We start from the raw sequence: 72,089 nt of genomic DNA, 5'->3' as shown, positions 1-72,089 counted from the left end.
AATGACAAAGCTGTAAAACATTATCCTAAATATAAACCATCAACTTAGTGAATACTATTGGTGTTTAATATTTGCCTGACGACTCAAACTGAATACTTCCGCTGTTCTATTTTAGCTACATACTTCAGTGTGACATCATTGAAGTTGTTTGTGATGAAGTCAAAATGAGGGGTGTTGTACAAAACTAAGGCATCAGCGATTGGATCATCGTTAACCAATCAGAGTCTCAAAACCAATGACACTGTGTGCAGCTCTCCCGGACGGTACTAACAGAAATAACATGAGAATATCCGCTTCAGCTAAGCTTCCCAGAAAAGCAACGAAAACAAGCAAGCATGCAAAAAAAAAAGCCTACGTTAACATATGTAGCTTAAGAAACAAGGTTCATGACGTGAATAACTTGCTAGTAACAGATGACTCGTTTTTTCTCTGAAACTCACCTAGACAATACCTTTGATGATATAGTGGTAGCAATACAAGGTTGTAACATCTACAGAAAAGACAAATGCCAGTGGTGTAAGTGTTGCTGTTTATATTCAGAACCACATTCATGTAAAGCTTAGAGGGGATCTGATGTTAAATACAGTTGAAGTAATATGGCTACAGGTTCATCTGCCTCACCTAAATCCGATTATTGTGGGAAGCTGCTATAGACCACCAAGTGCTAACAGTCAGTATCTGGATAACATGTGAAATTCTTCATAATGTATGTGATATCAAAATAGAGGTATATTTTCTGAGTAATTTAAATATTGACTGGCTTCCATCAAGCTGCCCCACTCAAGAAAAAGCTTCAAACTGTAACCAGTTCCTGTAACCTGGATCAGGTTATCACTCAACCTACCAGGGTAGTTACAAACAGCACAGGAATTAAATCATCAACATATATTGATCACATCTTTACCGATGCTGCAGAAATTATCTTTAAAGCAGTATCCAAATCCATCAGATATAGTGATCACAATATAGCAGCCATATCTAGGAAAACCAAAGTTCCAAAGGCTGGGTCTAATATAGTGTATAAGATGTCATACAAGAAGTTTGTAGGGATTCCTATGTTGTTGATGTAAACAATATGTGTTGGTCTGTGGTTTGTAATGAGGAGCAAACAGACATTGCACTTGATACATTTATGACATGGCTTATCCCAGTTACTGATAAGGATGCATCCATTATGTAAATGACTGTAAAAACTGCTAAATCCCTGTGGATTGATGAGAAATTGAAAAATGTTATGGCTGAGAGGGATGAGGCAAAAGGAATGTCAAATAAGTCTGGCTGCACAACCGATTGGCAAACATACTGCAAATTGAGAAACCATGTGACGAATCTAAATAAAAAGAAGAAACCATAGTATGAAACAAAGATAAATGAGAAAGAATGATAGTAAAAAGCTTAGGAGCATCTTCAATTACATTTTATGAAAAATGGCAAACTCAGCTCCATAATTCAATTTAGCTCCATCCTTCATTGAATCAGATTGGGTTTTCTAATGAATGGACACTGATATTTCCAACTACTTTAATGATTGTTTCATTGGTAAGATGAGCAAATTTAGGTATATATCTCACCAAATTATGAAAGACTAAAATTGTAATTTTGAATTCCGTAAAGTGAGTGTGGAAGGCGTAAAAAAAATATATATAGTTGTCTATCAACAATGACAAGCCAACGGGGTCTGACAAATTGGATGGAAAATTACTGAGGATAATAGCAGACGATATTGCCACTCCTATTTGCCATATATTCAATTTAAGCCTACTGGAAAGCGTGTGCCCTCAGGCCTGGGGGGAAGCAAAAGTCATTCCGCTACCCAAGAATAGTAAAGCCTCCTTTACTGGCTAAAATAGCCGACCAATCAGCATGTTACCAACCTTTAGTAAACTTTTGGAAACAATAGTGTTTGACCAGATACAATGCTATTTTACAGTAAACAAATTGACAACAGACAGCACGGTTATATGGAAGGACATTCAACAAGCACAGGACTTACACAAATGACTGATGATTGGCTGAGAGAAATTGATGATAAAAAGATTGTGGAGGCTGTTTTGCTAAACTTCAGTGTGACTTTTGACATTATCGATCATATGTGTTATTGCTTTACAACCCCTGTTATATTGTGGATAAAGAGTTACCTGTCTAACAGAACACAGATGGTGTTCTTTAATGAAAGCAACTCCAACATAAGGTAGAATCAGGAATTCCCCAGGGCAGCTGTTTAGGCCCATTACTTTTTCAATCTTTACTAATGACATGCCACTGGCTTTGACTAGTGTGTTTATGTATGTGCATGTGTCTCAACACTATACGGGTCAGATACTGGATAGTAGACAAGTTCAATATGAGAGTTTCAGCATGAAATATCCTTTATATATTTATTTCACTCCGACAATTAATCCACAGATAAAACGGAAAACCAGATGTGTTTCTCGTCATCTCTCCCCCTTCCTTCGGGCTTCTTTTTCTTATTTTGACTTCATATGGTGGTTGGTAACCAACTTTACAGCATTACTACAACCGACCGGAGTGTGGACCTGAGTTCAACTTTCAGTCACCCACATGGGTATAACCAATGAGGAGATGGCATGTCGGTGTATGCTCCTAAAAACCAATGAGGAGATGCGAGAGGCAGGACCAATTTCCATTTTAGTACAGCCATATTCTCTAAAATGATGTTGGAGGCAGCTTATGGTAGATAAATGAACATTAAATTCTCTGGCAACAGCTCGTGGTGGCCATTCCTGCAGTCAGCATGCCAATTGCACGCTCCCTCAAAACTTGAGACATCTGAGGCATTACGTTGTGTGACAAAACTGCACATTTTAGAGGGGCATTTCATTTTCCCCAGCACAAGGTGCACCTGTGTAACGATCATGCTGCTTAATCAGCTTCTTGATATGCCACACCTGTCAGGTGGATGGATTATCTTGGCAAACGAGAAATGCTCACTAACAGGGAAGTCTTTACTTTCGTGCACAACATTTGAGAGAAATAAGGTTTTTCTAATTATTTACAAAAAGTACATTTTATTTCAGCTCATGAAACATGGGACCAATATTTTACATGTTGCATTTATATTTTTGTTCAGTATATATATATATATATATCAAACACGAACATGAAAGTCATCATTACCCAAATATGTTGCAATACAAATTGAGAGTCTACATAACATGAGTCAGGAGAAACCAATGGTCATTTATCCCTAAAACACTTCATCAGAGTAGTTAGGCCTGAAATGACTGAAAAAGCAGAGATTTTACCAAAAGAGAAGAGATTTGACTGAAAAAGCAGAGATTTTACCAAAAGAGAAGAGATTTGACTGAAGTGTAATCTGGAAAGGCACATAGTTTCCTGCCTTGTGATGACAGAAAAAGAGAAGGGGAAAAAGTCCAATGTAAATAGGTCTATAATCAATCTCCACAATAGACTTCCTGTCCCAGTCCCACTGGGGAGGAGAGAAAATAAACCAGGATCAGAGCAGGCAGCGCTGTCCAGCTAAACGGGCCGTGTCTGAAACGGCACCCTATTCCCTATATAGTAGACTACTTTTGAACAAAGTTCTATTGGAGCTCCCTAAGGGCCCTTGGTATGTAATCCCAGTGACGCTATTCCCCCAGGCTGTCGACGTCCTCTCTCCTCTCTGCCTAACAATGGAGATGTCTAGAGACCAGGAGGTCTCTCTCTTCTCTGCCTAACAATGGAGATGTCTAGAGACCAGGAGGTCTCTCTCCTCTCTGCCTAACAATGGAGATGTCTAGAGACCAGGAGGTCTCTCTCCTCTCTGCCTAACAATGGAGATGTCTAGAGACCAGGAGGTCTCTCTCCTCTCTGCCTAACAATGGAGATGTCTAGAGACCAGGAGGTCTCTCTCCTCTCTGCCTAACAATGGAGATGTCTAGAGACCAGGAGGTCTCTCTCCTCTCTGCCCAACAATGGAGATGTCTAGAGACTAGGAGGTCTCTCTCCTCTCTGCCTAACAATGGAGATGTCAAGAGACCAGGAAGTCTCTCTCCTCTCTCCTCTCTGCTTAACAATGGAGATGTCTAGGCCCTCTGTCTGTCTGTCTGTCTGTCTGTCTGTCTGTCTGTCTGTCTGTCTGTCTGTCTGGGGTATGGAGGCATAATACGTTTTTGAGAGTGGCCCTGTTTAATTTGGGTGGAAGAAGAAGAAGGGAATACAAACAAATGCAGGCCTAGCTAGCAGCTCTCCTTAGCATCGTCTTAACATCACGCTACTGCTTTTTTCCATGTACGTAACATTGCAAAAATCAGAAACTTTCTGCCCTAAAATGATGCAGAAAAAATGTATCCATGCTTTTGTTACTTCTAGGTTAGACTACTGCAATGCTCTACTTTCCAGCTACCCGGATAAAGCACTAAATAAACCTCAGTTAGTGCTAAAAAAAAACTAAAAATGTCATCATATTACTCCAGTTCTAGCCTCCCTACACTGGCTTCCTGTTAAGGCAAGGGCTGATTTCAAGGTTTTACTGCTAACCTACAAAGCATTACATGGGCTTGCTCCTACCTATCTTTCTGATTTGGTCCTGCTGTACATACCTACATGTACGCTACGGTCACAAGATGCAGGCCTCCTAATTGTCCCTAGAATTTCTAAGCAAACAGCTGGAGGCAGGGCTTTCTCCTATAGAGCTCCATTTTTATGGAATGGTCTGCCTACCCATGTGAGAGACGCAGACTCGTTCTCGACCTTTTAAATCTTTACTGAAGACTCATCTCTTCAGTGGGTCATTTGATTGAGTGTAGTCTATATTATGTAGATTGATGAGGAAAATATATAATTTAATACATTTTAGAGAATAAGGCTGTAATGTTGCAAAATCTGGAAAAAGGTCAGGGGTCTGAATACTTTCCGAATACACTGTAATTATAAATATGGCATCAAAATGTTAAATCTGAGAATGAGCTCGCCCGTGGTGGTTAGCGAACCCTCAACATTCTGGCCCGTAGCCCTACGTGGGATCGACTGTGCCACAAATGAATGCTGAAGTGGCAAAGTTGTTATCCACGTTTATAAACACAGGGTCGCTACTTATTATTTGTGGTCATAAACATTATTTTCAGTTAACTCTATGAGGGGGAGGATGTTCGATTTATTTGACAGTACAGGAGGGTCATGTGAAAATATTTTTAAAGTTGAGGAGAGGGGGTGAATATTTGTATGACACTTTGACACCAGCCCCCCCAGTAAGTTGGACCAGCCCCCCAGTAAATTGGACCAGCCCCCCCAGTAAATTGGACCAGCCCCCCCAGTAAATTGGACTAGCCCCTCCAGTAAATTGGACCAGCCCCCCCAGTAAATTGGACTAGCCCCCCCAGTAAATTGGACTAGCCCCCCCAGTAAATTGGACCAGCCCCCCCAGTAAATTGGACTAGCCCCCCCAGTAAATTGGACCAGCCCCCCAGTAAATTGGACCAGCCCCCCCAGTAAATTGGCCTAGCCCTCCCTCCAGTAAATTGGACTAGCCCCCCCAGTAAATTGGACCAGCCCCCCAGTAAATTGGACTAGCCCCCCCAGTAAATTGGACCAGCCCCCCAGTAAATTGGACCAGCCCCCCAGTAAATTGGACCAGCCCCCCAGTAAATTGGACTAGCCCCCCCAGTAAATTGGACCAGCCCCCCAGTAAATTGGACTAGCCCCCCCAGTAAATTGGACCAGCCCCCCCAGTAAATTGGACTAGCCCCCCCAGTAAATTGGACCAGCCCCCCCAGTAAATTGGACTAGCCCCCCCAGTAAATTGGACCATCCCCCCAGTAAATTGGACCAGCCCCCCCAGTAAATTGGACCAGCCCCCCCAGTAAATTGGACTAGCCCCTCCAGTAAATTGGACCAGCCCCCCAGTAAATTGGACCAGCCCCCCCAGTAAATTGGACTAGCCCCCCCAGTAAATTGGACCAGCCCCCCCAGTAAATTGGACCAGCCCCCCCAGTAAATTGGACCAGCCCCCCCAGTAAATTGGCCTAGCCCTCCCTCCAGTAAATTGGACCAGCCCCCCCAGTAAATTGGCCTAGCCCTCCCTCCAGTAAATTGGACCAGCCCCCCCAGTAAATTGGCCTAGCCCTCCCTCCAGTAAATTGGCCTAGCCCTCCCTCCAGTAAATTGGACCAGCCCCCCCAGTAAATTGGCCTAGCCCTCCCTCCAGTAAATTGGCCTAGCCCTCCCTCCAGTAAATTGGCCTAGCCCTCCCTCCAGTAAATTGGCCTAGCCCTCCCTCCAGTAAATTGGACTAGCCCCCCCAGTAAATTGGACCAGCCCCCCAGTAAATTGGACCAGCCCCCCCAGTAAATTGGACTAGCCCCCCCAGTAAATTGGCCTAGCCCTCCCCCCAGTAAATTGGACTAGCCCCCCCAGTAAATTGGACCAGCCCCCCCAGTAAATTGGACCAGCCCCCCCAGTAAATTGGACTAGCCCCCCCAGTAAATTGGCCTAGCCCTCCCCCCAGTAAATTGGACTAGCCCCCCCAGTAAATTGGACCAGCCCCCCCAGTAAATTGGACCAGCCCCCCCAGTAAATTGGACTAGCCCCTCCAGTAAATTGGACTAGCCCCCCCAGTAAATTGGACTAGCCCCCCCAGTAAATTGGACTAGCCCCCCCAGTAAATTGGCCTAGCCCTCCCTCCAGTAAATTGGCCTAGCCCTCCCTCCAGTAAATTGGACCAGCCCCCCCAGTAAATTGGCCTAGCCCTCCCTCCAGTAAATTGGCCTAGCCCTCCCTCCAGTAAATTGGCCTAGCCCTCCCTCCAGTAAATTGGCCTAGCCCTCCCTCCAGTAAATTGGACTAGCCCCCCCAGTAAATTGGACCAGCCCCCCAGTAAATTGGACCAGCCCCCCCAGTAAATTGGACTAGCCCCCCCAGTAAATTGGCCTAGCCCTCCCCCCAGTAAATTGGACTAGCCCCCCCAGTAAATTGGACCAGCCCCCCCAGTAAATTGGACCAGCCCCCCCAGTAAATTGGACTAGCCCCCCCAGTAAATTGGCCTAGCCCTCCCCCCAGTAAATTGGACTAGCCCCCCCAGTAAATTGGACCAGCCCCCCCAGTAAATTGGACCAGCCCCCCCAGTAAATTGGACTAGCCCCCCCAGTAAATTGGCCTAGCCCTCCCCCCAGTAAATTGGACTAGCCCCCCCAGTAAATTGGACCAGCCCCCCCAGTAAATTGGACCAGCCCCCCCAGTAAATTGGACTAGCCCCTCCAGTAAATTGGACCAGCCCCTCCAAGTAATTTTCGAGCTGTCCAGTATTGAGATAAAAAAAAAAAAAAAAAAAAAAAAAAAACGCATAAAGATGATCATATAACTAAGGAAAGTGTTTTGTTCATAACACAATTAAAATGTATTTATTCAACCTTTATTTAACTAGGCAAGTCAGTTAAGAACAAATTCTTATTTACAATGACGGCCTACCCCGGCAAAAACCCTAACCCGGACGACGCTGGGCCAATCACGGCCGGTTGTGATACAGCCTGGAATCGACCCAGGGGCTGTAGTGACGACTCTAGCACAGCCTTAGACCGCTGTGCCACATTAGCTTTGACAATCAAATAAAGTTATTATTATTATTATTCAATACGCATGTTAAACGTTTTTTTTTTAAACACGTATTTTTGTTGACATCACTCTCTAACGCTGTAGCTAGCCTAGCACCTTGCAAATGACAACAGTAGGAGGATTACAATGTGTTGATAGGCTACAGTAGTTAAAGGGAACATTATATCTATTTGTATGAGTTATTACGGTAATATGAACACGTCTATGTATTATAAACACTTTTGTGGTTATATGCGGACGACATTTTACTCCAATTCTCCTGGATCTCCTCATCCAAAAGATCTGACCTAACCGTACAGAAATGTCAGCATCATGCAGCCAAAAAGTAATTCCATTGCTGAGATAAAATGCATTTCCTTTGTATTTTTTCCCCCCAATATTTAACCAAATATCCACTTCTTTACCTCTCTAGGTGCCTATATGCGAGCGATGGTTCAATCAATCTAAGAGTCGCCGCCAGTTACTATTTCATCAAATAGGCTAGAGCAGCCTAGCCCATTCACCTGCTGTACGGTCCTGAAACGTTACACCTCGTAAAATCCCCGCTATCGTAGATTACTCTTGAAATGCACAACAGAATCAATGCGTCTTTCCTAAAGCCTCTCTGTCTGAGCCGCTAAAAAAACTTCCCCAAAATTGTGATTTTTGTCGGACGTCCGCCTCTTGGCTCACTCTCCGGGCACGAATATCCTCCTCCTCTTCTCACGTGACTCAGTGGGCGACTTGTGAAGAAGAGGTTTGGGTCCCATCCCCTCCCCTAACATCAGGTGTCTTATGTTTTGGTGTGTCGTGACTCAATTGTTCTCATCTAATTGGTGTATCATTAAGTGTCTAATTAAACTGAACAATATGGATGGAGGGTGAAAGAGGCATAGTTGAATTTCCCCCACAAAAAAAAACATTATTGTAGCCTATATAACCTACACTCGAATAGCCCAGGATTTCCCAAACATGGTCCTGGGGCAACCCCTGGGTGTACATTTTTTGTTTTTGCCCTAGCACTACACAGCTCATTCATATATCCAACTCATCATCAAGCTTTGCTTATTTGAGGGGGGTCCGGACCGAGTATGGGAGACCCTGATACAGACCTATATGGTGAATGATTCAGAAATCAAAAAACATTGTTATCTGGTATATAACTATATATTTCAAATGTATTATGAAAAATTATTTGTTTTATTCAGTTACATGGTGCAGGGCTACAATAAATTAGTGTTGTATGAATTGGCTACATAAAAAATAAAAAATAAATTTTATTGATATGGTAGATCTGATCTCAATGCTTTAGGTCTAATGCCCATTCCATTCAGCTAAAAGAAGAAGAATTGGAGAAGAAGCCACAGTATGTACTGTATAACAGCGTAGTCTTGGTCTAGCCAGCATTGGCTGAGAATGACACCTAGTGAGCAGAATAAAACGGTTGAAATGTTGGTTGAGTTTTTCCTGGTTCATAGTAGCCTTTTAATCCACCAGGTGGCAGACGTGTGCTGACAACACTGCACTCATAAAAATGGCTGTGTTTAAAAATACAATTGTATTTATTTAACCTTCATTTAACTAGGCAAGTCAGTTAAGAACAAATTATTATTTACAATGACGGCCTACTGTGTAGAGAGGATCAAAACGGTAATGTATCATGGGTAAATTGTGACCGACTAATCTACAAATAAGAATGAGCAGTTAATTATGATGCACGGTTCTTTGTAGATCTGTCAGTCGGTTGTTGAAGAGCGCCCATCACCCCAGACAGTTCACTCCTTTTTTTAACGGAACAAAAGCACGAGGGCGCGTTGGAGCGGATCACTTTTGTCAAGTCGGTCACCATCATTGAATTCAGCGGTCCAATTTCCTTTTTTAGGGCAATATGACGGGTTTACCCGCTAGTAATTATCAGTCGGAAGGATGTTCAAGTTTTTCCCAGTCATATGTGTAAAATTCCCACTTGGTTACGAACGTTGCATTACATGTGCTCCCAGAGCTCTCTTTAATGAAGTAAGCTGTGTGAATTGTTCAAAGTTAGGAGCCCATTGTACCGTCAGTTATTGGCTATTTTGATTATTGTTTTTAAAGTCTAAATCAGCTGTGTATTATTGTTAGGGCAAAAAATCAAACCGTGCAGCATTACACAGCGGATTTAAATAACCAACTCATGATCAAGCTTTGATGATTTGATTCAGCTGTGTAGTTCTAGGGCAAAACGTGCGGGGCTCCAGGACCGAGTTTGTTTACATATCCTAATAATTAGAAAAATTGCTCAGAAAACCAGGTGTTTTAATCAGCATATGCTTACTTCGATTTGACTTTACACCGATTAAGATACGGTGTTTAAATGACAATTTCCATATGCTGCCTACTGCCATAAATCAGTTTAATATTTAATCATATTTTAATTATTTGTGTTCATGTAAACGTACTCACTAAAACATACTTACTTCTATTGCCACTTACGGTATCAGTTCGAGTCGCCGATGGAGCTCAAAACAAATCTTTGAAATGTGGAATCACATTTATTGCAGTATTCTGGTTGGGAAGAAAAATGCAATCATCACCTTAAATTAAGATTAGTGGCTCAAATCCATCCAACCCTCATTTGCAGTATTTAGGTATTTTTTTTCTTCCAATGATCAAATTAACTCACAGATTGGTATTGGGTAGCCTACTGAATGTCAGGGTCACTAAGGAGGCTTAAAAAAAATCCTTATTTAACCCTTTCATCTACACGGAATAAAGTGGATTTATTTACAAGTGACATCAATAAAGGGATAATAGTTTTCACCTGGTCAGTCTGTCATGGAAAGAGCATGTGTTCCTAATGTTTTGTACACTCAGTTTATATAGGCACATTCCACTAACCAAAACCATTGTCAAATAAACCTTACAGTCACATTCCACTAACCAAAACCATTGTCACATAAACCGTACAGTCACCTGCTTTTACAGTCATCTTTGAGGTGGGACCGACCACACACCAGCACATCGACAAGTGAGTGTATTGCATACCGAACCCCGCCCTTGAGATGACGTAGCGGCATCACGATTTCAATGGTAGAGTTGAACCACTTGGGGCAAAATAGCTAGATTTACTACTGAAAGACCAAAATCACTATCGCAACGAGCTGTCAAAATGAAGACGAGACTTGACGTGTTTCACTATAACTAAGCGTAAAAAATGTATGGTTTACGATTTTTTTTTATGTTTCTCCATGAACGTGACTCTTTCATTCTCCAAACGGTAGGCTGGAGAGACCAATACCCCAACCTATTCAGAAAAAAAGCGTTTTCTGTAGATGATATTCGGCGATATGATATCATGCCACTGTTTATTTCCATGTCCTTGCTATAACCGAGCCCATATAAAAGCTGCACTCACACTTGCAATACACAGCTTGTTCATTTGAATATCCTCATGTCATATAATTATCCATGGGCTTTAGAATAAGCTACATAGCCGGGATAAACGGATTATTCTGAGGTGTTCTGCTTTTTCTAAACCATAGCATGGTCAGTTATTTGAACCATTCCTTCGACTCTACTGACCTATGCTCTCACTCGTCCGCGGTGACCGACTACTCTCATTTGTTCCCTGCCCACTACCCAGCATGCCAGTCGGTGCGCACTGATCCACTGATACTGTCGGTAATATGGCGGCCGTCAGTAAGTACCTGACAGCTAAAAACTCTTCGATAGCTGGCGGAGTCCTACTCGTTTTATACATCCTGAAGCAAAGAAGAAGAAGAGGAGGAAAGTCAAGCGGGTATGTTGCTGGGGGAAAAAAAGTATAATCGAATCTCTGTTGTACTTTAATTGTGCGTTGCTAGACTGCCCATGCAAGGGGTTATTGTGTCACAGAACTTGTGGCCAGCAAGCCAAGAAACGTTGTCCCATTTGACGGGTGTAAAGTCTGAAAGTCAGTGAGATGTTGTAGTTGTATAATATCCCAGGTATCTTTGATGGCTGTGCATATCGCATGTTGTAACATTTTAAGTTTGTGTTATTATATCTCTGTCAATGTAAATCTCCATTCTCATTAGCAAACAATAGAGGTCTTTATACCCCGGTGCAGCTGGAATAGTCGCAATGATGTGTATAAACCTTGATTTGCTAATGTTTTTTTTTTCTTCATTTTAATGAGGCATTGATGCCACCGGCAGCCATATTGGTACTCCTCAGATTTGATTGGAAGGACCGCTCCTTCCATCTATAAAGCCCTTCTTTCATCAGCTGATATCTCAAAGTGCTGCACAGAAACTCAGCCTAAAACCCCAAACAGCAAGCAATGCAGGTGTAGCAGCACAGTGGATAGGAAAAACTCCCTAGAAAGGCCAAAACCTAGGAAGAAACTTAGCTCTGTCTTACATCAGAATTAGACGTTCATCCATCTTTCTCAAATGTCAAAGTGTTTAAGGGTAAGTTTAGACATTAACTCTGAAATCTTACAGTTAGGCATTAACTCTGAATGGTTAAGGTTTGGGATAGGAATAAAACAAAAATCTCAAAAACAACTTTCTATCACCGGATTCGAACTTGCAATCTTTGGAGTCAGAGGCTGATGCTTACTGCCATCCCCATATCGAATACTGTCTTGTATGACAGGTGACCTGGCTGGTCCTCCATTGGAAAAAAATGGACTTATACAGTATTTAAATAAAATGATTTAAGGACACAATTATGTGCTTTGAAGTATGCCTTTGTTGTCGTGGGGATGGTAACATAGTACTTTAACAAATGTTTGTATCTTTCTATTTTTAATGTTAATTTCACATAATATGACTTAAGTATGTAATAAGATGTCTGTAATATAATATACTTTTCAAAAACGAATATAGCATGTTGATAAATGCATTTCTATAACTTTCAGCGTCTTTTTTTTGTTTTTTAGAAACAGCGGGGAGGAGTACCAAAATGGCTGTGCGGTGGTTTCAATACCGCCCCCCCCCCCCCCCCCCCCAGTCTGTCATCTAGGGTTAAAATCTCGATATATCATTGGCTAATCAGGGCTAATATTTCAACAATGTAACAGAAGTCACTGTTGCTTATTAGCAGCTTGCTGCCCTTTTATGTAAAAAAATTACATTCAACCTACACACCATTACACTCGATTTATGATGACGATGATGAAACTAAATCAGTTTTACCCTTGGGTATTGTGTTCATTGCATGATGTTGCACGTGTCTAGTTGGAACATTTTGTATCTGACTATGTGCCGTATCTATCGTTTACAGTAAAAAAGGACGCTCAGAACTGGTGTTGAGCAATGAAGTAAGTACACCAGCACACATGCATCCAACAAATGGGAAAAAAAAAATAAATGCTCAACTACATGCAAAATTTGTCCCCTGACACCTGCATTTGCTTTGTGAAGGACAAAGCAGCCAAGAAAGACCGTGCTGCGGTGGACTATGTCTTCTTCCTCAGAATCAGTAAGATCATCCGGATCATGGTGCCTCGATGGTTCTGCAAAGAGGTGGGCCTTTTGTGGTTGGGTTGTTGTTGTTACAGACCAATATGGTCACATATTGAGCAACAAAAAAAAAACAACAAGCTCAGAGGAGTTCCCAGTAGCATTTTATAAGTCCGTTATTATGTAATATGTATAATATTATTGAAGGGGAAGTTCCACTATTTAAAAAAATATTTTTTTTTTTACATGTGGCCTTATTTTCATTATGTGGTTGTAGCAGAAAATTGGTTGTCACATTTTGCTGAGTCATCACTTGCGATTGACTACAATGCATTATGACAAGTTCTCCAAGACACTCCAAACCAACTCCTATTACATCAGAATCTCATTCTGGATGTCTCTGCACAAAATGTTAGACTTTTGTTTTTTTTCTTCACTGTGCCATAAATCCATGTTTGAATGATGCGGTTTACAACAACGACAAAAAATATGGATTTATGAGACAGAGGATTTTTATTTTTTTTTTCAAGAATTGAGTGCAGAGACATTAAACGGAATGAGATTCTGATGGAATTTGAGTTGGTTTGGAGTGTTTTTGGAGAGCTTTACAACCTGCTTAGACACATTTTCATAATGCATTGTAGTCAATGGCAAGTGAGGACTCTGTAACGAAACAAAATATATATAAAAAATAATAATGGTTTGGGGATCAACTACATGCACAGAAAGAGTGAAAATAAGGCCACTTGTAAAAATGGATGAACTTCCACGGTAAGTAGATGTCTAGGCCGATAAAGTTGTGTTCTGTAGCACCACACGATAAGCATTAAACCTTGAAGTAATTAGTCTCTGTGGTACTCGGCCTTGTCTTGTACAGATAGATCTGCGCTCCTTCATTGCGTCACTTTTACGGCCACGACTTATCTCTTCCTCTATGCACGTGTGTCTCAACAGACATTGTAGTTCATTAAGTGTGATCAATTTGCAAACGTTGTTCTAGTGTACATGATTTATAATATTGCCTGAGCTTGTGTGTTGTATAAATACAAAAAAACACCCACAGAGCCCGAACAGACCTGTCATACTGATCAGTTTGTTTGATAAGCCAAGGTCACGATGATATGAAGTCTGTTGTGTGTATCAGAGTTCATCCTCTACTGAATGAACTCTAAAATGACTAGTTGTTAGATAAGGACAGGTCTATTCTCTATTCTACCGGTCATGTTGTTAGATGAGGACAGGTCTATTCTACCAGTCAGTTGGATAAGGACAGGTCTATTCTCTATTCTACCGGTCATGATTGTTAGATAAGGACAGGTCTATTCTCTATTCTACCGGTCATGTTGTTAGATGAGGACAGGTCTATTCTACCAGTCAGTTGGATAAGGACAGGTCTATTCTCTATTCTACCGGTCATGTTGTTAGATGAGGACAGGTCTATTCTACCAGTCATGTTGTTAGATAAGGACAGGTCTATTCTCTATTCTACCGGTCATGTTAGATGAGGACAGGTCTATTCTACCGGTCATGATTGTTAGATTAGGACAGGTCTATTCTACCGGTCATGATTGTTAGATGAGGACAGGTCTATTCTACCAGTCATGTTGTTAGATGAGGACAGGTCTATTCTACCAGTCATGTTGTTAGATAAGGACAGGTCTGTTCTACCAGTCAGTTAGATGAGGACAGGTCTGTTCTACCAGTCAGTTAGATGAGGACAGGTCTATTCTACATTTGAACTGCCATGTATTAGTCATTCATCTAGTTTGCTCATATTATTTACAATACAAACATGACATTGATTTGCTTAAAGAACTATCCATTGCATTGTTTAATCTGTGTATTTAATCATCTGATGGGTTTGCTCATCTGGTCTGTTCCCTTCCACTTCTCTATTCTCTCCGTTGTCATCACAGACAGGATACCTCGTCCTCATAGCTGCCATGTTGGTGGCCAGGACATATTGTGATGTCTGGATGATCCAGAATGGAACCATGATTGAAAGGTGAGAATCACTGAGGTAGAATGAAAGTGTTCTAATTCTATGGTTAGAACCCTGACTTGCCATGTGACCTGTGATTCTTCAATATAGCTAGATGACCAATGAGTTTGGTGGATGTGATTGTGTTGATGGTCTGCTTCCCCATACACAGATTCAGCCTGATACTGGACTAAGACGCATGTTCAATGGAGATAATCATTTTTAAAGTGCGCTTTAGTCCAGGGTGAGACTTTATTCCAGGTCTGGGAAACCAGCCCCAGATCATATCAATGAATTCCTTCGCAGGAAAATCCATGCCTTTCAATCTCCCACAGTGGTATCATTAGCAGAGATATCAATGTACTACATGACTCTATATGTGTTATTTCATAGTTTTGATGTCTTCACTATTATTTTACAATGTAGAAAATAGTAAAAATAAAGAAAAACCCTGGAATGAGTAGGTTTGTCTAAACTTTTGACTGGTACTGTATGTGCTTGAGTTTAAAGTTTTTTTTTTTTTCCCATGACCATCATGGCAGATGAGTTGGCTGAAGCATAAACAGATCTTACTGAGGCTAGAACCGTTACAGGTGAAATTCATTCATCTGCCAATGTCTTGCCTAGCAGTGTGTCCCATGTCACTGACCCAGTTGGTTCGTTCTTGTGCATGTTTTGGGTCTGCAGCGCAATTATCGGTCGTTCCAACACCGATTTCAAGAACTACTTGTTCAACTTTTGCAAAGTCATGCCACTTGTAAGTGTTTTTTTTTTTTTTGGTATTTCATTGCATCCAACAATTGACTCTATTTTTCTAGATGTCTGTGGTTCTGATTTGCCTCTGATATATAAATGTCATATTACAGTAGTTGGTTAGTTGTACAGCGACGACTCCCGTCGACTTTCTTATTTTGTTGTAAATTCTCAGAGGTTGTCTGATATTATTATTATTATTATTATTATTATTATTATTATTAGCATAACATTGACTGTATATTATTCGTATCCTTTCTTAATACTGTAACTCATCACTTCCTAATATCATTTAGCAATAACCAGATAATAGGATCGATCATACATTGCCTGGATAACTGTTTGTTATATGTACATTTTTACAGAATGTATCTCGTCCTCTAGACAATTGGTGTTTAATTTTCTCTGCATGCCTTTTGTATTCAACTGTCTCTTTGCCCGTGGATTGAACAAATCCAGATTTCATCTGTGTTTGGACAGTATACTAAGGTTGTGTTTTGATGAAAAGCTGATGTTAAAGTGTATGTTTTGTTGACTGACAGATTGCATTGGTGAATAACTTCTTGAAGCTGGGTCTGAATGAGCTGAAGCTGAGGTTCAGAGTGAGACTAACCAAACACCTCTACGACGAGTACCTCAAGTAAGCACTGTCTGCCGCGCCGCCCTGTCTGTCTGCCGCGCCGCTCTGTCTGTCTGCCGCGCCGCTCTGTCTGTCTGCCGCGCCGCGCTGTCTGTCTGCCGCGCTGTCTGTCTGCCGCGCTGTCTGTCTGCCGCGCTGTCTGCCTGCCGCGCTGTCTGCCTGCCGCGCTGTCTGCCGCGCCGTCTGTCTGCCGCGCCGTCTGTCTGCCGCGCCGTCTGTCTGCCGCGCTCGCTGTCTGTCTGTCTGCCGCGCTCGCTGTCTGTATACCCTACTGTCTACCTCGCTGTCTATTGTCTGTATAGCCTACTGTCTACTGTCTGTATACCCTACTGTCTGTATACCCTACTGTCTACCGCGCTGTCTACTGTCTGTATACCCTACTGTCTACCGCGCTGTGTACAAGCCTACCGCGCTGTCTACTGTCTGTATACCCTACTGTCTACCCTACTGTCTGTATACCCTACTGTCTACCTCGCTGTCTACTGTCTGTATACCCTACTATCTGTATACCCTACTGTCTGTATACCCTACTGTCTACCGCACTGTCTACCGCGCTGTCTACTGTCTGTATACCCTACTGTCTACTGCGCTTTCTACTGTCTGCATACCCTACTGTCTACCGCGCTGTCTGTCTATGGCACTATCTTCTGTCTACTGCCTCTTCTCATAACCTTACATTCCCATAGTCAGTCTACTGTGCATTCCCATAGTCAGTCTCTGCAATTGAACTCACTCAAAATGTGTGTCATCCCCAGAGGATACACGTACTACAAAATGGGCAACCTGGATAACCGTATCGCTAACGCTGACCAGCTGCTGACTCAGGACGTAGAGAGGTTCTGTAACAGCGTGGTGGACCTCTACTCCAACCTCAGCAAGGTACTGTAGTCTACACCTAAACTATCATGCTGACTACTGTTTGTTTAAGACCGAAGTATACATTCTTGTCTATATCTTCTCGTGTGTGGTTCCAAGGTGTATGTTTAGGAATTTGTATGGTTGTTGTAGTACACCTTAGTCTATCATTAACTTGTTGTGTAAATCGTGATATTGCTGAAAGCTGTTATTTGTTTGTATTATTGATCCCCATTGGTTCCTGCCACGGTAGCAGCTACTCTTCCTGGGGTCCAGCAAAAATGAAGGCAGTTTATACAATTTGACAATACATTGACAGATTTCGCAACACACTGTGTGCCCTCGGGCCCCCTACTCCACCAGGGAGGTCTACATGTTAACACTACTGCATATCCCCTTTAGCCTCTCTTGGACATTGGACTGTACATCTTCAAGCTGACGTCTGCCATCGGTGCCCAGGTGAATACGAATTCAGATTCCAGAAGCAACCAATAGATTCCATTCAGGTTTTTAGAATGTACTGAAATATATTCTGTATGTGATGTCACCGTTTCCCCTCAGGGCCCAGCGAGTATGATGACCTACCTGCTGGTCTCAGGCCTGTTCCTGACCAGACTACGACGGCCCATCGGTAAGATGACGGTGACAGAGCAGCGCTACGAGGGAGAGTACCGATATGTCAACTCGCGACTCATCACCAACAGGTGTGAAGGCCTGGATCTGAGTACATCATGGGTTGGCAATAGAGTGCTTTTTAAAAAAATTAAATAAAACTTGTTAAATCACCCCTGTCGTGGTGTTTTTAAAAAAGAGAACTAAATTATGTTTAACGTGTTATGTTTTGTCTTTAGTGAGGAGATTGCCTTCTACAACGGGAACATGAGAGAGAAACAGACGATTCACTCAACATTTAAGAAACTGGTGAGTTACCGTTAGTCCTGTGTGCCAGTCCGAGGTACATTAAAGATCTGTCTTCACTTCTGTCTAAACGGACAAACTGCTGGTTTTGTGAGTTTAAAAGTGTTTTAATAATGCCGTGATGCCTTCTGTCTTCACAGGTCGACCATTTGCACAAGTTTATCTTCTTCCGCTTCTCCATGGGCTTCGTGGACAGCCTGATCGCAAAGTGTAAGATCTGATGTTTTAAACCCTACAGATTAATATGCTGATATCGTCAGTTACATAGCCAGAGAGAGATCTGTAAATGGCGGCCAGTTGATTTCTGCACTTCTCCCACTTGCCGCTGTCCAGCCGCCACATTTTTATCGTTGCTTGGCCAGGCGAACATAAAATAACATTGTTCATTGCATTACTAAACCAGTGCTTGGGTCTCTTCCTTCCCTCAGACATAGCCACTGTGGTGGGCTACCTGGTGGTGAGTCGGCCTTTCCTCAACCTCGCCGACCCCCGCCACATGAACAGCAGCCAACCTGAGTTGCTGGAGGACTATTACCAGAGTGGCAGGATGCTACTGAGGATGTCCCAGGCTCTGGGAAGGATCGTACTGGCTGGTAGAGAGATGACCAGGCTCTCTGGGTGAGACTTCTCTCTTCCCAATACACTATGATCCAATCACATATTCAATTGAATTTGATTAAATTCCATTTCTAATTCAAAGTAGTAGCCTGTTCTAGACATATACCACTAAACTGCCTTATCTTTCCACGACCACTTCATTCTTCTATCGGTGCTTTCCAAGCTTTCCCTTCGTAGTGCTTGGGTAGGAGGTGTTCTGAGCTAGGCTGGTCTCCCTTCTTCTCCCAGGTTCACCATGCGTATCACTGAGCTCATGAAGGTCCTGAAGGAACTGAACTCTGGGAAGTACGAACGCACCATGGTCTCTCATCAGGACAAGGAATCAGAAGCCGTAGAAAGAGTCCCTCTTGTCCCGGGCAGCGGACAGATCATCAACGTTGACCACATCATCAAGTATGTGTGACAAAGCCTCTGCATTTCTGTACATGATATTGGCTGCATAAAATCTCTTTTTAATATGTTACCCTCACTGAAGTTGTCCACGGCCAAGGGGTTTTCTGAGGAGGAGTGGTCAGTAAGAGCAGTGTCTTTGACTGTTTTGGTGCTGCAGGTTTGAACACACACCACTGGCAACACCCAATGGAGATATCCTGATCAAGGACCTGACCTTTGAAGTAGGCATCTCTTTATTTTCTCTATGCTGGTTAAGTCTCACTGAGAACATCTGGTTAGGACAATAAGACCTGTGTGTTATCAAGATCAAGTTAAAACTAACATGACAGTGGAGTGCCTCTCTAATGAATGTGTGTCACTCGTTTAGTCATTCAGTCAGTTTGACATAAATAACTTTTTTGTATTTTAAATTCGGGAATGTTCAAACCACTTTGATTTTAATGAGTGATGTTGAAGTATTTTTGACGTTTGAAGGGTCACGCTGGATGTTACAATGAGGTTATTCTTTCTCTCTCTCTCTCTCTCTCTCTCTCTCTCTTTACCCCCCCAGGTGAGGTCTGGCACCAATGTGTTAGTGTGTGGGCCCAATGGCTGTGGCAAGAGTTCACTCTTCAGAGTCCTGGGAGAGGTGATGAATGTTCCGTTTTATGTTCTATTGATATGCCTGTGAGGGATGGAAGTACTGCAAAAAAAATCTATTATTTTGGTTGACGTAACTTAAGAGTGATAAGCCCTGGAGATAACATTCAGTGTGTTTCTCCATAGCTCTGGCCTCTGTTCGGAGGGCAGCTGACCAAGCCTGAGAGAGGGAAGCTCTTCTATGTTCCTCAGGTAACTAAATGGACACCGTGAGTATTTTATATGACCAATTAGGGATGTAACGTATTCGTACCTAACCGTTTGGTATGGAACCTCGGGTTTGGTCCGCACTGTAAACCCAACTGCGTTGTAGGCCTGTGCCTGTTGAGTAAAACCGAGCCGGGAGAAACATTTTCAAGCTTTACCGTTAAAACAACATGATCAAAATTCAAATATTAACTGGCACAGTTCAAACTGTCCTTTTTGTGAGGAGCAGCCGGGAAGTACCTCTGTACTATGGTGGGTGTGGTGGGACATTTTTAGGAACATTTTGTCTTCCCAGTAGGTTACAACCGCGATGGGAAAGAGAGTTGTGGATTAAACGTTAACAGTATGTCTCAAACGCTCTAAAAGAAAAGCCAATGCAGCTGCCAACACCACCAATATGTTGACACATTTTACACCGACATCAGCCCAGTATACCAGAGCGAGACGTAAACACCAATAAACAACAACACAACGTCGTCTCCCTCTGCGTTCGAGCAGCCCTTTTCTAACCGGCAGCCCTTTTCTAACCGGCAGCCCCTTTTCTAACCGGCAGCCCTTTTCTAACCGGCAGCCCCTTTTCTAACCGGCAGCCCTTTTCTAACCGGCAGCCCCTTTTCTAACCGGCAGCCCCTTTTCTAACCGGCAGCCCCTTTTCTAACCGGCAGCCCTTTTCTAACCGGCAGCCCCTTTTCTAACCGGCAGCCCCTTTTCTAACCGGCAGCCCTTTTCTAACCGGCAGCTGATTCTAACCGGGCCAAAGAAATTACAAGAATGATAGATGGGCTATGTTTTATATTTTTTTACAGTCTTAGGGTTTATAGCCGCGGATATGCGGCCATTCTCGGTGGTTGAGAATACGGTATTGTTCAGCACCTCGTGAAAGAGACTCACTCATTTCAGTAAACGGGTAGTACCCACTATATAAGCAAGCCAACGTTTTCAATGAATTGGCTAATGCACCTTGTGTTACACTTACTTAATTAAGTGCTACCGACACGGCCCCCCCGTTTATGAGAGTCACAAGTGTGAATCTGGCACTGAAGAAGGCGGTGTCATGGTGCGTTCCTAAACCAAGTGGGAAGTGGGAATTTACCACATGCTACTGGGAAAAATCCACTTGAATGGCCCTCCGACTGGTAGTTACTAGTGGGGAAACTCGTCAGTCATCCTGAGCACGCACTTCTCCACACATGGTGACCTCTGACATCACCTACTAAGGAAATGGTCCCTATAACAGCATTTTCGGGCAGTTAAATGCAACAACACATTATTTATTAAAAAAAGTAATCTATTAAATATAATTTTGAACTCTATCGTTTGTTTACGAGCCTGACAACTGTACTTTTAGTTTATGGTTGACACAACTTGTTGGCCATTGGCCAATCGCCGTTCTTCAACTAGTTCAATCGCATGAATGCATCCAACTAGTATTTACGACTTCACAACTGGTAAATTCCCACCGCCCACATAGTTACGAACGCAGCATCAGAGTGAAAACTTGAGAAGCCCAAAATAACAATCCTGTCACAGCAGACAATGGAAGGAACGCTGAACGTTGTGAACGCTGAACGTTGTGAATGGCATTTAATTCCCCTGCTGCACTGAAACCGAACCATTGCCCCAAAAACTTAATGCATGCCGAACCGTGGGTTTGGTGAACCATTACACCCCTATTACCGTATTCTATTCCATGTTTTGGCAAATTGTAAATTGACAGCCAACTCTAGTCTGTCTGTTTTCATCTCATTGTAGAGATCCTCCATGACCCCTGACCTCTGACCTCTTCCATCTTATTGTACAGACCCAACATGACCTTTTGACTTATTGAATCCTATTATAGAGACCGTATATGACCCTTGGCACCCTGAGGGATCAGGTGATTTACCCTGACACCTATGAGGAACAGAAGAGAAAAGGAATCTCTGACCAGGTGCTGAAGGAGTACCTGGACAATGTCCAGCTGGGTCACATCCTGGACAGGGAGGGGACCTGGGACACCGTACAGGACTGGATGGACGTCCTCAGTGGAGGAGAGAAGCAAAGGATGGCGGTAAGACGGATGAGAGGAATACTTCCTGAATGGAATAGTTTTTATTTGAAATAAAATAAAAAAAATACAATCAAAATGGTTTCTCATTGGAGATACTTCACCATCTATTAGTTCACACACTCCTATCGTCACGTTATCACCGAGTGACACCATACTGGCCCTCTAAAAACTAGGTATTTAGGGTATATGAACAATGTTTTATAGGATGTGACATACTGAAAATGTAGGAGGAGCTTAACGTGTTGCTTATTGCATTAGATTAAACTAAATACTACCATTTAGTACAAGGTATGTACACTGAACAAAAATATAAAGGCATGACCTGAAGTAAAATATCCCAGAAATTTTCCATGTGCACAAAAAAAAGTTTATTTTTTGTAAAATGTTGTGCACAAACTTGTTTTACATCCCTGTTAGTGAGCATTTCTCCTTTGCCAAGATAATCCATCCACCTGACAGGTGTGGTATATCAAGAAGCTGATTAAACAGCATTATCATTACACAGGTGCACCTTGTGCTGGGGGGGACAATAAAAGGCCACTTTAAAATGTGCAGTTTTGGCCCAGGCTCTGTCGCAGCCGGCTGCGACCGGGAGGTCCGTGGGGCGATGCACAATTGACCTAGCGTCGCCCGGTTTAGGGAGGGTTTGACCGGTAGGGATATCCTTGTCTCATCGCGCACCAGCGACTCCCGTGGCGGGCCGGGCGCAGTGCACGCTAACCAAGGTACCCAGGTGCACGGTGTTTCCTCCGACACATTGGTGCGGCTGGCTTCCGGGTTGGAGGCGCACTGTGTTAAGAAGCAGTGCGGTTGGGTTGTGTTTCGGAGGACGCGTGGCTTTCAACCTTCGTCTCTCCCGAGCCCGTACGGGAGTTGTAGCGATGAAACAAGATAGTAGCTACTAACAATTGGATACCACAAAATTGGGGAGAAGAGGGGGGTAAAATGTGTGTGTGTGTGTATATATATATATATATATATACACACAGTGCCTTGCGAAAGTATTCGGCCCCCTTGAACTTTGCAACCTTTTGCCACATTTCAGGCTTCAAACATAAAGATATAAAACTGTATTTTTTTGTGAAGAATCAACAACAAGTGGGACACAATCATGAAGTGGAACGACATTTATTGGATATTTCAAACTTTTTTAACAAATCAAAAACTGAAAAATTGGGCGTGCAAAAGTTCAGTGAGGATCTCTGAATGATCCAATGTTGACCTAAATGACTAATGATGATAAATACAATCCACCTGTGTGTAATCAAGTCTCCGTATAAATGCACCTGCACTGTGATAGTCTCAGAGGTCCGTTATAAGCGCAGAGAGCATCATGAAGAACAAGGAACACACCAGGCAGGTCCGAGATACTGTTGTGAAGAAGTTTAAAGCCGGATTTGGATACAAAAAGATTTCCCAAGCTTTAAACATCCCAAGGAGCACTGTGCAAGCGATAATATTGAAATGGAAGGAGTATCAGACCACTGCAAATCTACCAAGACCTGGCCGTCCCTCTAAACTTTCAGCTCATACAAGGAGAAGACTGATCAGAGATGCAGCCAAGAGGCCCATGATCACTCTGGATGAACTGCAGAGATCTACAGCTGAGGTGGGAGACTCTGTCCATAGGACAACAATCAGTCGTATATTGCACAAATCTGGCCTTTATGGAAGAGTGGCAAGAAGAAAGCCATTTCTTAAAGATATCCATAAAAAGTGTCGTTTAAAGTTTGCCACAAGCCACCTGGGAGACACACCAAACATGTGGAAGAAGGTGCTCTGGTCAGATGAAACCAAAATTGAACTTTTTGGCAACAATACAAAACGTTATGTTTGGCGTAAAAGCAACACAGCTGAACACACCATCCCCACTGTCAAACATGGTGGTGGCAGCATCATGGTTTGGGCCTGCTTTTCTTCAGCAGGGACAGGGAAGATGGTTAAAATTGATGGGAAGATGGATGGAGCCAAATACAGGACCATTCTGGAAGAAAACCTGATGGAGTCTGCAAAAGACCTGAGACTGGGACGGAGATTTGTCTTCCAACAAGACAATGATCCAAAACATAAAGCAAAATCTAGAATGGAATGGTTCAAAAATAAACATATCCAGGTGTTAGAATGGCCAAGTCAAAGTCCAGACCTGAATCCAATCAAGAATCTGTGGAAAGAACTGAAAACTGCTGTTCACAAATGCTCTCCATCCAACCTCACTGAGCTCGAGCTGTTTTGCAAGGAGGAATGGGAAAAAATTTCAGTCTCTCGATGTGCAAAACTGATAGAGACATACCCCAAGCGACTTACAGCTGTAATCGCAGCAAAAGGTGACGCTACAAAGTATTAACTTAAGGGGGCTGAATAATTTTGCACGCCCAATTTTTCAGTTTTTGATTTGTTAAAAAAGTTTGAAATATCCAATAAATGTAGTTCCACTTCATGATTGTGTCCCACTTGTTGTTGATTCTTCACAAAAAATACAGTTTTATATCTTTATGTTTGAAGCCTGAAAGGTGGCAAAAGGTCGCAAAGTTCAAGGGGGCCGAATACTTTCGCAAGGCACTGTATATATATATATATACACACACACACAAGTGCAGTTTTGTCACACAATGCCACAGATGTCACAAGTTTTGAGGGCGCATGCAATTGGCACACTGACTGCACATTTCTCTACCATATGCCGCCTCCAACGGCATTTTAGAGAATTTGGCAGTACATCCAACCGGCCTCGCAACCACAGACCACGTGTGTGGCATTGTGTGGGCGAACGGTTTGCTGATGTCATTGTTGTGAACAGAGAGCCCCATTGCAGGGTTATGGTATGGGCAGGCATAAGCTATGGACAACGAACACAATTGCATTTTATCGATGGCAATTTGAATGCACAGAGATACCATGATGAGATCCTGAGGCCCATTTATTTTATTTTTTTAATGTATCTGTGACCGACAGATGCATATCTGTATTCCCAGTCATGTGAAATCCATAGATTAGGGCCTTATTTGTTTATTTCAATTGAACGATTTCCTCATATGAACTGTAACTCAGTAAAATCTTTGAAATTGTTGCTTTTTATTTTTGTTCAGTGTAGTTTTAGTAATGTAGTATGCAAGACAGATTTGGGACACAGCCATTTTTGACTTGGTTTGGTCTGCTTCACGTGTGTCTGTAGATGGCTCGGTTGTTCTACCACAAGCCCCAGTTTGCAATCCTGGATGAGTGCACCAGTGCTGTGAGCGTTGATGTGGAGGACTTCATCTACAGCCACTGCAGAACGGTACAGACACCACTCCAGCCTTTTTAGCCCGGACTCGCAGCATGTACTGCTATATGTCTGAGTGTTTTACTTCTAAATCTGTCTTTTTATAATTCTCCAGTTTTGAATAAATAATAATATATGTTATGTACAAGTGGTGTGTGGTTGTCTAGCTGCTTATGCCTGGTCTGTTTTCAATAGGTTGGCATCAGTCTGTTCACCGTCTCTCACAGGAAGTCTTTGTGGAAACATCACGAGGTAAGATTGCAACCTTTTCGGGAAACACTGGGGGGAGTTTGTGGCTACTGATGTGTCCGTATACTGTTGGGAATGCTCTGGGAGATTACTGTGGGGGACTCCTTCTGGCAGTTTTTAAAATATGTATCTTTTGTTGAATTTGTGTCATGTAAAGCAAGGGTTTATTTAAGTTGCTCTGGTGTAACCCCAAACCCAAATCCCGTTTGGGTGAACTGAGACTGAGCTTTGTTTTTTCCAGTACTACCTTCACATGGACGGGAGAGGGAACTACGACTTCAAACCCATCACTGAGGAGACCATTGAGTTTGGCTCCTAGACAAACAACACAACCACACACACCATAATTTGCCCTAGAAAAAGTTGCTCACTAATTCTGCACTTAAAACCACGTTTTTGAAGTAACCCTGTTTTTTTTGTTTTCTTTTTGACAAATCCGTATTTAAAAGCATCTTGTTAGTCACGTGATTGTATATAACTTGTCCATTTATGGTCCAAATTGGTCCAAACTCATGCAGATTACGGAATGGGCTAATCCCAATCCAGATGAATTATGTTTGTGTTATACAACTGTGAACTGAATCATGCTTCATAATGATTAAGATGAGTTAGCCCCTACAGAGGACTCTAATCTGATGAATTAACACAGGGAGTTGGAGACCCAAGGTGATTGTTTGGTGGTCTTTTAGACAAGTCACTGAGGGCAGGTAACAGTATAAACTGCTATCTTGTCTTTTGTTTTTTTTAAGGTATATGTATAATATGCAAATGAAGCTGCTTGTTTCCTCTGCTGGGGTGAAATCCTTCCATGTGCTTTCCTAGCCTGGTCCCTGATGTTTGTACTGTCTGGGACCAGGCTAGTCCTATGCCTTTTCGTATAGTGGTCCCTGATCTTTGTACTGTCTGGGACCAGGCTAGTCCATCTAGGCCTTTCCTAGCCTGGTCGCTGATATGTTTGTACTGTCTAGGACCTGGCTAGTCCATCTAGGCCTTTCCTAGCCTGGTTGCTGATATGTTTGTACTGTCTAGGACCTGGCTAGTCCATCTAGGCCTTTCCTAGCCTGGTCCCTGATGTTTGTACTGTCTGGGACCAGGCTCGTCCTATGCCTTTTCGTATAGTGGTCCCTGATGTTTGTACTGTCTGGGACCAGGCTCGTCCTATGCCTTTTCGTATAGTGGTCCCTGATGTTTGTACTGTCCGGGACCCGGCTAGTCCATCTAGGCCTTTCCTAGCCTGGTCCCTGATGTTTGTACTGTCTGGGACCAGGCTCGTCCTATGCCTTTTCGTATAGTGGTCCCTGATGTTTGTACTGTCTGGGACCAGGCTCGTCCTATGCCTTTATGTATAGTGGTCCCTGATATGTTGGTACTGTCTGGGACCAGGCTAGTACTATGCCTTTCGTAGCCTGGTCCCATGATCTGATTGTACTGTCTAGGACCAGGCTAGTCCTCCTAGGCCTTGGGTTATGAAGCCTGACCTAATGTAGAGTAAAGAGGAAGTGTTGCCTGAAGCTGGAGAATCCCTGTCCCCAGGTGCTTCCTCTGTGGCTTTTTCTCAGTTTTTTTCTTTCAGCGTGTTCTCACCTCCCTCTGAAAACGCATTGAAAGAGAAGGTCTGAGGAGAGGAGCCTTGGGTTTTCTCCAATGTACTTTGAGAAAGAGATGAGGAAAGGGCCGATGAGAGGAGCCCGGTGTGTGTTCGAGGAAGGGACCGAGCAAGGCTCTGAATCACTCACATTTACAAATCATCGATCACAAATAAGTTTCTGCACAGCACTCGGTTGAATCCCCTGGACCAGGTTTTCTGTCTCCTGTCTTAAGCATTTACGTACATAATCAGTCATTCTCTCCAGCTGCTTGTAGCAGTATGTGGACTTGGCACTAGATGACAAATCGACTGATCTTTGAGAATTATGTGACTTGTTGTTCTTCCTTGGATCAGAGTGGTGCTGTTGATCTGCAGACACCCAGAAGGCTTCCTCCCCGACCACAACAGTAACTACTACTATAATATACTGACTGTAGCAATGGTGTTCGTCTGTTTTTTTTTTTTTTGTTTTGTGAACTGTAAAGAAACAGGCTCTGTAGAACTCCTGGTTATATGAGAGAGAGACTGTAATATAGTGATTTGACTCTAAAAAAGTGCATGCACCTGCAATAAACTGTATCAACAATGCATTTTCATTAAAACAGAGAGACTGGACTGGAGTGTGTTGTTATCACAGGAACAGGGACTCTTTCAGTTGCCAAATGTTGTTGAACGTTGCAGATGGAAATGCTTTAAATTGAGCCAACATAATTCCTTGTTCTAGTTGTCAGATAGGCATGTTTGTTCTACGTGACATATTTCTATCTGGAAAGTTCCAAAATGTTATATCCTGCTGACAGTGTTTAGTGGGCTTCTGTTTTTTATGTCCTTTTTTAAAAAATCTCTAAAGGATTCAGTATTAAATAGAAAGTAACACCTTGTGAAGGGTGGGTAGGTAACACTGTGGTAGGTAACATGAGGTAGGTGTATATGTAACACTATGTGGTGGGTACAGTTGAAGTTGGAAGTTTACATACACTTAGGTTGGAGTCATTAACTTGTTTTTCAACCACTCCACAAACAAATTATTACTATTTATAGTTTTGGCAAGTCTGTTAGGACATCTACTTTGTGCAGGACACAAGTCATTTTTTCCAACAATTGTTTACAGACAAATTATTTCACTATTACAATTCCAGAGGGCCAGAAGTTTACATACACTAAGTTGACTGTGCCTTTATTAAACAGTTTGAGTCCTATATCGACATAACCTGAAAGGCCGCTCAGCAAGCAGGAAGCCACTGCTCTAAAACTGCAATAAACAAGCCAGACTACGGTTTACAACTGCACATGGGGACAAGATTGTACTTTTTGGAGAACTCCTCTGGTCTGTTGAAACAAAAATAGAACTGTTTTGCCATAATGACCATTGTTATGTTTGGAGGAAAAAGGGGGAGGCTTGCAAGCCGAAGAACACCATCCCAACCGTGAAGCACGGGGGTGGCAGCACCATGTTGTGGGGGTGCTTTGCTGCAGGAGGTACTGGTACACTTCATAAAATAGATGGCTTCATGAGGTAGGAAAATGTGTGGGCAGAACTGAAAAAGGGTGTGTGAGCGAGGAGGCCTACAAACCTGACTCAGTTACACCAGCTATGTCATGAGGAATGGGCCAAAAGTCACCCAACTTATTGTGGAAGGCTACCCGACACGTTTGACCCAAGTTAAACAATTTAAAGGCAATGCTACCAAATACTAATTGAGGGTATGTAAACTTCTGACCCACTGGGAATGTGATGAAAGAAATAAAAGCTGAAATAAATCATTCTCTCTACTATTATTCTGACATTTCACATTGTTAAAATAAAGTAGTGATCCCAACTGACCTAAAACAGGTAGTTTTTACTAGGATTAAATGTCAGGAATTGTGAAAAACTGAGTTTAAATGTATTTGGATATGGTGTATGTAAACTTCTGACTTCAACTAGGTAGGTAACACTGTGTATAGTATAGGTAGTTGTAATTGAACCCTGGGCTTGGGACACATGATGGGAGGACAGAAACACAGCTCCCTGAAGAATGATTGGATATTGAGCATGACGCTCCCTGAATAATGATTGGATACTGAGCATGACTCCTCCCTGAATAATGATTAGATCTTGAGGATGACTCCTCCCTGAATAATGATTGGGTATTGGGGATGACTCCTCCCTGAATAATGATTAGATCTTGGGAATGACTCCTCCCTGAATAATGATTAGGTATTGAGGATGACTCCTCCCTGAATAATGATTAGATCTTGAGCATGACTCCTCCCTGAATAATGATTAGATATTGAGGATGACTCCTCCCTGAATAATGATTGGGTATTGAGGATGACTCATCCCTGAAGGGTAAAGGTTAAAAATGCACCTCTTCAAACAATACTTGCGTTCTGTCCTCTGTGACATGTCACCGTTCTGAATGAACTCCATAGATGTTTTCCTTCATAGATTTAGCTTGATGAGAGCTGTGACCTCACAGTATGTATTTGCTTCATGAGGACACTTGAGTAGCTCATAGATATGTTTCATACAGGGGCATAATGTAATGTAGCGAAGGACTTTTCCAATTCCAAATTTGAACCTTGGCTCAGAGTCATAAAAAAAAAAAGTTACCTGAGTCGTACATTTTTTTTATTTTATTTTTGTTGCCTTGAACACGCCCTTTCTCGGTCTTACTGGGTGAAAGGTCATTGATATCCACTACAGGCTTTTGGGGCGTAGAACTAAAGTACACACATGATGTGGTCTGACCATTCTTTCCCATCAAAATCATTAGATCAAGAGACATACTGAGTGAACCTTTATAGCCAGGCTATAGATTAAGTCAGGTGTTAAAGTTCAGGTGGAAAAAAAAATCTGTTTTTGTATTTATTTATGTGCTAAATGTCTTGTTTTCATGTAATTGTATTCACATACCGTACAGTACCTGTCGACAGTTTGGACACACCTACTCATTCCAGGGTTTTCCTTTATTTTTTTACTATTTTCTACATTGTAGAATAATAATGAAGACATCAAAACTATTAAATAATGCATATGGAATCATATAGTAACCAAAATAGTGTTAAATAAATTGAAATATATGTTCTATTTTTTTATTCTTGAAAGTAGCAACCCTTTGCCTTGATGACAGCTTTGCACACTCTTGGCATTCTCTCAACCAGCTACACCTGGAATGCTTTTCCAACCTATGCTGATATCTTGTATGTAGCTCATTTATTTACATTCCAAATATACTAATGCAATCTTATACATGCTAGTTTGGTCAAATAAATTGATTGTCTAGACTGATCGGCTTTGGTTTTTAGTGTGATCGCATCTATTTTTAAAGGTAACTCAAAGTTCCTGTTTGCAGAGCAGATAGACATTGCTTAGCCAATTAGCTGTTGTTCTGAGTCTTTTCTTCTCAGATGGCTCAATGCAGGAAGTTATTCTGAAACCACAATACTACTTCCTCTTTATAAACAGTTCTAAAGAGAACCATAACCATTTTGTTTTTCTGTTTCAGTGTGTGACACTTTGAATGACTGCTAAATCGGTCATTGTCTTTGTTTGGTAGGTCTGCAACTCTCCATACTGGTGGAATGCATCATCTTCATCTGCTGCTAATGCTGTGCTTGGCATTCTGGCCACGCTGCCAGCCACTGGAACAAGGTACACTTTTCTATCTACCAGATCTACCAAATCAACTTCATTACTTAAATTACTGCGTGGTTGTTTCCTAATATCCATTTATATTCAGACTGTAATGTAATTATACCAAAGAGTGTCTTTGGTTCGAGCACATGAGATGGTATGAAATAGGAAATAAAATAAGAATGAGATTTTGGTCTGCTGTGTATACAGGAGGGCTTCTAAAAGAAAAACGAACAGGTCTGTGAGAGACGGAATTCTTACTGGTTGGTAGGTGATCAAATACTTATGTCATGCAATAAAATGCAAATGAATTACTTAAAAATCATTCAATGTGATTTTCTGGATTTTTGTTTTAGATTCCGTCTCTCACAGTTGAAGTGTACCTATGATATAAAAAAAATACAGACCTCTACATGCTTTGTAAGTAGGAAAACCTGCAAAATCGGCAGTGTATCAAATACTTGTTCTCCTCACTGTATGTGTCACCTGTCCTTTAGCATCGCTGCGGTTTGTTGGGCTGGGGGACTGGGGAGGCATCCCGTTATTCCCCTACTACACCCCTCACGAGCAGGCCATCGCTGCAGAGCTCGCCCGGACGGCACAGACTCTGGGATTGGACTTTGTCCTCAGTCTGGGAGATCATTTCTACTACAAAGGAGTGGAGGACGTGAATGATCACCGCTTCAAGGTCACTTCACACTACAGTTCGCAATACAGTCGCTCTGCAGCACTGTTCACACTGCAACACATAGGCTGCGTTTACACAGGCAGCCCAGATCTGATCTGTTTGTTCAAAATACCAATTATTGGCACAAAAAAAAAAATCAGAAATGTTCGACCTGTGTATATGCAGCCATAGGCTTGGGTTGAAACGCCACACGACAGCAAACATTATTGTGATGAAAAACTCATCAACTGTTGTGACAACTCCTAGTAAACATATCTTACCATAGGCAGTTAGATTGTAACTTAACATCTCAACATATCTAACCTATCTGTCGTGTGTGGCATTGTGAAGAATGTGAACACGGAACACACATACAACAGACATACGGAAGGACTTTGAAAATGGCAAGAGAGCGAACGAAATATCTAATGCTCCATTCTGTGTAACAGATTGTGAAATATGCATTGCGATAAGAAGTGTTGCGTCACAGTTGTTCCCTGTTTCTAAGCAGCCAGCCAACTTTGTGAGAGAGAGAATGTGTTTTAAAAATAATTGTAAAAAAATGTGACCTTTTATTAACTAGGCAAGTCAGTTAAGAACAAATTCTTATTTACAATGATGGCCTACCCCGGCCAAACCCTAACCCAGAAGACTCTGGGCCAATTGTATGCCGCCCTATGGGACTCCCAATCACGACCGGTTGTGATACAACCCGGAATCGAAACCAGGGTCTGTAGTGAATCCTCTTGTTAGTTGAAGAACACTGTGACGTAACACAAACTGACAAGACGGCGCTGTGTTCAGATCACCGTGTTCTTGTATAGCGAAGAGGACACTTTCTTTTCTCACCCCTAGAGCACTTGATTCTCCTTTTTTTTCCCCCCTGAAATAAAGTGAAGCGTCATGCCCTCTTGTGGTAAAATATTGTACATCAACTATTTCTTCAGAGCATTCAGATTGTATTAGTGTTGCAGCAAACATCATTTTTATTCATTATAACTAACTATGACTATTGATATGTTATATATATATATCCGTTATATATCATATCACTCTAGTTTTTCATCCTTCAGTCATTTTCCTGGGTTGGTAATTATCCATTTTTTTGGTCTTTTTTATTTCTCCTGCAGTGTACCTTTGAGGGTGTCTTCTCCCATTCCTCGCTGGTTGACATCCCTTGGTACTTGGTGGCAGGGAACCATGACCACATTAACAACGTCTCCGCTCAGATCGCTTACTCGAGCAGATCGAAGAGATGGTGAGCAGCTTAAGTAGAGATCTTTAAAAACGGTGTGTTTTAAACCGTTAACGCCACGCATCCTGAAAACAACATTCACATGCCAATTAGCAGATGCTTTCATTCAAATAGTGTATACATTTAGAGTATGTGATCCCTGTTGGGAATTCAACCCACAACCTTCTTGTTGTTTGCTAGCGACACTCTCTTACCAACTGAGCCACACAAAACAGGACATTCTGTGTTGTTCTCCCCTCTTGTTGCCTCAGGAGGTTCCCGGAGTTGTACTATGAGCTCCAGTTCAAGGTTCCCCAGAGTAACGTGTCAGTGACCATCCTGATGATTGACACGGTGGTGCTATGTGGGAACACCTATGAGGGGACCCAGCCCAAAGGAGAGGAAGACCTGGGGGCTTCTGCCAAGCAGTTGGACTGGATCAACTCCAGACTGGCAAACAGCAAGTAAGGTCCATATGGTTCAGTTTCCTGGAACCAGATTGAGCATAGATAGTCTAGGACTATGCTTAATCTGGGTTTGAGAAACTGGCCCTGAAAGGCAACAGGTCAAACACAGCCTCTCATTAAGTATACACGGTTCAAGCACATCGGTGAAACAGCAGACAACTTGTTCTGTGAGTAAATAATGGCTTGGATGGATTAAATGTTTTTCAAGGTGGAGGAAAATAAAAGTATTTGATTTAATAAGTTGTCGTTTGAGCCTTGAGAAAAGAATGTGAAGATTTCGAACCATGAAGAGATCCCTGACTGGCCACACCCCTCTTTTAGAGATCCCTGACTGGCCACACCCCTCTTTTTGAGATCCCTGATTGGCCACACCCCTCTTTTAGAGATCCCTGACTGGCCACACCCCTCTTTTTGAGATCCCTGATTGGCCACACCCCTCTTTTAGAGATCCCTGACTGGCCACACCCCTCTTTTAGAGATCCCTGACTGGCCACACCCCTCTTTTTGAGATCCCTGACTGGCCACACCCCTCTTTTAGAGATCCCTGACTGGCCACACCCCTCTTTTTGAGATCCCTGACTGGCCACACCCCTCTTTTTGAGATCCCTGATTGGCCACACCCCTCTTTTAGAGATCCCTGACTGACCACACCCCTCTTTTAGACTCCTCCACTCTCATCACTATTTGAATCAAGAAATACCTTCACACTGCTACACACACATTCCTCAACTGTTACTGAATGTGGAATAGAAAGCTCCTGTAACAAGAGTTGGGTTTGTTGAACCACACGCGCACGATGAGTAACCTTTCCTGACACATGAAAACTTGGGCTAGCTTCCAGAAGATAATACCTCTGCTTTAGCTCAGGGGGCTAACACAGTCTTTTATCTGTCATTCTCTCCCAGGTCAGAGTTCCTTGTGGTGGCTGGTCACTATCCTGTGTGGTCCATTGGTCATCACGGCCCTACAAAGTGTCTTTTGCGTAGACTACGGCCTCTGCTGAAGAAGTATAATGTCACAGTCTACCTGAGTGGTCATGACCACAGCATACAGGTGGCTATTATACATATTATGACCATACATATTAATACAATAACAAAGTAACAGTTTGAAGTGATAAGTTTTGAAAGACAAATGTTCCCATTTTACAGTCACTTATTTGAACAACTGACGTTGACCTGACTCTCTATACTCTCACCAGTTTATCAGAGAGCATGATGGGAGTCCCTACGTGGTCAGCGGGAGCGGGAACTTTGTTGACCTATCCACCAAACACGTCAAGACCTTCCCGTCGTCATGGCAACGGTTCTCCAACGCTGTCAACCTTACGTCCGGAGGATTCGCTTACTTTGTAGTCACAGAGAACAGTATGACTATCAGCTACATTCAGACTGATGGGAAATGTGTTTACCAAACAGCACTGGCAAAACGCAAGGTCTGACACACACACACACACACACACACACACACACACACACAGAGGCATCATCAGATAGTCAACAATGAACTGCTATAGGTCTAATATGCTGTCTGTTTTTAACCTCTTAAACCCTGACATTGTTGACCAAACAAGGCATAATATTGTATACTACGTTCATAAAGTGCATTTTAGTTACAGAACTGTAAGTCCAACAAGCACATGCGTAGTACTGTTAGAAAGGTAGGAACTGATAAAGGTGTCAGAAACTGTGACACCAACAGAGCCTGAGGTACAGCAGGACAAAACAACTGAAATTCATATTTGTATTAATTCATTTTTTTCAGGGAGTGTGTGAGGGGGGGGGGGGTCCCCCAATTGTCCCCATGTTGGCGCATAAGAGATTTTAAAGTTTCAAATAAAATACGTCACCAATTACTGTTCTAAAAGGATAACACGTTTTTTTAATTATTAGATATTTGACCTAATGGTGGCCCTCTACACATTTGCGAATACCCATTGGAACACAGACATTTTAAAAGCGCAGCTGTTTTTGCAACTCGCCAAGCTGAAATCTCTATCTATCCATTGATTTAAATGTATGTATCCCCCTGTCTGATACCCAGTTGGACCCCTAGATGGCAGTAAGAGATCACATGACATCTCTTGGCCACTTGGAAACCAGTTGCGTCTGGTTTGGGTACCAAAATGGTTGAATGTATTTTCAAGCCTGACATCTTAAAATGAACGTAGCAATCGGTCCTTTCACGTTATATAGTTTAATTTATTGAAGTAAAACACAGACAGATGAGGAAACTTCAAATGTAAACGAGTGAGCTATCTAAATGGAGCATTCAAGGTCCTTTGGAAGTAAAATCCATTGTTTTACAATGACCATCAGGATGTACCCTTTTTCCAAGCATACTACCTGTTTGCAATTTTGGAGACTTGACTTACATTGCATACTTTATGAATTTGACCACAGTATTTATATATTATTTTATTTACATTATTTATGGCTTTTACTCTTACGTATTTGCCTAACTGTTTGGTATAAATATATATTCAATCTCCAGACAATACTATTTACTGATCACTCAAACCTCTAAACCAGGGGTCCTCAACTGGCGGCACGCGGGCCAAATTTGGCCTGCGGGAGTTTTCAGAGGAAAATAACAAATAAAAAAAATATTTTTATTTTGTGGACACAATAGACTGTAAAAACACCAGGAAATCAGCCTCCTAGTGATTTTAATTTGAAGAAGTCTGTTCCTAAGTATTCCCACGCATAATGGAGACAAACGTGATCTTATACAAATGTAGTGAAGATTTGAAATGACTTTCTGTTTGGGCTTCTTGTGGTCAATTTACAGTCTACAAATGATTTGTAATGATGTTCCGGCCCGACCATCCGCTCAAGAAGAAAATCAGCCCGCGGCTGAATGTAGTTGTTGATCCCTGCTCTACAACATAAATATATCTATATATATATGACTACACATAATACATTAGGGATCGTCGTAAAAAAATGATATATCCTACTAATCATCATTTCCCAGATCATTTATTTTTCTCCCCAAAATCAAAATATATTTTCCCAAAGACGATATCCAGTTTTAAAAAATATATATATAAAACACGTTGGTAGTGTTTCTGAAAGCTAATATTATGTGCCACTTCAACAAATAAAAAGGAACATATTTGCAGCGTTTGCACGGAAACAAAATCTACCACAGTTATGTGTAACATATTCACTGTGCGACTTCACAGAAGAATGTTGACCTGCAGCCTCCATTTCAAAGTCCAGTTTAGCTGTACATTGTGTTCCCAATTGTGTGTCGACGATACATTTTTTTTACACACTTCTTAGTGGCACTCCTTCTTTCCCACTTGTGTTGGCTTTCCTTGTGCGTTGGCAGCACACCACTGTGACTACGATAGCCACTACTATGATCGTAATGACGAGGAGGAGGAACCCAGCGATCACACCGATTCCAAACTCTGGAGAGGAAACGGGATGGTGGACTGTTATTGGGCTGCATGATGATTCACATATACACACGCACGAGCGCACGCACACACACACACACACGAGCGCACGCACACAAACACACACACACACACGAGCGCACGCAGACACACACACACGAGTGCACACACACACACACACGAGCGCACACACACACACACGAGCGCACGCACACAAACACACACGAGCGCACGCACACAAACACACACGAGCGCACGCACACACACACACGAGCGCACGCACACACACACACACACGAGCGCACACACACACACACACACACTGGAATTTTTGCAGTGTTGCACTTCACATGAGTCTAAACATGAGTCAATAATATTTATTTCACCTTTTGCATCCCATACACATCGACCCACTATGACAAATGATAAGCACAGAAAACCCTCTTCTCCTCATCACTCACAGTGAGTAAATGATAAGCACCTAAAACCCTCTTCTCCTCATCACTCATAGTGAGTAAATGATAAGCACCTAAAACCCTCTTCTCCTCATCACTCACAGTGAGTAAATGATAAGCACCGAAAACCCTCTTCTCCTCATCACTCACAGTGAGTAAATGATAAGCACCTAAAACCCTCTTCTCCTCATCACTCACAGTGAGTAAATGATAAGCACCTAAAACCCTCTTCTCCTCATCACTCACAGTGAGTAAATGATAAGCACCTAAAACCCTCTTCTCCTCATCACTCACAGTGAGTAAATGATAAGCACCTAAAACCCTCTTCTCCTCATCACTCACAGTGAGTAAATGATAAGCACCTAAAACCCTCTTCTCCTCATCACTCACAGTGAGTAAATGATAAGCACCTAAAACCCTCTTCTCCTCCACTCACAGTGAGTAAATGATAAGCACCGAAAACCCTCTTCTCCTCATCACTCACAGTGAGTAAATCTATATTTGTAATACCAGGTCTTGGCTTTAGCTAAGTGTTCAATATTCTCAGTAGAACATATGAATATCAACTCCCTTCATTATAATGTCCAACATGAATTATGGAGTTATATATTAAAACAGGTACAGATTTCCTTAATGAATGCAGTAACATGCCACTTAACAGATGCACAAGTAATAGGTAATAGGTACAGTGACAGCACAGGAGGTTGGTGGAACCTTAATTGGGGAGGACGGGCTCGTCCAATGACAGGAGCGGTTTAAGTGGAATGGTATCATAACATTTGCTCCGTTCCAGACATTATTAGGAGCCGTCCTCCCCTCGCCAGCCACCTGTGAGTGACAGCATCCGTTATATTATTAGCATGTGATCCCTGTGGGACTTGAACCGATAACCTTGGCATTGCTAGTATCCTTACCTTCAAAGAATGACTTATTGGCACCCAGTGAACACTGTGTTTGACTGAGCTCTCCCAGCTGTTTGTCTGTGCTGCGGGAGGGGATGTAGGCCTGGACGTTGAAGCAGTAGCTCACCCCAGGATCTATATCCCTCCTGTCTAGCTCTATCTCACTGCTGGCAGACATCTTGGTTTTCTAGAGGGACGATTACATAATGAAGGGCTTGTATTATGTCTTCTTCTGTAGTTCAATTTATATTACTTGTTCAATACTGTTGTATAACGTCATTAAAATAGTATATATTAATGACACACATGGGAGAGATTTCCCATGCGATATAATCAGAAGTTTCACGTTGACCAAACTCCCATCATCCACTGCATTTTATTTCATTATATTCCTTGACTTGCACCTCCTACACCATTGAGAAATGTCCTCTATCTCACTGGGTTCAGCCCCAGGCCCTAGAGTACTCTGAGGAACTGTAAATATTACTCTAGTGTAGGCCCTAGAGTACTCTAGCCCCAGGCCCTAGAGTACTCTGAGGAACTGTAAATATTACTCTAGTGTAGGCCCTATAGTACTCTAGCCCCAGGCCGTAGAGTACTCTAGCCCCCGGCCCTAGAGTACTCTGAGGAACTGTAAATATTACTCTAGTGTAGGTCTGTCCTCCCTTTTGAGCTTACCTTGCCCGTGCTTGTTGCTTTCCCAAAGGTGACTTTGTACTGCAGCTCATCCGCGAAGACATCCCGCATGGTCTTTAGTTTGTTCTGCTCGTTGAACAGGGCTATGGGAGGGTCTTCCACATACAGGGTGATCTTCCTCTTATCTTTGCTCACCTCAATCTTGAACTCAGGTCTGCCTATAAGAGCTGGAAGGGAAATACCACGAGATGTCAACATGCTTCCTTGTCACACCTGGCGCCCACTTGGTGACACTGGCATGCTGTTGAACTATCCCAGTGATTTATAGAAGAACCCTCTTTTCCCAGTGATTTATAGAAGAACCCTCTTTTCCCAGTGATTTATAGAAGAACCCTCTTTTCCCAGTGATTTATAGAAGAACCCTCTTTTCCCAGTGATTTATAGAAGAACCCTCTTTTTTTTTAAAGAATATGGCATGTGGAAAATATGTCACCCGTATGACAGTAGTCAGGTGGTTGTTACAGCGGGAGTACCTACTGTCTTGGTAAGGGGTGAACCCTTCCGAACTGGTGTGGGGGAACTCTGTGAGGTCAGAGTTCACTCTGTGGAGGGGTTCGGAGAAGACATCAGCTGAGTATGTGGCCTTCAGGTCAGTCAGAACATTGGACAGGTCACACTCAGTCTCCATGGTCCGAATACAGTGTTGGTTCCACTCTCTTATCTGACCAACACTTAAATAGATGTAATGGTAGGGTTATCGTTATCTTCAAAACATGTTTGTTTTGTTGCATTAGGTCATTCATTGGGTCTGAATTAACATCTCATATCAAATCAGGTTGTATTTGTCACATGCTTCGTAGACAACAGGTGTAAACTAACAGTTAAATGCTTGGTTGAACACTAAGAAAAGTACAAAATTGCAATCTTTGAAGTTGAGTTATAATCTTGAACTCATTGCACCACGTCACACACAATGTACATCAATTAAACAGAGACGAGTATTCCTTCTCCCTCATACTGCCCTCCAACACTTCGACCTGACTCTTCAAGGTCAGAGACTGAGTCTCCAACACATCGACCTGACTCTTCAAGGTCAGAGACTGAGTATTCCTTCTCCCTCATACTGCCCTCCAACACTTCGACCTGACTCTTCAAGGTCAGAGACTGAGTCTCCAACACTTCGACCTGACTCTTCAAGGTCAGAGACTGAGTCTCCAACACTTCGACCTGACTCTTCAAGGTCAGAGACTGAGTCTCCAACACTTCGACCTGACTCTTCAAGGTCAGAGACTGAGTCTCCAACACATTGACCTGACTCTTCAAGGTCAGAGACTGAGTATTCCTTCTCCCTCATACTGCCCTCCAACACTTCGACCTGACTCTTCAAGGTCAGAGACTGAGTCTCCAACACTTCGACCTGACTCTTCAAGGTCAGAGACTGAGTCTCCAACACTTCGACCTGACTCTTCAAGGTCAGAGACTGAGTCTCCAACACTTCGACCTGACTCTTCAAGGTCAGAGACTGAGTCTCCAACACATCGACCTGACTCTTCAAGGTCAGAGACTGAGTCTCCAACACTTCGACCTGACTCTTCAAGGTCAGAGACTGAGTCTCCAACACTTCGACCTGACTCTTCAAGGTCAGAGACTGAGTCTCCAACACATCGACCTGACTCTTCAAGGTCAGAGACTGAGTCTCCAACACATCGACCTGACTCTTCAAGGTCAGAGACTGAGTCTCCAACACATCGACCTGACTCTTCAAGGTCAGAGACTAGGTCTCCAACACATCGACCTGACTCTTCAAGGTCAGAGACTGAGTCTCCAACACATCGACCTGACTCTTCAAGGTCAGAGACTGAGTCTCCAACACATCGACCTGACTCTTCAAGGTCAGAGACTGAGTCTCCAACACATCGACCTGACTCTTCAAGGTCAGAGAATGAGTCTCCAACACATCGACCTGACTCTTCAAGGTCAGAGACTGAGTCTCCAACACTTCGACCTGACTCTTCAAGGTCAGAGACTGAGTCTCCAACACTTCGACCTGACTCTTCAAGGTCAGAGACTGAGTCTCCAACACATCGACCTGACTCTTCAAGGTCAGAGACTGAGTCTCCAACACATCGACCTGACTCTTCAAGGTCCGAGACGAGTATTCCTTCTCCCTCATACTGCCCTCCAACACTTCGACCTGACTCTTCAAGGTCAGAGACTGAGTCTCCAACACTTCGACCTGACTCTTCAAGGTCAGAGACTGAGTCTCCAACACTTCGACCTGACTCTTCAAGGTCAGAGACTGAGTCTCCAACACATCGACCTGACTCTTCAAGGTCAGAGACTGAGTCTCCAACACATCGACCTGACTCTTCAAGGTCAGAGACTGAGTCTCCAACACATCGACCTGACTCTTCAAGGTCAGAGACTGAGTCTCCAACACATCGACCTGACTCTTCAAGGTCAGAGACGAGTATTCCTTCTCCCTCATACTGCCCTCCAACAATTCGACCTGACTCTTCAAGGTCAGAGACTGAGTCTCCAACACATCGACCTGACTCTTCAAGGTCAGAGACTGAGTCTCCAACACATCGACCTGACTCTTCAAGGTCAGAGACTGAGTCTCCAACACATCGACCTGACTCTTCAAGGTCAGAGACTGAGTCTCCAACACATCGACCTGACTCTTCAAGGTCAGAGACTGAGTCTCCAACACATCGACCTGACTCTTCAAGGTCAGAGACTGAGTCTCCAACACTTCGACCTGACTCTTCAAGGTCAGAGACTGAGTCTCCAACACATCGACCTGACTCTTCAAGGTCAGAGACTGAGTCTCCAACACATCGACCTGACTCTTCAAGGTCAGAGACTGAGACTCCAACACTTCGACCTGACTCTTCAAGGTCAGAGACTGAGTCTCCAACACATCGACCTGACTCTTCAAGGTCAGAGACTGAGTCTCCAACACTTCGACCTGACTCTTCAAGGTCAGAGACTGAGTCTCCAACACATCGACCTGACTCTTCAAGGTCAGAGACTGAGTCTCCAACACATCGACCAGACTCTTCAAGGTCAGAGACTGAGTCTCCAACACATCGACCTGACTCTTCAAGGTCAGAGACTGAGTCTCCAACACATCGACCTGACTCTTCAAGATCAGAGACTAGGTCTCCAACACATCGACCTGACCCTTCAGAGACTGAGTCTCCAACACATCGACCTGACCCTTCAGAGACTGAGTCTCCAACACATCGACCTGACTCTTCAGAGACTGAGTCTCCAACACATCGACCTGACCCTTCAGAGACTGAGTCTCCAACACATCGACCTGACTCTTCAAGGTCAGAGACTGATTCTCCAACACATCGACCTGACTCTTCAAGGTCAGAGACTGAGTCTCCAACACATCGACCTGACTCTTCAAGATCAGAGACTAGGTCTCCAACACATCGACCTGACTCTTCAAGATCAGAGACTAGGTCTCCAACACATCGACCTGACCCTTCAGAGACTGAGTCTCCAACACATCGACCTGACTCTTCAAGGTCAGAGACTGAGTCTCCAACACATCGACCTGACTCTTCAAGGTCAGAGACTGAGTCTCCAACACATCGACCTGACTCTTCAAGGTCAGAGACTGAGTCTCCAACACTTCGACCTGACTCTTCAAGGTCAGAGACTGAGTCTCCAACACATCGACCTGACTCTTCAAGGTCAGAGACTGAGTCTCCAACACATCGACCTGACTCTTCAAGGTCAGAGACTGAGTCTCCAACACTTCGACCTGACTCTTCAAGGTCAGAGACTGAGTCTCCAACACATCGACCTGACTCTTCAAGGTCAGAGACTGACTCTCCAACACTTCGACCTGACTCTTCAAGGTCAGAGACTGAGTCTCCAACACATCGACCTGACTCTTCAAGGTCAGAGACTGAGTCTCCAACACATCGACCTGACTCTTCAAGGTCAGAGACTGAGTCTCCAACACATCGACCTGACTCTTCAAGGTCAGAGACTGAGTCTCCAACACATCGACCTGACTCTTCAAGATCAGAGACTAGGTCTCCAACACATCGACCTGACCCTTCAGAGACTGAGTCTCCAACACATCGACCTGACCCTTCAGAGACTGAGTCTCCAACACATCAACCTGACTCTTCAGAGACTGAGTCTCCAACACATCGACCTGACCCTTCAGAGACTGAGTCTCCAACACATCGACCTGACTCTTCAAGGTCAGAGACTGATTCTCCAACACATCGACCGGACTCTTCAAGGTCAGAGACTGAGTCTCCAACACATCGACCTGACTCTTCAAGATCAGAGACTAGGTCTCCAACACATCGACCTGACTCTTCAAGATCAGAGACTAGGTCTCCAACACATCGACCTGACCCTTCAGAGACTGAGTCTCTAACACATCGACCTGACCCGTCAGAGACTAGGTCTCCAACACATCGACCTGACCCTTCAGAGACTGAGTCTCTAACACATCGACCTGACCCTTCAGAGACTGAGTCTCCAACACATTGACCTGACTCTTCAGAGACTGAGTCTCCAACACATCGACCTGACCCTTCAGAGACTGAGTCTCCAACACATCGACCTGACCCTTCAGAGACTGAGTCTTCAACACATCGACCTGACCCTTCAGAGACTGAGTCTCCAACACATCGACCTGACTCTTCAAGGTCAGAGACTGAGTCTCAAACACATCGACCTGACCCTTCAAGGTCAGAGACGACTGAGTCTCCAACACATCGACCTGACCCTTCAGAGACTGAGTCTCCAACACATCGACCTGACCCTTCAGAGACTGAGTCTCCAACACATCGACCTGACCGTTCAGAGACTGAGTCTCCAACACATCGACCTGACTCTTCAAGATCAGAGACTGAGTCTCCAACACTTCGACCTGACTCTTCAAGGTCAGAGACTGAGTCTCCAACACATCGACCTGACTCTTCAAGGTCAGAGACTGAGTCTCCAACACATCGACCTGACTCTTCAAGGTCAGAGACTGAGTCTCCAACACATCGACCTGACTCTTCAAGGTCAGAGACTGAGTCTCCAACACATCGACCTGACTCTTCAAGGTCAGAGACTGAGTCTCCAACACATCGACCTGACTCTTCAAGGTCAGAGACTGAGTCTCCAACACATCGACCTGACTCTTCAAGGTCAGAGACTGAGTCTCCAACACTTCGAGACTGAGTCTCCAACACATCGACCTGACTCTTCAAGGTCAGAGACTGAGTCTCCAACACATCGACCTGACTCTTCAAGGTCAGAGACTGAGACTCCAACACTTCGACCTGACTCTTCAAGGTCAGAGACTGAGTCTCCAACACATCGACCTGACTCTTCAAGGTCAGAGACTGAGTCTCCAACACTTCGACCTGACTCTTCAAGGTCAGAGACTGAGTCTCCAACACATCGACCTGACTCTTCAGAGACTGAGTCTCCAACACATCGACCTGACCCTTCAGAGACTGAGTCTCCAACACATCGACCTGACTCTTCAAGGTCAGAGACTGATTCTCCAACACATCGACCTGACTCTTCAAGGTCAGAGACTGAGTCTCCAACACATCGACCTGACTCTTCAAGATCAGAGACTAGGTCTCCAACACATCGACCTGACTCTTCAAGATCAGAGACTAGGTCTCCAACACATCGACCTGACCCTTCAGAGACTGAGTCTCCAACACATCGACCTGACTCTTCAAGGTCAGAGACTGAGTCTCCAACACATCGACCTGACTCTTCAAGGTCAGAGACTGAGTCTCCAACACATCGACCTGACTCTTCAAGGTCAGAGACTGAGTCTCCAACACTTAGACCTGACTCTTCAAGGTCAGAGACTGAGTCTCCAACACATCGACCTGACTCTTCAAGGTCAGAGACTGAGTCTCCAACACATCGACCTGACTCTTCAAGGTCAGAGACTGAGTCTCCAACACTTCGACCTGACTCTTCAAGGTCAGAGACTGAGTCTCCAACACATCGACCTGACTCTTCAAGGTCAGAGACTGAGTCTCCAACACATCGACCTGACTCTTCAAGGTCAGAGACTGAGTCTCCAACACATCGACCTGACTCTTCAAGGTCAGAGACTGAGTCTCCAACACTTCGACCTGACTCTTCAAGGTCAGAGACTGAGTCTCCAACACATCGACCTGACTCTTCAAGGTCAGAGACTGACTCTCCAACACTTCGACCTGACTCTTCAAGGTCAGAGACTGAGTCTCCAACACATCGACCTGACTCTTCAAGGTCAGAGACTGAGTCTCCAACACATCGACCTGACTCTTCAAGGTCAGAGACTGAGTCTCCAACACTTCGAGACTGAGTCTCCAACACATCGACCTGACTCTTCAAGGTCAGAGACTGAGTCTCCAACACATCGACCTGACTCTTCAAGGTCAGAGACTGAGACTCCAACACTTCGACCTGACTCTTCAAGGTCAGAGACTGAGTCTCCAACACATCGACCTGACTCTTCAAGGTCAGAGACTGAGTCTCCAACACTTCGACCTGACTCTTCAAGGTCAGAGACTGAGTCTCCAACACATCGACCTGACTCTTCAAGGTCAGAGACTGAGTCTCCAACACATCGACCTGACTCTTCAAGGTCAGAGACTGAGTCTCCAACACATCGACCTGACTCTTCAAGGTCAGAGACTGAGTCTCCAACACATCGACCTGACTCTTCAAGATCAGAGACTAGGTCTCCAACACATCGACCTGACCCTTCAGAGACTGAGTCTCCAACACATCGACCTGACCCTTCAGAGACTGAGTCTCCAACACATCGACCTGACTCTTCAGAGACTGAGTCTCCAACACATCGACCTGACCCTTCAGAGACTGAGTCTCCAACACATCGACCTGACTCTTCAAGGTCAGAGACTGATTCTCCAACACATCGACCTGACTCTTCAAGGTCAGAGACTGAGTCTCCAACACATCGACCTGACTCTTCAAGATCAGAGACTAGGTCTCCAACACATCGACCTGACTCTTCAAGATCAGAGACTAGGTCTCCAACACATCGACCTGACCCTTCAGAGACTGAGTCTCCAACACATCGACCTGACTCTTCAAGGTCAGAGACTGAGTCTCCAACACATCGACCTGACTCTTCAAGGTCAGAGACTGAGTCTCCAACACATCGACCTGACTCTTCAAGGTCAGAGACTGAGTCTCCAACACTTAGACCTGACTCTTCAAGGTCAGAGACTGAGTCTCCAACACATCGACCTGACTCTTCAAGGTCAGAGACTGAGTCTCCAACACATCGACCTGACTCTTCAAGGTCAGAGACTGAGTCTCCAACACTTCGACCTGACTCTTCAAGGTCAGAGACTGAGTCTCCAACACATCGACCTGACTCTTCAAGGTCAGAGACTGAGTCTCCAACACATCGACCTGACTCTTCAAGGTCAGAGACTGAGTCTCCAACACATCGACCTGACTCTTCAAGGTCAGAGACTGAGTCTCCAACACTTCGACCTGACTCTTCAAGGTCAGAGACTGAGTCTCCAACACATCGACCTGACTCTTCAAGGTCAGAGACTGACTCTCCAACACTTCGACCTGACTCTTCAAGGTCAGAGACTGAGTCTCCAACACATCGACCTGACTCTTCAAGGTCAGAGACTGAGTCTCCAACACATCGACCTGACTCTTCAAGGTCAGAGACTGAGTCTCCAACACATCGACCTGACTCTTCAAGGTCAGAGACTGAGTCTCCAACACATCGACCTGACTCTTCAAGATCAGAGACTAGGTCTCCAACACATCGACCTGACCCTTCAGAGACTGAGTCTCCAACACATCGACCTGACCCTTCAGAGACTGAGTCTCCAACACATCAACCTGACTCTTCAGAGACTGAGTCTCCAACACATCGACCTGACCCTTCAGAGACTGAGTCTCCAACACATCGACCTGACTCTTCAAGGTCAGAGACTGATTCTCCAACACATCGACCGGACTCTTCAAGGTCAGAGACTGAGTCTCCAACACATCGACCTGACTCTTCAAGATCAGAGACTAGGTCTCCAACACATCGACCTGACTCTTCAAGATCAGAGACTAGGTCTCCAACACATCGACCTGACCCTTCAGAGACTGAGTCTCTAACACATCGACCTGACCCGTCAGAGACTAGGTCTCCAACACATCGACCTGACCCTTCAGAGACTGAGTCTCTAACACATCGACCTGACCCTTCAGAGACTGAGTCTCCAACACATTGACCTGACTCTTCAGAGACTGAGTCTCCAACACATCGACCTGACCCTTCAGAGACTGAGTCTCCAACACATCGACCTGACCCTTCAGAGACTGAGTCTTCAACACATCGACCTGACCCTTCAGAGACTGAGTCTCCAACACATCGACCTGACTCTTCAAGGTCAGAGACTGAGTCTCAAACACATCGACCTGACCCTTCAAGGTCAGAGACGACTGAGTCTCCAACACATCGACCTGACCCTTCAGAGACTGAGTCTCCAACACATCGACCTGACCCTTCAGAGACTGAGTCTCCAACACATCGACCTGACCGTTCAGAGACTGAGTCTCCAACACATCGACCTGACTCTTCAAGATCAGAGACTGAGTCTCCAACACTTCGACCTGACTCTTCAAGGTCAGAGACTGAGTCTCCAACACATCGACCTGACTCTTCAAGGTCAGAGACTGAGTCTCCAACACATCGACCTGACTCTTCAAGGTCAGAGACTGAGTCTCCAACACATCGACCTGACTCTTCAAGGTCAGAGACTGAGTCTCCAACACATCGACCTGACTCTTCAAGGTCAGAGACTGAGTCTCCAACACATCGACCTGACTCTTCAAGGTCAGAGACTGAGTCTCCAACACATCGACCTGACTCTTCAAGGTCAGAGACTGAGTCTCCAACACTTCGAGACTGAGTCTCCAACACATCGACCTGACTCTTCAAGGTCAGAGACTGAGTCTCCAACACATCGACCTGACTCTTCAAGGTCAGAGACTGAGACTCCAACACTTCGACCTGACTCTTCAAGGTCAGAGACTGAGTCTCCAACACATCGACCTGACTCTTCAAGGTCAGAGACTGAGTCTCCAACACTTCGACCTGACTCTTCAAGGTCAGAGACTGAGTCTCCAACACATCGACCTGACTCTTCAAGGTCAGAGACTGAGTCTCCAACACATCGACCTGACTCTTCAAGGTCAGAGACTGAGTCTCCAACACATCGACCTGACTCTTCAAGGTCAGAGACTGAGTCTCCAACACATCGACCTGACTCTTCAAGATCAGAGACTAGGTCTCCAACACATCGACCTGACCCTTCAGAGACTGAGTCTCCAACACATCGACCTGACCCTTCAGAGACTGAGTCTCCAACACATCGACCTGACTCTTCAGAGACTGAGTCTCCAACACATCGACCTGACCCTTCAGAGACTGAGTCTCCAACACATCGACCTGACTCTTCAAGGTCAGAGACTGATTCTCCAACACATCGACCTGACTCTTCAAGGTCAGAGACTGAGTCTCCAACACATCGACCTGACTCTTCAAGATCAGAGACTAGGTCTCCAACACATCGACCTGACTCTTCAAGATCAGAGACTAGGTCTCCAACACATCGACCTGACCCTTCAGAGACTGAGTCTCCAACACATCGACCTGACTCTTCAAGGTCAGAGACTGAGTCTCCAACACATCGACCTGACTCTTCAAGGTCAGAGACTGAGTCTCCAACACATCGACCTGACTCTTCAAGGTCAGAGACTGAGTCTCCAACACTTAGACCTGACTCTTCAAGGTCAGAGACTGAGTCTCCAACACATCGACCTGACTCTTCAAGGTCAGAGACTGAGTCTCCAACACATCGACCTGACTCTTCAAGGTCAGAGACTGAGTCTCCAACACTTCGACCTGACTCTTCAAGGTCAGAGACTGAGTCTCCAACACATCGACCTGACTCTTCAAGGTCAGAGACTGAGTCTCCAACACTTCGACCTGACTCTTCAAGGTCAGAGACTGAGTCTCCAACACATCGACCTGACTCTTCAAGGTCAGAGACTGAGTCTCCAACACATCGACCTGACTCTTCAAGGTCAGAGACTGAGTCTCCAACACATCGACCTGACTCTTCAAGGTCAGAGACTGAGTCTCCAACACATCGACCTGACTCTTCAAGATCAGAGACTAGGTCTCCAACACATCGACCTGACCCTTCAGAGACTGAGTCTCCAACACATCGACCTGACCCTTCAGAGACTGAGTCTCCAACACATCAACCTGACTCTTCAGAGACTGAGTCTCCAACACATCGACCTGACCCTTCAGAGACTGAGTCTCCAACACATCGACCTGACTCTTCAAGGTCAGAGACTGATTCTCCAACACATCGACCTGACTCTTCAAGGTCAGAGACTGAGTCTCCAACACATCGACCTGACTCTTCAAGATCAGAGACTAGGTCTCCAACACATCGACCTGACCCTTCAGAGACTGAGTCTCTAACACATCGACCTGACCCTTCAGAGACTGAGTCTCCAACACATCGACCTGACTCTTCAGAGACTGAGTCTCCAACACATCGACCTGACCCTTCAGAGACTGAGTCTCCAACACATCGACCTGACCCTTCAGAGACTGAGTCTTCAACACATCGACCTGACCCTTCAGAGACTGAGTCTCCAACACATCGACCTGACTCTTCAAGGTCAGAGACTGAGTCTCCAACACATCGACCTGACCCTTCAAGGTCAGAGACGACTGAGTCTCCAACACATCGACCTGACCCTTCAGAGACTGAGTCTCCAACACATCGACCTGACCCTTCAGAGACTGAGTCTCCAACACATCGACCTGACCGTTCAGAGACTGAGTCTCCAACACATCGACCTGACTCTTCAAGATCAGAGACTGAGTCTCCAACACTTCGACCTGACTCTTCAAGGTCAGAGACTGAGTCTCCAACACATCGACCTGACTCTTCAAGGTCAGAGACTGAGTCTCCAACACATCGACCTGACTCTTCAAGGTCAGAGACTGAGTCTCCAACACATCGACCTGACTCTTCAAGGTCAGAGACTGAGTCTCCAACACATCAACCTGACTCTTCAAGGTCAGAGACTGAGTCTCCAACACATCGACCTGACTCTTCAAGGTCAGAGACTGAGTCTCCAACACATCGACCTGACTCTTCAAGGTCAGAGACTGAGTCTCCAACACTTCGACCTGACTCTTCAAGGTCAGAGACTGAGTCTCCAACACATCGACCTGACTCTTCAAGGTCAGAGACTGAGTCTCCAACACATCGACCTGACTCTTCAAGGTCAGAGACTGAGACTCCAACACTTCGACCTGACTCTTCAAGGTCAGAGACTGAGTCTCCAACACATCGACCTGACTCTTCAAGGTCAGAGACTGAGTCTCCAACACTTCGACCTGACTCTTCAAGGTCAGAGACTGAGTCTCCAACACATCGACCTGACTCTTCAAGGTCAGAGACTGAGTCTCCAACACATCGACCTGACTCTTCAAGGTCAGAGACTGAGACTCCAACACTTCGACCTGACTCTTCAAGGTCAGAGACTGAGTCTCCAACACATCGACCTGACTCTTCAAGGTCAGAGACTGAGTCTCCAACACATCGACCTGACTCTTCAAGGTCAGAGACTGAGTCTCCAACACATCGACCTGACTCTTCAAGATCAGAGACTAGGTCTCCAACACATCGACCTGACCCTTCAGAGACTGAGTCTCCAACACATCGACCTGACCCTTCAGAGACTGAGTCTCCAACACATCAACCTGACTCTTCAGAGACTGAGTCTCCAACACATCGACCTGACCCTTCAGAGACTGAGTCTCCAACACATCGACCTGACTCTTCAAGGTCAGAGACTGATTCTCCAACACATCGACCTGACTCTTCAAGGTCAGAGACTGAGTCTCCAACACATCGACCTGACTCTTCAAGATCAGAGACTAGGTCTCCAACACATCGACCTGACCCTTCAGAGACTGAGTCTCTAACACATCGACCTGACCCTTCAGAGACTGAGTCTCCAACACATCGACCTGACTCTTCAGAGACTGAGTCTCCAACACATCGACCTGACCCTTCAGAGACTGAGTCTCCAACACATCGACCTGACCCTTCAGAGACTGAGTCTCCAACACATCGACCTGACTCTTCAAGGTCAGAGACTGATTCTCCAACACATCGACCTGACTCTTCAAGGTCAGAGACTGAGTCTCCAACACATCGACCTGACTCTTCAAGATCAGAGACTAGGTCTCCAACACATCGACCTGACCCTTCAGAGACTGAGTCTCTAACACATCGACCTGACCCTTCAGAGACTGAGTCTCCAACACATCGACCTGACTCTTCAGAGACTGAGTCTCCAACACATCGACCTGACCCTTCAGAGACTGAGTCTCCAACACATCGACCTGACCCTTCAGAGACTGAGTCTTCAACACATCGACCTGACCCTTCAGAGACTGAGTCTCCAACACATCGACCTGACTCTTCAAGGTCAGAGACTGAGTCTCCAACACATCGACCTGACCCTTCAAGGTCAGAGACGACTGAGTCTCCAACACATCGACCTGACCCTTCAGAGACTGAGTCTCCAACACATCGACCTGACCCTTCAGAGACTGAGTCTCCAACACATCGACCTGACCGTTCAGAGACTGAGTCTCCAACACATCGACCTGACTCTTCAAGATCAGAGACTGAGTCTCCAACACTTCGACCTGACTCTTCAAGGTCAGAGACTGAGTCTCCAACACATCGACCTGACTCTTCAAGGTCAGAGACTGAGTCTCCAACACATCGACCTGACTCTTCAAGGTCAGAGACTGAGTCTCCAACACATCGACCTGACTCTTCAAGGTCAGAGACTGAGTCTCCAACACATCAACCTGACTCTTCAAGGTCAGAGACTGAGTCTCCAACACATCGACCTGACTCTTCAAGGTCAGAGACTGAGTCTCCAACACATCGACCTGACTCTTCAAGGTCAGAGACTGAGTCTCCAACACTTCGACCTGACTCTTCAAGGTCAGAGACTGAGTCTCCAACACATCGACCTGACTCTTCAAGGTCAGAGACTGAGTCTCCAACACATCGACCTGACTCTTCAAGGTCAGAGACTGAGACTCCAACACTTCGACCTGACTCTTCAAGGTCAGAGACTGAGTCTCCAACACATCGACCTGACTCTTCAAGGTCAGAGACTGAGTCTCCAACACTTCGACCTGACTCTTCAAGGTCAGAGACTGAGTCTCCAACACATCGACCTGACTCTTCAAGGTCAGAGACTGAGTCTCCAACACATCGACCTGACTCTTCAAGGTCAGAGACTGAGTCTCCAACACATCGACCTGACTCTTCAAGATCAGAGACTAGGTCTCCAACACATCGACCTGACCCTTCAGAGACTGAGTCTCCAACACATCGACCTGACCCTTCAGAGACTGAGTCTCCAACACATCGACCTGACTCTTCAGAGACTGAGTCTCCAACACATCGACCTGACCCTTCAGAGACTGAGTCTCCAACACATCGACCTGACCCTTCAGAGACTGAGTCTTCAACACATCGACCTGACCCTTCAGAGACTGAGTCTCCAACACATCGACCTGACTCTTCAAGGTCAGAGACTGAGTCTCCAACACATCGACCTGACCCTTCAAGGTCAGAGACGACTGAGTCTCCAACACATCGACCTGACCCTTCAGAGACTGAGTCTCCAACACATCGACCTGACCCTTCAGAGACTGAGTCTCCAACACATCGACCTGACCGTTCAGAGACTGAGTCTCCAACACATCGACCTGACTCTTCAAGATCAGAGACTGAGTCTCCAACACTTCGACCTGACTCTTCAAGGTCAGAGACTGAGTCTCCAACACATCGACCTGACTCTTCAAGGTCAGAGACTGAGTCTCCAACACATCGACCTGACTCTTCAAGGTCAGAGACTGAGTCTCCAACACATCGACCTGACTCTTCAAGGTCAGAGACTGAGTCTCCAACACATCGACCTGACTCTTCAAGGTCAGAGACTGAGTCTCCAACACATCGACCTGACTCTTCAAGGTCAGAGACTGAGTCTCCAACACATCGACCTGACTCTTCAAGGTCAGAGACTGAGTCTCCAACACTTCGACCTGACTCTTCAAGGTCAGAGACTGAGTCTCCAACACATCGACCTGACTCTTCAAGGTCAGAGACTGAGTCTCCAACACATCGACCTGACTCTTCAAGGTCAGAGACTGAGACTCCAACACTTCGACCTGACTCTTCAAGGTCAGAGACTGAGTCTCCAACACATCGACCTGACTCTTCAAGGTCAGAGACTGAGTCTCCAACACTTCGACCTGACTCTTCAAGGTCAGAGACTGAGTCTCCAACACATCGACCTGACTCTTCAAGGTCAGAGACTGAGTCTCCAACACATCGACCTGACTCTTCAAGGTCAGAGACTGAGTCTCCAACACATCGACCTGACTCTTCAAGGTCAGAGACTGAGTCTCCAACACATCGACCTGACTCTTCAAGATCAGAGACTAGGTCTCCAACACATCGACCTGACCCTTCAGAGACTGAGTCTCCAACACATCGACCTGACCCTTCAGAGACTGAGTCTCCAACACATCGACCTGACTCTTCAGAGACTGAGTCTCCAACACATCGACCTGACCCTTCAGAGACTGAGTCTCCAACACATCGACCTGACTCTTCAAGGTCAGAGACTGATTCTCCAACACATCGACCTGACTCTTCAAGGTCAGAGACTGAGTCTCCAACACATCGACCTGACTCTTCAAGATCAGAGACTAGGTCTCCAACACATCGACCTGACTCTTCAAGATCAGAGACTAGGTCTCCAACACATCGACCTGACCCTTCAGAGACTGAGTCTCCAACACATCGACCTGACTCTTCAAGGTCAGAGACTGAGTCTCCAACACATCGACCTGACTCTTCAAGGTCAGAGACTGAGTCTCCAACACATCGACCTGACTCTTCAAGGTCAGAGACTGAGTCTCCAACACTTAGACCTGACTCTTCAAGGTCAGAGACTGAGTCTCCAACACATCGACCTGACTCTTCAAGGTCAGAGACTGAGTCTCCAACACATCGACCTGACTCTTCAAGGTCAGAGACTGAGTCTCCAACACTTCGACCTGACTCTTCAAGGTCAGAGACTGAGTCTCCAACACATCGACCTGACTCTTCAAGGTCAGAGACTGAGTCTCCAACACATCGACCTGACTCTTCAAGGTCAGAGACTGAGTCTCCAACACATCGACCTGACTCTTCAAGGTCAGAGACTGAGTCTCCAACACATCGACCTGACTCTTCAAGGTCAGAGACTGAGTCTCCAACACATCGACCTGACTCTTCAAGGTCAGAGACTGAGTCTCCAACACATCGACCTGACTCTTCAAGATCAGAGACTAGGTCTCCAACACATCGACCTGACCCTTCAGAGACTGAGTCTCCAACACATCGACCTGACCCTTCAGAGACTGAGTCTCCAACACATCAACCTGACTCTTCAGAGACTGAGTCTCCAACACATCGACCTGACCCTTCAGAGACTGAGTCTCCAACACATCGACCTGACTCTTCAAGGTCAGAGACTGATTCTCCAACACATCGACCTGACTCTTCAAGGTCAGAGACTGAGTCTCCAACACATCGACCTGACTCTTCAAGATCAGAGACTAGGTCTCCAACACATCGACCTGACTCTTCAAGATCAGAGACTAGGTCTCCAACACATCGACCTGACCCTTCAGAGACTGAGTCTCTAACACATCGACCTGACCCGTCAGAGACTAGGTCTCCAACACATCGACCTGACCCTTCAGAGACTGAGTCTCTAACACATCGACCTGACCCTTCAGAGACTGAGTCTCCAACACATCGACCTGACTCTTCAGAGACTGAGTCTCCAACACATCGACCTGACCCTTCAGAGACTGAGTCTCCAACACATCGACCTGACCCTTCAGAGACTGAGTCTCCAACACATCGACCTGACCGTTCAGAGACTGAGTCTCCAACACATCGACCTGACCCTTCAGAGACTGAGTCTCCAACACATCGACCTGACCCTTCAGAGACTGAGTCTTCAACACATCGACCTGACCCTTCAGAGACTGAGTCTCCAACACATCGACCTGACTCTTCAAGGTCAGAGACTGAGTCTCAAACACATCGACCTGACCCTTCAAGGTCAGAGACGACTGAGTCTCCAACACATCGACCTGACCCTTCAGAGACTGAGTCTCCAACACATCGACCTGACCCTTCAGAGACTGAGTCTCCAACACATCGACCTGACCGTTCAGAGACTGAGTCTCCAACACATCGACCTGACTCTTCAAGATCAGAGACTGAGTCTCCAACACTTCGACCTGACTCTTCAAGGTCAGAGACTGAGTCTCCAACACATCGACCTGACTCTTCAAGGTCAGAGACTGAGTCTCCAACACATCGACCTGACTCTTCAAGGTCAGAGACTGAGTCTCCAACACATCGACCTGACTCTTCAAGGTCAGAGACTGAGTCTCCAACACATCGACCTGACTCTTCAAGGTCAGAGACTGAGTCTCCAACACATCGACCTGACTCTTCAAGGTCAGAGACTGAGTCTCCAACACATCGACCTGACTCTTCAAGGTCAGAGACTGAGTCTCCAACACTTCGAGACTGAGTCTCCAACACATCGACCTGACTCTTCAAGGTCAGAGACTGAGTCTCCAACACATCGACCTGACTCTTCAAGGTCAGAGACTGAGACTCCAACACTTCGACCTGACTCTTCAAGGTCAGAGACTGAGTCTCCAACACATCGACCTGACTCTTCAAGGTCAGAGACTGAGTCTCCAACACTTCGACCTGACTCTTCAAGGTCAGAGACTGAGTCTCCAACACATCGACCTGACTCTTCAAGGTCAGAGACTGAGTCTCCAACACATCGACCTGACTCTTCAAGGTCAGAGACTGAGTCTCCAACACATCGACCTGACTCTTCAAGGTCAGAGACTGAGTCTCCAACACATCGACCTGACTCTTCAAGATCAGAGACTAGGTCTCCAACACATCGACCTGACCCTTCAGAGACTGAGTCTCCAACACATCGACCTGACCCTTCAGAGACTGAGTCTCCAACACATCGACCTGACTCTTCAGAGACTGAGTCTCCAACACATCGACCTGACCCTTCAGAGACTGAGTCTCCAACACATCGACCTGACTCTTCAAGGTCAGAGACTGATTCTCCAACACATCGACCTGACTCTTCAAGGTCAGAGACTGAGTCTCCAACACATCGACCTGACTCTTCAAGATCAGAGACTAGGTCTCCAACACATCGACCTGACTCTTCAAGATCAGAGACTAGGTCTCCAACACATCGACCTGACCCTTCAGAGACTGAGTCTCCAACACATCGACCTGACTCTTCAAGGTCAGAGACTGAGTCTCCAACACATCGACCTGACTCTTCAAGGTCAGAGACTGAGTCTCCAACACATCGACCTGACTCTTCAAGGTCAGAGACTGAGTCTCCAACACTTAGACCTGACTCTTCAAGGTCAGAGACTGAGTCTCCAACACATCGACCTGACTCTTCAAGGTCAGAGACTGAGTCTCCAACACATCGACCTGACTCTTCAAGGTCAGAGACTGAGTCTCCAACACTTCGACCTGACTCTTCAAGGTCAGAGACTGAGTCTCCAACACATCGACCTGACTCTTCAAGGTCAGAGACTGAGTCTCCAACACTTCGACCTGACTCTTCAAGGTCAGAGACTGAGTCTCCAACACATCGACCTGACTCTTCAAGGTCAGAGACTGAGTCTCCAACACATCGACCTGACTCTTCAAGGTCAGAGACTGAGTCTCCAACACATCGACCTGACTCTTCAAGGTCAGAGACTGAGTCTCCAACACATCGACCTGACTCTTCAAGATCAGAGACTAGGTCTCCAACACATCGACCTGACCCTTCAGAGACTGAGTCTCCAACACATCGACCTGACCCTTCAGAGACTGAGTCTCCAACACATCAACCTGACTCTTCAGAGACTGAGTCTCCAACACATCGACCTGACCCTTCAGAGACTGAGTCTCCAACACATCGACCTGACTCTTCAAGGTCAGAGACTGATTCTCCAACACATCGACCTGACTCTTCAAGGTCAGAGACTGAGTCTCCAACACATCGACCTGACTCTTCAAGATCAGAGACTAGGTCTCCAACACATCGACCTGACCCTTCAGAGACTGAGTCTCTAACACATCGACCTGACCCTTCAGAGACTGAGTCTCCAACACATCGACCTGACTCTTCAGAGACTGAGTCTCCAACACATCGACCTGACCCTTCAGAGACTGAGTCTCCAACACATCGACCTGACCCTTCAGAGACTGAGTCTTCAACACATCGACCTGACCCTTCAGAGACTGAGTCTCCAACACATCGACCTGACTCTTCAAGGTCAGAGACTGAGTCTCCAACACATCGACCTGACCCTTCAAGGTCAGAGACGACTGAGTCTCCAACACATCGACCTGACCCTTCAGAGACTGAGTCTCCAACACATCGACCTGACCCTTCAGAGACTGAGTCTCCAACACATCGACCTGACCGTTCAGAGACTGAGTCTCCAACACATCGACCTGACTCTTCAAGATCAGAGACTGAGTCTCCAACACTTCGACCTGACTCTTCAAGGTCAGAGACTGAGTCTCCAACACATCGACCTGACTCTTCAAGGTCAGAGACTGAGTCTCCAACACATCGACCTGACTCTTCAAGGTCAGAGACTGAGTCTCCAACACATCGACCTGACTCTTCAAGGTCAGAGACTGAGTCTCCAACACATCAACCTGACTCTTCAAGGTCAGAGACTGAGTCTCCAACACATCGACCTGACTCTTCAAGGTCAGAGACTGAGTCTCCAACACATCGACCTGACTCTTCAAGGTCAGAGACTGAGTCTCCAACACTTCGACCTGACTCTTCAAGGTCAGAGACTGAGTCTCCAACACATCGACCTGACTCTTCAAGGTCAGAGACTGAGTCTCCAACACATCGACCTGACTCTTCAAGGTCAGAGACTGAGACTCCAACACTTCGACCTGACTCTTCAAGGTCAGAGACTGAGTCTCCAACACATCGACCTGACTCTTCAAGGTCAGAGACTGAGTCTCCAACACTTCGACCTGACTCTTCAAGGTCAGAGACTGAGTCTCCAACACATCGACCTGACTCTTCAAGGTCAGAGACTGAGTCTCCAACACATCGACCTGACTCTTCAAGGTCAGAGACTGAGTCTCCAACACATCGACCTGACTCTTCAAGATCAGAGACTAGGTCTCCAACACATCGACCTGACCCTTCAGAGACTGAGTCTCCAACACATCGACCTGACCCTTCAGAGACTGAGTCTCCAACACATCGACCTGACTCTTCAGAGACTGAGTCTCCAACACATCGACCTGACCCTTCAGAGACTGAGTCTCCAACACATCGACCTGACCCTTCAGAGACTGAGTCTTCAACACATCGACCTGACCCTTCAGAGACTGAGTCTCCAACACATCGACCTGACTCTTCAAGGTCAGAGACTGAGTCTCCAACACATCGACCTGACCCTTCAAGGTCAGAGACGACTGAGTCTCCAACACATCGACCTGACCCTTCAGAGACTGAGTCTCCAACACATCGACCTGACCCTTCAGAGACTGAGTCTCCAACACATCGACCTGACCGTTCAGAGACTGAGTCTCCAACACATCGACCTGACTCTTCAAGATCAGAGACTGAGTCTCCAACACTTCGACCTGACTCTTCAAGGTCAGAGACTGAGTCTCCAACACATCGACCTGACTCTTCAAGGTCAGAGACTGAGTCTCCAACACATCGACCTGACTCTTCAAGGTCAGAGACTGAGTCTCCAACACATCGACCTGACTCTTCAAGGTCAGAGACTGAGTCTCCAACACATCGACCTGACTCTTCAAGGTCAGAGACTGAGTCTCCAACACATCGACCTGACTCTTCAAGGTCAGAGACTGAGTCTCCAACACATCGACCTGACTCTTCAAGGTCAGAGACTGAGTCTCCAACACTTCGACCTGACTCTTCAAGGTCAGAGACTGAGTCTCCAACACATCGACCTGACTCTTCAAGGTCAGAGACTGAGTCTCCAACACATCGACCTGACTCTTCAAGGTCAGAGACTGAGACTCCAACACTTCGACCTGACTCTTCAAGGTCAGAGACTGAGTCTCCAACACATCGACCTGACTCTTCAAGGTCAGAGACTGAGTCTCCAACACTTCGACCTGACTCTTCAAGGTCAGAGACTGAGTCTCCAACACATCGACCTGACTCTTCAAGGTCAGAGACTGAGTCTCCAACACATCGACCTGACTCTTCAAGGTCAGAGACTGAGTCTCCAACACATCGACCTGACTCTTCAAGGTCAGAGACTGAGTCTCCAACACATCGACCTGACTCTTCAAGATCAGAGACTAGGTCTCCAACACATCGACCTGACCCTTCAGAGACTGAGTCTCCAACACATCGACCTGACCCTTCAGAGACTGAGTCTCCAACACATCGACCTGACTCTTCAGAGACTGAGTCTCCAACACATCGACCTGACCCTTCAGAGACTGAGTCTCCAACACATCGACCTGACTCTTCAAGGTCAGAGACTGATTCTCCAACACATCGACCTGACTCTTCAAGGTCAGAGACTGAGTCTCCAACACATCGACCTGACTCTTCAAGATCAGAGACTAGGTCTCCAACACATCGACCTGACTCTTCAAGATCAGAGACTAGGTCTCCAACACATCGACCTGACCCTTCAGAGACTGAGTCTCCAACACATCGACCTGACTCTTCAAGGTCAGAGACTGAGTCTCCAACACATCGACCTGACTCTTCAAGGTCAGAGACTGAGTCTCCAACACATCGACCTGACTCTTCAAGGTCAGAGACTGAGTCTCCAACACTTAGACCTGACTCTTCAAGGTCAGAGACTGAGTCTCCAACACATCGACCTGACTCTTCAAGGTCAGAGACTGAGTCTCCAACACATCGACCTGACTCTTCAAGGTCAGAGACTGAGTCTCCAACACTTCGACCTGACTCTTCAAGGTCAGAGACTGAGTCTCCAACACATCGACCTGACTCTTCAAGGTCAGAGACTGAGTCTCCAACACATCGACCTGACTCTTCAAGGTCAGAGACTGAGTCTCCAACACATCGACCTGACTCTTCAAGGTCAGAGACTGAGTCTCCAACACATCGACCTGACTCTTCAAGGTCAGAGACTGAGTCTCCAACACATCGACCTGACTCTTCAAGGTCAGAGACTGAGTCTCCAACACATCGACCTGACTCTTCAAGATCAGAGACTAGGTCTCCAACACATCGACCTGACCCTTCAGAGACTGAGTCTCCAACACATCGACCTGACCCTTCAGAGACTGAGTCTCCAACACATCAACCTGACTCTTCAGAGACTGAGTCTCCAACACATCGACCTGACCCTTCAGAGACTGAGTCTCCAACACATCGACCTGACTCTTCAAGGTCAGAGACTGATTCTCCAACACATCGACCTGACTCTTCAAGGTCAGAGACTGAGTCTCCAACACATCGACCTGACTCTTCAAGATCAGAGACTAGGTCTCCAACACATCGACCTGACTCTTCAAGATCAGAGACTAGGTCTCCAACACATCGACCTGACCCTTCAGAGACTGAGTCTCTAACACATCGACCTGACCCGTCAGAGACTAGGTCTCCAACACATCGACCTGACCCTTCAGAGACTGAGTCTCTAACACATCGACCTGACCCTTCAGAGACTGAGTCTCCAACACATCGACCTGACTCTTCAGAGACTGAGTCTCCAACACATCGACCTGACCCTTCAGAGACTGAGTCTCCAACACATCGACCTGACCCTTCAGAGACTGAGTCTCCAACACATCGACCTGACCGTTCAGAGACTGAGTCTCCAACACATCGACCTGACCGTTCAGAGACTGAGTCTCCAACACATCGACCTGACCCTTCAGAGACTGAGTCTCCAACACATCGACCTGACTCTTCAGGGACTAAGTCTCCAACACATCGACCTGACCCTTCAGAGACTGAGTCTCCAACACATCGACCTGACCCTTCAGAGACTGAGTCTCCAACACATCGACCTGACCCTTCAGAGACTGAGTCTCCAACACATCGACCTGACTCTTCAGGGACTAAGTCTCCAACACATCGACCTGACCCTTCAGAGACTGAGTCTCCAACACATCGACCTGACCCACTGAGTCTGGAAAGAATAGATTAGTGCAGACCTCCCATGGTCAGAGACTGAGTCTGGGAAGAATAGATTAGTGCAGACCTCCAATGGTCAGAGACTGAGTCTGGGAAGAATAGATTAGTGCAGGCCTCCCATGGTCATGGGATTATAGGCACCATCTTTTTTATGTTTCATGGAGACATTTCATTTCTTGAATAGTAGTAGGAAGTAATAAAAGCATTTGGCTCATGATATGTAGGAAACTGGAGCTTTTTCAATGTTTAGTTAATAATAATTGAAGTGGCAGTTAAATACACTATTTTCTGGAATTGTTCGGTCTTCATATAAGTTCACAACACTGTAATATCAGCATGTAAATGATTTACTTACACAGAATATTCAACAGTGTATGAATAGTTGAAAGGTTTAGGATCCCACATAAGCAGTGTTTTGAAGTTGATAGACAACCAGGAAACGTTCTGTGCCTTGGGATAGTTACCTACATGAAGAACAAGATCAGTTACCTACATGAAGGATAAGATCAGTTACCTACATGAAGAACAAGATCAGTTACCTACATGAATAACAAGATCAGTTACCTACATGAATAACAAGATCAGTTACCTACATGAAGAACAAGATCAGTTACCTACATGAAGAACAAGATCAGTTACCTACATGAAGAACAAGATCAGTTACCTACATGAAGAACAAGATCAGTTACCTACATGAAGAACAAGATCAGTTACCTACATGAAGAACAAGATCAGTTACCTACATGAAGGATAAGATCAGTTACCTACATGAAGAACAAGATCAGTTACCTACATGAAGGACAAGATCAGTTACCTACATGAAGAACAAGATCAGTTACCTACATGAAGAACAAGATCAGTTACCTACATGAATAACACGATCAGTTACCTACATGAAGAACAAGATCAGTTACCTACATGAAGAACAAGATCAGTTACCTACATGAAGGACAAGATCAGTTACCTACATGAAGGACAAGATCAGTTACCTACATGAAGAACAAGATCAGTTACCTACATGAATAACAAGATCAGTTACCTACATGAAGAACAAGATCAGTTACCTACATGAAGAACAAGATCAGTTACCTACATGAAGAACAACATCAGTTACCTACATGAAGGACAAGATCAGTTACCTACATGATTAACAAGATCAGTTACCTACATGAAGAACAAGATCAGTTACCTACATGAAGAACAAGATCAGTTACCTACATGAAGGACAAGATCAGTTACCTACATGAAGGACAAGATCAGTTACCTACATGAATAACAAGATCAGTTACCTACATGAATAACAAGATCAGTTACCTACATGAATAACAAGATCAGTTACCTACATGAAGGACAAGATCAGTTACCTACATGAAGGACAAGATCAGTTACCTACATGAAGGACAAGATCAGTTACCTACATGAAGGACAAGATCAGTTACCTACATGAAGAACAAGATCAGTTACCTACATGATTAACAAGATCAGTTACCTACATGAAGAACAAGATCAGTTACCTACATGAAGAACAAGATCAGTTACCTACATGAAGGACAAGATCAGTTACCTACATGAAGGACAAGATCAGTTACCTACATGAATAACAAGATCAGTTACCTACATGAATAACAAGATCAGTTACCTACATGAATAACAAGATCAGTTACCTACATGATTAACAAGATCAGTTACCTACATGAAGAACAAGATCAGTTACCTACATGAAGAACAAGATCAGTTACCTACATGAAGAACAAGATCAGTTACCTACATGAAGGACAAGATCAGTTACCTACATGAAGGACGAGATCAGTTACCTACATGAATAACAAGATCAGTTACCTACATGAATAACAAGATCAGTTACCTACATGAATAACAAGATCAGTTACCTACATGAAGGACAAGATCAGTTACCTACATGAAGGACAAGATCAGTTACCTACATGAAGGACACGATCAGTTACCTACATGAAGGACAAGATCAGTTACCTACATGAATAACAAGATCAGTTACCTACATGAAGAACAAGATCAGTTACCTACATGAAGGACACGATCAGTTACCTACATGAAGAACAAGATCAGTTACCTACATGAAGAACAAGATCAGTTACCTACATGAATAACAAGATCAGTTACCTACATGAAGAACAAGATCAGTTACCTACATGAAGAACAAGATCAGTTACCTACATGAAGAACAAGATCAGTTACCTACATGATTAACAAGATCAGTTACCTACATGAAGGACAAGATCAGTTACCTACATGATTAACAAGATCAGTTACCTACATGATTAACAAGATCAGTTACCTACATGAAGAACAAGATCAGTTACCTACATGAAGAACAAGATCAGTTACCTACATGAAGGACAAGATCAGTTACCTACATGAAGAACAAGATCAGTTACCTACATGAAGAACAAGATCAGTTACCTACATGAAGAACAAGATCAGTTACCTACATGAAGAACACGATCAGTTACCTACATGAAGGACACGATCAGTTACCTACATGAAGGACACGATCAGTTACCTACATGAAGAACAAGATCAGTTACCTACATGAAGAACACGATCAGTTACCTACATGAAGGACACGATCAGTTACCTACATGAAGAACAAGATCAGTTACCTACATGAAGGACACGATCAGTTACCTACATGAAGGACAAGATCAGTTACCTACATGAAGAACAAGATCAGTTACCTACATGAAGAACAAGATCAGTTACCTACATGAAGAACAAGATCAGTTACCTACATGAAGAACAAGATCAGTTACCTACATGATTAACAAGATCAGTTACCTACATGAAGGACAAGATCAGTTACCTACATGATTAACAAGATCAGTTACCTACATGATTAACAAGATCAGTTACCTACATGAAGAACAAGATCAGTTACCTACATGAAGAACAAGATCAGTTACCTACATGAAGGACAAGATCAGTTACCTACATGAAGAACAAGATCAGTTACCTACATGAAGAACAAGATCAGTTACCTACATGAAGGACAAGATCAGTTACCTACATGAAGAACAAGATCAGTTACCTACATGAAGAACAAGATCAGTTATCTACATGAATAACACGATCAGTTACCTACATGAAGAACAAGATCAGTTACCTACATGAAGAACAAGATCAGTTACCTACATGAAGGACAAGATCAGTTACCTACATGAAGGACAAGATCAGTTACCTACATGAAGAACAAGATCAGTTACCTACATGAATAACAAGATCAGTTACCTACATGAAGAACAAGATCAGTTACCTACATGAAGAACAAGATCAGTTACCTACATGAAGAACAACATCAGTTACCTACATGAAGGACAAGATCAGTTACCTACATGATTAACAAGATCAGTTACCTACATGAAGAACAAGATCAGTTACCTACATGAAGAACAAGATCAGTTACCTACATGAAGGACAAGATCAGTTACCTACATGAAGGACAAGATCAGTTACCTACATGAATAACAAGATCAGTTACCTACATGAATAACAAGATCAGTTACCTACATGAATAACAAGATCAGTTACCTACATGAAGGACAAGATCAGTTACCTACATGAAGGACAAGATCAGTTACCTACATGAAGGACAAGATCAGTTACCTACATGAAGGACAAGATCAGTTACCTACATGAAGAACAAGATCAGTTACCTACATGATTAACAAGATCAGTTACCTACATGAAGAACAAGATCAGTTACCTACATGAAGAACAAGATCAGTTACCTACATGAAGGACAAGATCAGTTACCTACATGAAGGACAAGATCAGTTACCTACATGAATAACAAGATCAGTTACCTACATGAATAACAAGATCAGTTACCTACATGAATAACAAGATCAGTTACCTACATGATTAACAAGATCAGTTACCTACATGAAGAACAAGATCAGTTACCTACATGAAGAACAAGATCAGTTACCTACATGAAGAACAAGATCAGTTACCTACATGAAGGACAAGATCAGTTACCTACATGAAGAACAAGATCAGTTACCTACATGAAGAACAAGATCAGTTACCTACATGAATAACAAGATCAGTTACCTACATGAATAACAAGATCAGTTACCTACATGAAGGACAAGATCAGTTACCTACATTAAGGACAAGATCAGTTACCTACATGAAGGACACGATCAGTTACCTACATGAAGGACAAGATCAGTTACCTACATGAATAACAAGATCAGTTACCTACATGAAGAACAAGATCAGTTACCTACATGAAGGACACGATCAGTTACCTACATGAAGAACAAGATCAGTTACCTACATGAAGAACAAGATCAGTTACCTACATGAATAACAAGATCAGTTACCTACATGAAGAACAAGATCAGTTACCTACATGAAGAACAAGATCAGTTACCTACATGAAGAACAAGATCAGTTACCTACATGATTAACAAGATCAGTTACCTACATGAAGGACAAGATCAGTTACCTACATGATTAACAAGATCAGTTACCTACATGATTAACAAGATCAGTTACCTACATGAAGAACAAGATCAGTTACCTACATGAAGAACAAGATCAGTTACCTACACGAAGGACAAGATCAGTTACCTACATGAAGAACAAGATCAGTTACCTACATGAAGAACAAGATCAGTTACCTACATGAAGAACAAGATCAGTTACCTACATGAAGAACACGATCAGTTACCTACATGAAGGACACGATCAGTTACCTACATGAAGGACACGATCAGTTACCTACATGAAGAACAAGATCAGTTACCTACATGAAGAACACGATCAGTTACCTACATGAAGGACACGATCAGTTACCTACATGAAGAAGAAGATCAGTTACCTACATGAAGGACACGATCAGTTACCTACATGAAGGACAAGATCAGTTACCTACATGAAGAACAAGATCAGTTACCTACATGAAGAACAAGATCAGTTACCTACATGAAGAACAAGATCAGTTACCTACATGAAGAACAAGATCAGTTACCTACATGATTAACAAGATCAGTTACCTACATGAAGGACAAGATCAGTTACCTACATGATTAACAAGATCAGTTACCTACATGATTAACAAGATCAGTTACCTACATGAAGAACAAGATCAGTTACCTACATGAAGAACAAGATCAGTTACCTACATGAAGGACAAGATCAGTTACCTACATGAAGAACAAGATCAGTTACCTACATGAAGAACAAGATCAGTTACCTACATGAAGAACAAGATCAGTTACCTACATGAAGGACAAGATCAGTTACCTACATGAAGAACAAGATCAGTTACCTACATGAAGAACAAGATCAGTTACCTACATGAAGGACACGATCAGTTACCTACATGAAGAACAAGATCAGTTACCTACATGAAGAACAAGATCAGTTACCTACATGAATAACAAGATCAGTTACCTACATGAAGAACAAGATCAGTTACCTACATGAAGAACAAGATCAGTTACCTACATGAAGGACAAGATCAGTTACCTACATGATTAACAAGATCAGTTACCTACATGATTAACAAGATCAGTTACCTACATGAAGAACAAGATCAGTTACCTACATGAAGAACAAGATCAGTTACCTACATGATTAACAAGATCAGTTACCTACATGAAGAACAAGATCAGTTACCTACATGAAGAACAAGATCAGTTACCTACATGAAGGACAAGATCAGTTACCTACATGAAGGACAAGATCAGTTACCTACATGAATAACAAGATCAGTTACCTACATGAATAACAAGATCAGTTACCTACATGAATAACAAGATCAGTTACCTACATGATTAACAAGATCAGTTACCTACATGAAGAACAAGATCAGTTACCTACATGAAGAACAAGATCAGTTACCTACATGAAGAACAAGATCAGTTACCTACATGAAGGACAAGATCAGTTACCTACATGAAGGACAAGATCAGTTACCTACATGAATAACAAGATCAGTTACCTACATGAATAACAAGATCAGTTACCTACATGAATAACAAGATCAGTTACCTACATGAAGGACAAGATCAGTTACCTACATTAAGGACAAGATCAGTTACCTACATGAAGGACACGATCAGTTACCTACATGAAGGACAAGATCAGTTACCTACATGAATAACAAGATCAGTTACCTACATGAAGAACAAGATCAGTTACCTACATGAAGGACACGATCAGTTACCTACATGAAGAACAAGATCAGTTACCTACATGAAGAACAAGATCAGTTACCTACATGAATAACAAGATCAGTTACCTACATGAAGAACAAGATCAGTTACCTACATGAAGAACAAGATCAGTTACCTACATGAAGAACAAGATCAGTTACCTACATGATTAACAAGATCAGTTACCTACATGAAGGACAAGATCAGTTACCTACATGATTAACAAGATCAGTTACCTACATGATTAACAAGATCAGTTACCTACATGAAGAACAAGATCAGTTACCTACATGAAGAACAAGATCAGTTACCTACACGAAGGACAAGATCAGTTACCTACATGAAGAACAAGATCAGTTACCTACATGAAGAACAAGATCAGTTACCTACATGAAGAACAAGATCAGTTACCTACATGAAGAACACGATCAGTTACCTACATGAAGGACACGATCAGTTACCTACATGAAGGACACGATCAGTTACCTACATGAAGAACAAGATCAGTTACCTACATGAAGAACACGATCAGTTACCTACATGAAGGACACGATCAGTTACCTACATGAAGAACAAGATCAGTTACCTACATGAAGGACACGATCAGTTACCTACATGAAGGACAAGATCAGTTACCTACATGAAGAACAAGATCAGTTACCTACATGAAGAACAAGATCAGTTACCTACATGAAGAACAAGATCAGTTACCTACATGAAGAACAAGATCAGTTACCTACATGATTAACAAGATCAGTTACCTACATGAAGGACAAGATCAGTTACCTACATGATTAACAAGATCAGTTACCTACATGATTAACAAGATCAGTTACCTACATGAAGAACAAGATCAGTTACCTACATGAAGAACAAGATCAGTTACCTACATGAAGGACAAGATCAGTTACCTACATGAAGAACAAGATCAGTTACCTACATGAAGAACAAGATCAGTTACCTACATGAAGAACAAGATCAGTTACCTACATGAAGGACAAGATCAGTTACCTACATGAAGAACAAGATCAGTTACCTACATGAAGAACAAGATCAGTTACCTACATGAAGGACACGATCAGTTACCTACATGAAGAACAAGATCAGTTACCTACATGAAGAACAAGATCAGTTACCTACATGAATAACAAGATCAGTTACCTACATGAAGAACAAGATCAGTTACCTACATGAAGAACAAGATCAGTTACCTACATGAAGGACAAGATCAGTTACCTACATGATTAACAAGATCAGTTACCTACATGATTAACAAGATCAGTTACCTACATGAAGAACAAGATCAGTTACCTACATGAAGAACAAGATCAGTTACCTACATGAAGGACAATATCAGTTACCTACATGAAGAACAAGATCAGTTACCTACATGAAGAACAAGATCAGTTACCTACATGAAGAACAAGATCAGTTACCTACATGAAGAACAAGATCAGTTACCTACATGAATAACAAGATCAGTTACCTACATGATTAACAAGATCAGTTACCTACATGAAGGACAAGATCAGTTACCTACATGAAGAACAAGATCAGTTACCTACATGAAGAACAAGATCAGTTACCTACATGAAGGACAAGATCAGTTACCTACATGAAGAACAAGATCAGTTACCTACATGAAGAACAAGATCAGTTACCTACATGAAGAACAAGATCAGTTACCTACATGAAGAACAAGATCAGTTACCTACATGAAGGACACGATCAGTTACCTACATGAAGAACAAGATCAGTTACCTACATGAAGAACAACATCAGTTACCTACATGAAGGACAAGATCAGTTACCTACATGAAGGACAAGATCAGTTACCTACATGAATAACAAGATCAGTTACCTACATGAAGGACAATATCAGTTACCTACATGATTAACAAGATCAGTTACCTACATGAAGAACAAGATCAGTTACCTACATGAAGAACAAGATCAGTTACCTACATGAAGAACAAGATCAGTTACCTACATGAAGGACACGATCAGTTACCTACATGAAGGACAAGATCAGTTACCTACATGTAATGTTAGACAATGACAATTAGTGAAAGTGAAATAGTTAGGACAGTGTGCCTTTGCAGAAGAGCAACACATGGGACATTCCCTGTACTAAGCCTGATCCAAGAAGTTGCTAGCAAAAAGTGAGGACATTGTGGCTTTTAAATGCAGTATGTGATTTATCCATATAGACTTGTGTGTTGTTTAGCAACAAAACCAACAAGTGTGCAAAACAGACGGGATTGGTTTAGGTTGTTGGACAACATGTAAACCATATTTAGTCTCCTATGTTTATTGAAAACATAAATTAATTTTCCCAATGAGCACTTGTTGTCTCTCAAATACATTGTTACAGTTGTTGGTTAGCCAGCGAGCGAATTTTTTTGACATATTAGCATAGACATGACATCAGTCAATACGCCTCAAAACAAGACATGGTATCAAGAACAACAACAAGATTAAACGATCTGAATTGGGACACCTGATTCTCCACAAGACAGCGTCTTGTCATTGACCCGTTTACATGCACACCAATATCCCGTTATTATTCAGGATACATATGTATTCAGTTTCGCATGTCATGTGTGTTGTGTGATGACTCTGTCCGATTGTCAAACAAATTACTTCAAAAAGTAGGCTACCTGAGCATTTCAATCCTCCATAATAATTCCATAATAATCTTTCTTTTTTTGCTGATACTTTGTACTGGACATTGTAGCCTAACGTTACTTGACCATAATTTAGACACGTTTCTACTTATAATTTCCTACATTTGTCAGGCCCTATTATAATTTCCGACATTTGTTAGGCCATATTATAATTTCCTACATTTGTTAGGCCCTATTATAATTTCCGACATTTGTTAGGCCACTGTGTGTCAACTATAGTTTGATACATGCAGCTTCTCTTCTGTCATAACTTGTTGGCCCCAGAATACTAAATAAATAAGGTAGTTCTCACCAGAATAATGTCTTACATTGGCAGAATGAATGCATTAGTAATCTATTTAAGAACGCTAAAGTTGTCTGTTTCATTTAGGGACCGGGGAGAAAAATATGCAAGAACTCCAAAACAGTGGAAAAATTTGTCCTGTGCAACATGGTCCAAAATGTCATCGGTTTGACCGGTTTTAAGGGCATTTTAAAGCTGAGAAAACGATGAAACACGTTTCTGATTAGACTTCAGTTCATCTTGAGTTGCATATTTGATGTGGTCGAAATACTGTCTTCTTGCATAACAGTGTTAAAGATAACGCGTTACACTCACATTCGTTACACTCACATTCATGTAAACATGCTCATTGTTCCTAACTATCTGAACATCCAGAATCACAACGACACGTGGACTTCTGCCCCATTGAAGCGTGTGCATCGTTTTCGTGATGTTGTCAGCTAAACCCGTCTGGACTATTTGTCTAGTGTACAGCTTTTAGGATTGTAGAGGCTAGTTTTATATTTTAATTGCACGTGGAGTTTTTGACTCACCTGAAACACAGTTCGTAAAAAATAGTACAGTACACAATCTCATACAAAACGTTTTCCTTTCCATTTTCAACATGTTATATTCCAACAGGTCCGTGTGAAAACCGCAATCCAGTGGAGGTAGAAGTGAAAAGTGGCTCGGGTCTCTGGGCGCCACTGAAACGAGTCGGCAGCGATGCACCTCTGATTGAAATCCGCTCCCTTGTCTTGGCCAGCTACTGTCAGTCGGTGTTTAAACGCGCTGTCTAAAAAATAAAAAGACGCGTTGTGGTTTATTGCCCGGTGGGATGGGCTTCTGATACTAGTGTATGCAACTTGCTTAACTTGTTTTGTGATGACAAAAGCATCCGTAGCCTACTGTACAACGAACAGCTGGTGTATAGCTTCCTGTAAGTAGCCTCGTAAAATGTCATTCATTGCAAATACGTTTTATGGACATATGCAAATACATTACATTAGCGCACGAGCCTATGACATCATGCGAGAAAAAAACAAACATTTTAGTGGCCCCCCTGTTGACTGCGGTGAGTACATGTTATGTTTAAAGTTAGTTTCCTGCAATTCTACAATTTTTTTCCCCCATGGGGTGTAGAGAAAATGTAGTTTTAACACTAGAACCGCGAAAGAAGAAATTTCGACTGCTCATGAATGAATTAATCTCCATTTGTTTTATCATGCCCCCCCCCCCCCCCCCCCCCCCGACTTCCGTCCTTGACTATTCTTAAATAAGTCTATACAACACACTGTCAGTGTTAGAATCTTAATATCACATACAGAACTGGATTTTATAAAAAAAAATTGAATAGTTTCCCCCGTCGCCTCTTCTTCTCCCGACAGTTGAAAGTGCAGTGACCCTAGCGGATAATCACCCAGATAATTGGCTCATACCGAAACTAATTTCACACATATAACAACAGATGAGATAAATTAGGTAACGTATGATGGGGAGAAAGGAGGTGAATGGGTGAGTTGATGAGTGAGGGGAAGCGAAGGATGCATAATTATGTAATCATTGTGAATGAAGAACAGGGCCGGCCATTCTATTGTTTTGGTCGTTTCTAGGTCCACTGAACAAAAATATGAATGCAACATGCAACAATTTCAAAGATATTACTGAGTTACAGTTCATATCATGAAATCAGTCAATTTAAATAAATGATTTAAGGCCTAATCAATGGATTTCACATGACTGGGAATACAGATATGCATCTGTTGGTCACAGATACAGGGTCAGTTAATACCACACTATATACAGGGTCAGTTAATACCATACTATATACAGGGTCAGTTAATAACATACTATATACAGGGTCAGTTAATACCACACTATATACAGGGTCAGTTAATACCATACTATATACAGGGTCAGTTAATACCATACTATATACAGGGTCAGTTAATACCATACTATATACAGGGTCAGTTAATACCACACTATATACAGGGTCAGTTAATACCAC

The 72,089-nt window shown here is 43.9% G+C and overlaps 3 protein-coding genes across 9 annotated transcripts; 2 read left to right on the top strand and 1 right to left on the bottom strand.

Annotated features, from left to right (window-relative positions):
- Positions 1 to 11,161: 11,161 nt before the first annotated feature.
- On the top strand, positions 11,162 to 27,745 carry LOC139366889 (ATP-binding cassette sub-family D member 3-like). Of its 7 annotated transcripts, XR_011626810.1 has the most exons (22): positions 11,162 to 11,329; positions 12,799 to 12,835; positions 12,939 to 13,040; positions 14,894 to 14,982; positions 15,646 to 15,715; positions 16,254 to 16,351; positions 17,107 to 17,230; positions 17,609 to 17,665; positions 17,768 to 17,910; positions 18,058 to 18,127; positions 18,265 to 18,334; positions 18,553 to 18,742; positions 18,971 to 19,135; positions 19,293 to 19,356; positions 19,686 to 19,763; positions 19,901 to 19,966; positions 21,822 to 22,031; positions 25,204 to 25,308; positions 25,489 to 25,545; positions 25,784 to 26,530; positions 26,592 to 26,750; positions 26,867 to 27,745. XR_011626810.1 is itself a non-coding variant. In XM_071104627.1 (20 exons), exons 1-20 carry the CDS (start codon positions 11,217 to 11,219, stop codon positions 25,859 to 25,861), a joined length of 1,986 nt encoding a protein of 661 aa, XP_070960728.1. In that variant the 5' UTR covers positions 11,162 to 11,216; the 3' UTR covers positions 25,862 to 27,745. The 7 variants fall into 7 exon arrangements, 1 of the variants encoding a protein (XP_070960728.1); XR_011626811.1 differs by lacking the exon at positions 26,592 to 26,750 and having other exon boundaries at positions 25,784 to 26,422; positions 26,776 to 27,745; XR_011626807.1 differs by having other exon boundaries at positions 25,784 to 26,422; positions 26,603 to 27,745.
- A 2,860-nt stretch (positions 27,746 to 30,605) lies between these two features.
- Positions 30,606 to 34,983, top strand: LOC139366887 (tartrate-resistant acid phosphatase type 5-like). Its single transcript, XM_071104625.1, has 6 exons — positions 30,606 to 30,767; positions 31,247 to 31,437; positions 32,547 to 32,674; positions 32,923 to 33,114; positions 34,023 to 34,170; positions 34,319 to 34,983. Exons 1-6 carry the CDS (start codon positions 30,698 to 30,700, stop codon positions 34,556 to 34,558), a joined length of 969 nt encoding a protein of 322 aa, XP_070960726.1. The 5' UTR covers positions 30,606 to 30,697; the 3' UTR covers positions 34,559 to 34,983.
- Positions 34,984 to 36,097: 1,114 nt separating this feature from the next.
- On the bottom strand, positions 36,098 to 70,829 carry LOC139366665 (tissue factor-like). Its single transcript, XM_071104345.1, has 6 exons — positions 70,633 to 70,829; positions 61,282 to 61,390; positions 39,054 to 39,247; positions 38,559 to 38,743; positions 37,893 to 38,067; positions 36,098 to 36,535 (listed from the first exon to the last, which is right to left on the bottom strand). Exons 1-6 carry the CDS (start codon positions 70,703 to 70,705, stop codon positions 36,390 to 36,392), a joined length of 882 nt encoding a protein of 293 aa, XP_070960446.1. The 5' UTR covers positions 70,706 to 70,829; the 3' UTR covers positions 36,098 to 36,389.
- Positions 70,830 to 72,089: the final 1,260 nt, after the last annotated feature.

Source organism: Oncorhynchus clarkii, chromosome 15 (genome assembly GCF_045791955.1).
Source record: "Oncorhynchus clarkii lewisi isolate Uvic-CL-2024 chromosome 15, UVic_Ocla_1.0, whole genome shotgun sequence".
Lineage (NCBI taxonomy): Eukaryota > Metazoa > Chordata > Actinopteri > Salmoniformes > Salmonidae > Oncorhynchus > Oncorhynchus clarkii.
The sequence above is the reverse complement of the archived record's forward strand: the minus strand, read 5'-3'. Positions and strand labels throughout refer to the sequence as shown.

Excerpts from the sequence above, each read along its gene's own strand:
- LOC139366665 (XM_071104345.1), bottom strand. The coding sequence starts at position 70,705 with ATGTTGAAAATGGAAAGGAAAACGTTTTGTATGAGATTGTGTACTGTA. Across the intron at positions 61,391-70,632 it reads TTTTACGAACTGTGTTTCAG|GTAACTATCCCAAGGCACAG; the intron begins GTGAGTCAAAAA and ends TTCTTCATGTAG. Across the intron at positions 38,744-39,053 it reads GTTCACCCCTTACCAAGACA|CTCTTATAGGCAGACCTGAG; the intron begins GTAGGTACTCCC and ends TTTCCCTTCCAG.
- LOC139366887 (XM_071104625.1), top strand. The coding sequence starts at position 30,698 with ATGCATCATCTTCATCTGCTGCTAATGCTGTGCTTGGCATTCTGGCCA. Across the intron at positions 33,115-34,022 it reads TCCAGACTGGCAAACAGCAA|GTCAGAGTTCCTTGTGGTGG; the intron begins GTAAGGTCCATA and ends ATTCTCTCCCAG. Across the intron at positions 34,171-34,318 it reads GTCATGACCACAGCATACAG|TTTATCAGAGAGCATGATGG; the intron begins GTGGCTATTATA and ends TACTCTCACCAG.
- LOC139366889 (XM_071104627.1), top strand. The coding sequence starts at position 11,217 with ATGGCGGCCGTCAGTAAGTACCTGACAGCTAAAAACTCTTCGATAGCT. Across the intron at positions 13,041-14,893 it reads CTCGATGGTTCTGCAAAGAG|ACAGGATACCTCGTCCTCAT; the intron begins GTGGGCCTTTTG and ends TTGTCATCACAG. Across the intron at positions 18,743-18,970 it reads GAGATGACCAGGCTCTCTGG|GTTCACCATGCGTATCACTG; the intron begins GTGAGACTTCTC and ends TTCTTCTCCCAG.